The following is a 72,089-nucleotide window of genomic DNA, read 5'->3' on the forward strand; positions in this document are numbered from 1 at the left end:
AGTCCAAAGTGGAACGTCGCGTGAATACACACGCGGCGTTACACCTTAAACAACCTGAAACAAAAATGGATCGTCGCGCGACGAAGCGCACGACGCAACACAAGATAGAATCTGAAATTAGACAAATCCGTCGCGCGGCGAAGCGCGCGACGCAACACGCTAATTAACAAATAATCACCGCGAGCGCGGGCGAGCGGGGACACGGTTGGGCGAGGCCGGGACGGGGGCAGGGCGACCGGGCCGGGGCCGGGGCGGTTGAACCGACCAGGGGGGCAGTTGAACCGGCCAGGGGCGGCCGAGCTCGCCGGGAGGCGGGCGGCCGAGCCGGGGGCGGGCGCGCGCGGGCGAGCGGGGCTCGCCGCGCCGCGGGTGGGGCAGGGGGGCGGGCCGAGCGCCGCCGGGGGCCGGGGCGGGGCAGGGGGCGGGGCCGAGCGCCGCCGAGGGCCGGGGCGGGGCCGCGCGCCGCCGGGGAGGGAGGCCGGGCGGGGGGGCCGCGCCGCCGCGCCGAGGGACCGAGCGGGGGCCGCGCCGCCGCGCCGAGGGGCCGAGCGGGGGCCGCGCCGCCGCGCCGCCGCGCCGAGGGGGCCGAGCGGGGGTCGCGCGCGGGCAGTGGGAGAGGGAGGGCGCGTGCGGGGGGAAGAAGAGGAGGGAGAGAGAGAGAGGGAGAAGGGAAGGGGAGGGGAGCTCACCTCGGGGTCCAAAATCCGGTGTTCGCCGTCTCCAAATCCTAGGGCACCACGGGGGGAGAGAGGTGGAAGAGGGAGAGGAGAGGTTGTTGCGCGGGAGATCCAAATGAGAGAGAAAGAGGGGAGGGGGGCGCATGGGGGGTTTGGGCGCCAGGGGCGCGCAGGCCGGGGCGGGCCGGTGTAACGCCCTGAATTTGGGGGTAGAATTTTTTCTTCTTTTCTCTCACCAAATTCAGGCGTTACTCTCTTTTCTCTTTCCCCGTTTGCTCCTTCTTCCCAATTTCAAACCAGTATAGTGGCAAGTGTCCGTGTCATGTATAAACCAAAACCTAAGTGTCATGGGTGTTGCATCATGCCGAAGCACTTTTCTTTGTCTGATGTTGAGTGTTCGTCTCGTTCCGTTCCGGATTTTGGTTCGCGATTTAATTCCGTTTAGTGGTCGTGCACGTCGTGGGTTTTCGATCCGCGAAGTGGCCCGACCCAATCTAGTCCAGCCCAGCCCAGCCGGCCCGGCCCGCCCCGGCCTGCGCGCCCCTGGCGCCCAAACCCCCCATGCGCCCCCCCTCCTCTCTCTCTCTCTCATTTGGATCTCCCGCGCAACAACCTCTCCTCTCCCTCTTCCACCTCTCTCTCCCCGTGGTGCCCTAGGATTTGGAGACGGCGATCACCGGATTTTGGACCCCGAGGTGAGCTCCCCTCCCCTTCTCCCTCTCTCTCTCTCCCTCCTCTTCTTCCCCCCCCCCCCCCCCCCCCCCCCCCGCGCGCCCTCCCCTTTTCCCCTGCCCGCCCCGGCCCCGCCCGGCCTCCCTCCCCGCGGCGGCGTTCGGCCCCCCCGCTCGGCCTCCCCGCGGCGGCGTTCGGCCCTCCCCCCCCCCCCCCCCCCCCGCTCGGCCCTCCCCGGCGCGGCGGCGCCCGTCCCCGGCCTCCCCTCGCGCGGCCCCGCCCCCTGCCCTTCCCGCGGCGCGGCGGCGCCCGCCCCCTGCCCCGGCCCCTGCGCGTGGCGCTCGCCCGCCCCGCCCCTCGGCTCGGCCGGCCGTGGTGGCCCGGCGCCCTCCCGCGGCGCGGCGAGCCCCGCTCGCCCGCGCGCGCCCGCCCCTGGCCGGTTCAACTGCCCCCCTGGCCGGTTCAACCGCCCCGGCCCCAGCCCGGTCGCCCTGCCCCCGTCCCGGCCTCGCCCGATCGTGCCCCCGCTCGCCCGCGCTCGCGGTGATTATTTGTTAATTAGCGTGTTGCGTCGCGCGCTTCGCCGCGCGACGGATTTGTCTAAATTCAGATTCTATCTTGTGTTGCGTCATGCGCTTCGTCGCGCGACGATCCATTTTTGTTTCAGGTTGTTTAAGGTGTAACGCCGCATGTGTATTCACGCGACGTTCCACTTTGGACTCAGTTCAGTCGACGTATGCCGTCGTGCGCTTCGTCGAGCAACGCTTAACGTCTCCTCTTAACTAAGGCGAAGTGTCTCGTTGCGTGCTCGGTCGCGCGACGAGTCATTAACTTCTTAATTTGTTTTAGAGAGCTTTGTCGCGCGTCTCGCCGCGCGACCATCCTTTTATTTATCTCCACCTGCTTATAATAATTAGACATGAAACATGACTTTACTTTACGCTAAACATAGTGTCTACATTAAATTTCCTTCCATTAAGCGAGTGGTTAATTTATAATCATGTAACGTGATCGTTTCTCGACTGTCTTTTCCTCTTTCTCTCTTAACCGTACTCGCGAGCCCGCGTGGAACGTCTGTTTACTTATTGCATTCTATTGTATGGTGTACTGTTCTTTGGTATTAAATATGTGGATGTATGTATGTTTGCGCTCGCATAGAGAACGATCCGGTCGAAGAGCCCGAGGAACTCGCAGGAGAAGCCCCTGAGCAGCAGTCGGTTGGTGGAGGCAAGTGTCCCTTGACCTATCTCTGTCCTATTCATTATTTAATTCACCTCCCGCTTTACATATTTATGCCTAAGGATTGACTAGCTTTGGTTATCCATGTCCTTGTTTACCTATTTGGGTTGGATTATTATTGTTTAGCTTTATGCTATTGCTTAACTCTAATCAATGAACATGATGAGATTATCTATGATACGCTGTTTTCCCTTCTCTTATTATGATGTTGTACTTGTGGCCTTAACGGCGCTCGTGCGGTTTCTCGAGTGCCTCTCCGTAAGGACCTGTTCTATGGATGACCGCCCGGGAAAACAGTGCAACCATGAGGGTGGAATGGGATGCCCTTAGCTGAATAATTAGAGGATCCGGGGTGTAGTTCACTTAGCCGTCATGCCGTCAATGGGGCTCGGTGTATGCGGCTCGCTCTGCCAAGTTTGGGTTCGCCCCTTGGGAAGGAGTGCGGTGCATTTAGGAAACCTAACGGGTGGCTACAACCCCGGGGAATCTTTGTAAAGGCTACGTAGTGATGTCCTGCTGGGCCACCTAGGTAGTGGTCAATGGGGAGTAGCTCTCTCCGGGCAGAAAGGAAATCACGGCTTGTGGGTAAAGTGCACAACCTCTGCAGAGTGTTTGAAAACTGATATATCAGCCGTGCTCGCGGTTATGAGCGGCCAAGGGAGCTCCAGTGATTAGTGGTACTTGATCAGAGATACTTTGATACAGGTGGTTATGAGATTGATGGTTTTGGTTATGACTATGGTGCTGGTAAGTGGTATTCTTTCCGTTTGGAAAGGGTACATCGGGTTAATAACTTGGGTTAATGCTAAAACTTGGCTTTCTACTAGTAAGTAATAATCTGACCAACTAAAAGCAACTGCTTGACTCATCCCCACATAAAGCTAGTCCACTATAGCCAAACAGGATACTTGCTGAGTATGTTGATGTGTACTCACCCTTGCTCTACACACCAAACCCCCCCCCCCCCCCCGTCCCCAGGTTGTCAGCATTGCAACCACTGCTCAGGCGAAGATGAAGCTGTGGAAGGAGACTTCCAGGAGTTCCAAGATTACGACGAGTTTTAGGTGTGGGTTAGCGGCAACCCCCCAGTCGGCTGCCTGTGAAGGCCGCGGTTATCTACGTTTCTTTTCCGCACTTTGATTTATTGTAAGGACTATATGGACGTCTCAGACGTATGATGTAATCGACTATTTCCCTTCTTAATACTATTTTGAGCACTGTGTGATGATGTCCATGTTATGTAACTGCTGTGTACGTGAATAACTGATCCTGGCACGTACATGGTTCGCATTCGGTTTGCCTTCTAAAACCGGGTGTGACATAAGTGGTATCAAAGCCGTGCTGACTGTAGGACCGCTAACCTAGAGTAGAATGGTCGTTCTAAGGACTATAGACCTCTATCCCTGCCTTGACTTTGATATCCCTTCAAAAGTTGGTCATACCGACCAAACCTATGTTCTACTATATATTATACCTTGCTGAAAATCATGTTTTATTCAAATCCTTCATTTACTTATGATTCATTATTTGCTGGTCGTATTAATTCTGTTCTCACCCTTTTGCTTGCGATGTCTTTTGTAGATGGCTCGACTTAGACACACTGCACAAAAGTCAGTCATCCCCTTCTTACCCTCCCGCCTTGCTGAGCGTCCGCTTTGCCGTCCCGTGGCCGGACAGTCCAGCCACTTGGAGAGACTACACCACCGCCTGCGTGAGGAGCAGGAACGTCGACGACAGGAGCAGCAGGGCTCTTCTTTCTCGCACCACCAGGAGATAGAGCCTGTGAGGAGCTGCTCCCCTGTGCTTCCTCTGGAGGCGCCCCCTGCACCACCATTGGGCGCCCCAGCTTCTGGAGTAGCTGTTGGAGGAGACCCAGACGACGGAGGTGGCGACGACAGCTCGAGCCACGACACCGACTTTTCTGCTAACCCTGAGCTGGAAGGATGGGTTGCTCGACCCATCACTCGCGACGCTGCTCGCGGGTGTCACTTCCACGATGCGCTCGACACCCTGCTACGTCGGGCATTTAACCGGCATACTTGGTCCGTCGAGTATCGCTGTGTGGTCTACCAGCACAGTCGCGGGGTCTACCCGGACCGCTGGGAGGCAACCTGCTTGGTGCGCTGCCCGGAGAACAGTCTCCAGGGTGTAGAGGCCTGCTCAGAGCACTATTCTATCTCTGAGCGGGACTCAGCTGAGGCAGCCATGCAAGATGCTGCACGGCGTGCGCTTTCGCACTAATGCTCGGTTTTCGGTGGGGCAGCTGACGGTCTTGACCTGAAGTATTACCCCCGCCGTCCATCTGGCAGCACAGGAGGCGTGATTGTCTCACCTGTCGGTGAGGGCAATCCTAGGTTGAGCAGCACAGTCAACCTAGCCGTCGTGCTAAACACGGAGCTGGACCATGCATTAGACGAGCTGAGTAGGGCCCGTGCTGAGATCGCCCTGCTGCGGGCTGAGCGCGCGGAACGTCGTCACCTGGATGGTGGTTCCCCCGCTCCCGTTGGGACTCGGCACCCGTACCGCTCACCTCAGCGTGGACACCAGTCTTATGGCAATCCCGACTGCAAGACCAAGATAACTCTAGAACCATAGATCGTTAGAGTTGGATTTTGTACTTAATACAAAATATATATACGTAGAAGCTACAGTCTTAGCGTTAGTCTCGGTCTTAGTTAGTCTTAGTTAGACAGGGTAGTTTGCTATATCCTGTGCATCTATGTTTGTCATGATGAACTATGTTTGGTTTGGATCTTTGTAATGACTGTCACTAGAGTGTGGGTATCCCCTGCATTTTGGTTTACCTATTATGTTAATGGAGTTAGTTATATAGTTGGGAAACCTTTTATTCCACTTTCTTCTTTATCTGAGAAGCTGTGTGGTCTGTGTTGGAGATCAGTGAAGATGCTCATCTGTTCAGTGCTGCTGAAGAATTCTATACTCTTTTCTTATGCTGCAAGATTTGCCAGATCAGTTCTGATGTGTGGTTGCATTCTGCAGATGTCAGAGAACAGGCGCAGAGGAGGAAGGCGTGCTCAGCAGGAGCGAGCCGCTCAACAGGAGGAGGTGCCCCAGCAGCAGCACCTGCCGCCCCCGCCCCCGATGTCCATCGAGCAGATGTTTCTGATGCAGACTCAGGCAGTTCAAGCCATCGGTCAGACTTTGGCCGCCATTCAGCAGCAGCAGCAGCAGCAGGCCCCACCTCAGCCTCAGATGCCCAGAGACAAGCGTGCTGAATTCATGAGAGGTCATCCACCAACGTTCGCTCATTCTTCCGACCCCATGGATGCTGAAGACTGGCTGCGCACTGTGGAGCGGGAGTTGCATACCGCTCAGTGCGATGACAGGGAGAAAGTCCTGTATGGTCCCCGTCTGTTGAGAGGAGCAGCCCAGTCATGGTGGGAGTCTTACCTCGCCACCCATGCCCACCCGGACGCCATCACCTAGGAAGAGTTCAGAGGTAGCTTTCGTCAGTACCATGTTCCTGCAGGTCTGATGACAGTGAAGAAGGAGGAGTTCCTGGCCCTCAAGCAAGGGCCATTGTCTGTCAGTGAGTACCGGGACAAGTTTCTGCAATTGTCTCGCTATGCTCCTGAAGATGTCAACACTGACGCCAAGCGACAGTACCGTTTCCTGAGAGGCTTGGTTGACCCTCTTCAGTATCAGCTGATGAATCACACCTTCCCGACATTCCAGCACCTGATTGACAGAGCAATCATGACAGAGAGGAAGCGTAAGGAGATGGAGGATCGTAAGCGCAAGATCAGTGGACCCCAGCCTGGAAGCAGCAACCGTCCTCGTTTCTCAGGCAATCAACCTCAGCAGTTCAGGCAGAACCAGCGTCCACCTCAGCAGCATCAGCAGTTCCAAAGGCAGTATCCTCAGCACCAGTACCAGAACCGTCAGAGCAATCAGTCAGGAGGTCAGTTTCAGAGGCAGGATCAGCAGGCACCTCGTCTTCCTGCCCCAGCAAATCAGCAGAACTGTCAGGCAGCACCAGCTCAGGTTGGAAACAGAACATGTTTCCACTGTGGAGAGCAAGGCCACTGGGTGATGCAATGTCCGAAGAAGGCAGCCCAGCAGCAGTCAGGCCCCAATGCCCCAGCAAAGCAGAATGTGCCTCAGCCTGGAGCAGGCAATCGCTCTCAGCCGCGCTATAATCATGGAAGACTGAACCACTTGGAGGCTGAAGCAGTTCAGGAGACCCCCGGCATGATAGTAGGTATGTTCCCAGTCGACTCCCATATTGCAGAAGTGTTATTTGATACTGGAGCAACACATTCTTTCATTACTGCATCATGGGTAGAAGCACATAATCTTCCAATTACTACCATGTCAACCCCCATTCAAATTGACTCGGCCGGTGGTAGAATTCGAGCCGATAGCATTTGTTTGAATATAAGTGTGGAAATAAGGGGGATAGTGTTTCCCGCCAACCTTATAGTAATGGGTACTCAGGGAATAGATGTCATCCTAGGGATGAATTGGCTAGATAAGTATCAGGCAGTTATCAGTTGTGATAAAAGGACCATCAAGTTGGTGTCCCCACTAGGAGAGGAAGTGGTGACCGAGTTAGTCCCGCCTGAGCCAAAGAAAGGAAGTTGTTATCAGATAGCTGTTGATAGCAGTGAAGCAGACCCAATTGAGAGGATCAAGGTTGTGTCCGAGTTCCCAGATGTGTTTCCAAAGGACTTACCGGGTATGCCACCAGAGCGGAAAGTTGAGTTTGCCATAGAGCTTCTTCCCGGAACCGCCCCTATCTTCAAGAGAGCTTACAGAATATCCGGACCAGAGTTGGTTGAGCTTAAGAAGCAAATTGATGAGCTGTCAGAGAAAGGTTACATTCAGCCAAGCACCTCGCCTTGGGCCGCCCCTGTCTTGTTCGTGGAAAAGAAAGATGGCACCAAAAGGATGTGTATTGATTACCGAGCTTTGAATGAGGTCACGATCAAGAACAAGTATCCCTTGCCCAGAATAGAAGATCTGTTTGACCAGTTAAGAGGAGCCAGTGTGTTCTCCAAGATTGATCTGAGGTCTGGTTATCATCAGCTCAGGATCCGACCTTCGGACATTCCGAAGACGGCATTCATTTCCAAGTATGGTTTGTATGAGTTCACTGTGATGTCTTTTGGTTTGACCAATGCGCCAGCGTTCTTCATGAACTTGATGAACAGTGTATTCATGGATTACCTTGATAAGTTTGTGGTGGTATTCATTGATGACATTCTGGTTTATTCTCAAAGCGAAGAAGAGCACGCAGATCATTTGAGGATGGTATTGCAGAGATTGCGAGAGCACCAGCTGTATGCAAAGTTGAGCAAGTGTGAGTTCTGGATCAGTGAAGTCCTGTTCTTGGGTCACATAATCAACAAAGAAGGATTGGTTGTGGATCCGAAGAAAGTGGCAGACATTCTAAACTGGAAAGCGCCAACAGATGCTCGAGGAATCAAGAGTTTCATTGGAATGGCCAGATATTATCGGCGATTCATTGAAGGGTTTTCGAAGATTGCGAAACCAATGACAGCGTTGCTAGGCAACAAGGTTGAGTTCAAGTGGACCCAGAAATGCCAAGAGGCCTTTGAAGCGCTGAAAGAAAAGTTTACTACAGCGCCTGTCCTAGTCTTGCCTGATGTGCACAAGCCCTTCTCGGTGTATTGTGATGCTTGTTACACAGGTTTGGGATTGTGTTTATGCAAGAGGGAAGAGTTGTGGCTTACTCGTCCCGACAGCTGAAGGTTCATGAGAAGAATTACCCAATCCATGATCTAGAGTTGGCAGCAGTGGTTCACACACTGAAGACATGGAGGCACTATCTGTACGGACAGAAATGCGATGTTTACACAGATCACAAGAGTCTGAAGTACATATTCACTCAGTCAGAGTTGAACATGAGGCAACGAAGATGGTTAGAATTGATCAAAGATTATGAGTTGGAGATTCATTACCATCCAGGCAAAGCAAACGTAGTGGCAGATGCTTTGAGCAGAAAGAGTCAAGTCAATCTGATGGTCACTCGTCCGATGCCTTATGAGCTGGCCAAAGAGTTTGACAGGTTGAGTCTCGGATTTCTGAACAATTCGCGAGGAGTCACAGTTGAGTTGGAACCTACCTTAGAGCGCGAAATCAAAGAAGCGCAGAAGAATGATGAGAAAATCAGTGAGATCCGGCGACTGATTCTAGATGGCAGAGGCAAAGATTTTCGAGAAGATGCAGAAGGCGTGATATGGTTCAAAGACCGCTTGTGTGTTCCCAATGTCCAGTCCATTCGAGAGTTGATTCTCAAGGAAGCTCATGAGACAGCCTATTCGATTCACCCTGGCAGTGAGAAGATGTATCAGGATCTGAAGAAGAAATTCTGGTGGTACGGAATGAAGAGGGAAATCGCAGAGCATGTGGTTATGTGCGATAGTTGCCGAAGAATTAAGGCAGAGCACCAGAGACCTGCTGGATTGTTGCAACCGTTGCAGATCCCTCAGTGGAAATGGGATGAAATTGGTATGGATTTCATAGTCGGATTGCCTCGCACTCGAGCCGGCTACGATTCCATTTGGGTAGTAGTGGACTGCTTGACCAAGTCAGCCCACTTCATACCTGTCAAGACCAACTATAGCAGTGACGTATTGGCAGAATTGTATGTGTCTCGGATCGTTTGTCTTCATGGTGTGCCAAAGAAGATAGTGTCAGACAGAGGAACGCAGTTCACCTCTCATTTCTGGCAGCAGTTGCATGAAGCCTTGGGCACGCATCTGAATTTCAGTTCAGCTTATCATCCGCAGACAGATGGCCAGACCGAAAGGACCAACCAAATTCTTGAAGACATGTTGAGAGCCTGTGTGTTGCAAGATCAGTCCGGATGGGATAAGAGATTGCCTTATGCAGAGTTTTCCTATAACAACAGTTACCAGGCCAGTTTGAAGATGTCACCATTTCAGGCGCTCTATGGAAGGAGTTGTAGAACTCCGTTGCAATGGGATCAGCCTGGAGAAAAGCAAGTGTTTGGGCCAGACATTTTGCTTGAAGCCGAAGAGAACATCAAGATGGTCCGAGAGAATCTGAAGATAGCGCAATCGAGGCAGCGAAGCTATGCAGACACAAGAAGAAGAGAGCTGAGTTTCGAAGTCGGAGACTTTGTCTATCTGAAAGTGTCACCGATCAGAGGAGTCAGAAGATTCGGAGTGAAAGGCAAGCTAGCACCCCGCTACATTGGTCCGTATCAGATTCTTGCAAGACGTGGAGAAGTGGCCTATCAGCTCAGTTTGCCAGAGAATTTGTCTGCTGTGCATGATGTCTTTCATGTGTCTCAGTTGAAGAAGTGCTTGCGTGTGCCAGAAGAGCAGTTGCCAGTGGAAGGTCTTGAAGTCCAGGAGGACTTGACCTACGTTGAGAAACCAGTGCAAATCCTTGAGGTTGTAGACAGAGTCACCCGAAGGAAGACCATCAGAATGTGCAAAGTCAGATGGAATCATCACTCTGAGGAAGAAGCAACCTGGGAGCGTGAAGATGATCTGATGGCTAAATACCCTGAGCTCTTTGCTAGCCAACCCTGAATCTCGAGGGCGAGATTCTTTTAAGGGGGATAGGTTTGTAACGCCCTGAATTTGGGGGTAGAATTTTTTCTTCTTTTCTCTCACCAAATTCAGGCGTTACTCTCTTTTCTCTTTCCCCGTTTGCTCCTTCTTCCCAATTTCAAACCAGTATAGCGGCAAGTGTCCGTGTCATGTATAAACCAAAACCTAAGTGTCATGGGTGTTGCATCATGCCGAAGCACTTTTCTTTGTCTGATGTTGAGTGTTCGTCTCGTTCCGTTCCGGATTTCGGTTCGCGATTTAATTCCGTTTAGTGGTCATGCACGTCGTGGGTTTTCGATCCGCGAAGTGGCCCGACCCAATCTAGTCCAGCCCAGCCCAGCCGGCCCGCCCCGCCCCGGCCTGCGCGCCCCTGGCGCCCAAACCCCCCATGCGCCCCCCTCCTCTCTCTCTCTCTCTCATTTGGATCTCCCGCGCAACAACCTCTCCTCTCCCTCTTCCACCTCTCTCTCCCTGTGGTGACCTAGGATTTGGAGACGGCGATCACCGGATTTTGGACCCCGAGGTGAGCTCCCCTCCCCTTCTCCCTCTCTCTCTCTCCCTCCTCTTCTTCCCCCCCCCCCCCCCCCGCGCGCCCCTGCCCGCCCCGGCCCCGCCCGGCCTCCCTCCCCGCGGCGGCGTTCGGCCCTCCCCCCCCCCCCCGCTCGGCCCTCCCCGGCGCGGCGGTGCCCGTCCCCGGCCTCCCCTCGCGCGGCCCCGCCCCCTGCCCTTCCCGCGGCACGGCGGCGCCCGCCCCCTGCCCCGGCCCCTGCGCGTGGCGCTCGCCCGCCCCGCCCCTCGGCTCGGCCGGCCGTGGTGGCCCGGCGCCCTCCCGCGGCGCGGTGAGCCCCGCTCGCCCGCGCGCGCCCGCCCCCGGCTCGGCCGCCCGCCTCCCGGCGAGCTCGGCCGCCCCTGGCCGGTTCAACCGCCCCCCTGGCCGGTACAACCGCCCCGCCCCAGCCCGGTCGCCCTGCCCCCGTCCCGGCCTCGCCCGATCGTGCCCGCGCTCGCCCGCGCTCGCGGTGATTATTTGTTAATTAGCGTGTTGCGTCGCGCGCTTCGCCGCGCGACGGATTTGTCTAATTTCAGATTCTATCTTGTGTTGCGTCGTGCGCTTCGTCGCGCGACGATCCATTTTTGTTTCAGGTTGTTTAAGGTGTAACGTCGCGTGTGTATTCACGCGACGTTCCACTTTGGACTCAGTTCAGTCGATGTATGCCGTCGTGCGCTTCGTCGCGCAACGCTTAACGTCTCCTCTTAACTAAGGCGAAGTGTCTCGTTGCGTGCTCGGTCGCGCGACGAGTCGTTAACTTCTTAATTTGTTTTAGAGAGCTTTGTCGCGCGTCTCGCCGCGCGACCATCCTTTTATTTATCTCCACCTGCTTATAATAATTAGACATGAAACATGACTTTACTTTACGCTAAACATAGTGTCTACATTAAATTTCCTTCCATTAAGCGAGTGGTTAATTTATAATCATGTAACGTGATCGTTTCTCGACTGTCTTTTCCTCTTTCTCTCTTTTCCATTAAGCCCGCGTGGAACGTCTGTTTACTTATTGCATTCTATTGTATGGTGTACTGTTCTTTGGTATTAAATATGTGGATGTATGTATGTTTGCGCTCGCATAGAGAACGATCCGGTCGAAGAGCCCGAGGAACTCGCAGGAGAAGCCCCTGAGCAGCAGTCGGTTGGTGGAGGCAAGTGTCCCTTGACCTATCTCTGTCCTATTCATTATTTAATTCACCTCCCGCTTTACATATTTATGCCTAAGGATTGACTAGCTTTGGTTATCCATGTCCTTGTTTACCTATTTGGGTTGGATTATTATTGTTTAGCTTTATGCTATTGCTTAACTCTAATCAATGAACATGATGAGATTATCTATGATACGCTGTTTTCCCTTCTCTTATTATGATGTTGTACTTGTGGCCTTAAGGGGGCTCGAGCGGTTTCTCGAGTGCCTCTCCGTAAGGACCTGTTCTATGGATGACCGCCCGGAAAACAGTGCAACCATGAGGGTGGAATGGGATGCCCTTAGCTGAATAATTAGAGGATCCGGGGTGTAGTTCACTTAGCCGTCGTGCCGTCAATGGGGCTCGGTGTATGCGGCTCGCTCTGCCAAGTTTGGGTTTGCCCCTTGGGGAGGAGTGCGGTGCATTTAGGAAACCTAACGGGTGGCTACAGCCCCGGGGAATCTTTGTAAAGGCTACGTAGTGATGTCCTGCTGGGCCACCTAGGTAGTGGTCAATGGGGAGTAGCTCTCTCCGGGCAGAAAGGAAATCATGGCTTGTGGGTAAAGTGCACAACCTCTGCAGAGTGTTTGAAAACTGATATATCAGCCGTGCTCGCGGTTATGAGCGGCCAAGGGAGCTCCAGTGATTAGTGGTACTTGATCAGAGATACTTTGGTACAGGTGGTTATGAGATTGATGGTTTTGGTTATGACTATGGTGTTGGTAAGTGGTATTCTTTCCGTTTGGAAAGGGTACATCGGGTTAATAACTTGGGTTAATGCTAAAACTTGGCTTTCTACTAGTAAGTAATAATCTGACCAACTAAAAGCAACTTCTTGACTCATCCCCACATAAAGCTAGTCCACTACAGCCAAACAGGATACTTGCTGAGTATGTTGATGTGTACTCACCCTTGCTCTACACACCAAACCCCCCCATCCCCAGGTTGTCAGCATTGCAACCACTGCTCAGGCGAAGATGAAGCTGTGGAAGGAGACTTCCAGGAGTTCCAAGATTACGACGAGTTCTAGGTGTGGGTTAGCGGCAACCCCCCAGTCGGCTGCCTGTGAAGGCCGCGGTTATCTACGTTTCTTTTCCTCACTTTGATTTATTGTAAGGACTATATGGACGTCTCAGACGTATGATGTAATCGACTATTTCCCTTCTTAATACTATTTTGAGCACTGTGTGATGATGTCCATGTTATGTAACTGCTGTGTACGTGAATAACTGATCCTGGCACGTACATGGTTCGCATTCGGTTTGTCTTCTAAAACCGGGTGTGACAGCCGGGCCGGCTGGGCTGGACTAGGTTGGGCCGGGCCACTTCGCGGATCGAAAACCCACGACGTGCATGACCACTAAACGGAATTAAATCGCGAACCGAAATCCGAAACGGAACGAGACGAACACTCAACATCAGACAAAGAAATGTGCTTCGGCATGATGCAACACCCATGACACTTAGGTTTTGGTTTATACATGACACGGACACCTGCCGCTATACTGGTTTGAAGTTGGGAAGAAGGAGCAAACGGGGAAAGAGAAAGAGAGTAACGCCCGAATTTGGTGAGAGAAAAGAAGAAAAAATTCCACCCCCAAATTTAGGGCGTTACAGGCTTGGATAACGCCAAGAAGATTTGGGACACCCTCAAAATCTCACATGAGGGGAACAACGTCACCATGCTCACCAAAATGGAGTTGGTGGAGGGCGAACTTGGGAGATTCGCAATGATCAGGGGCGAAGAGCCAACCCAAACGTACAACCGGCTCAAGACCCTCGTCAACAAAATAAGGAGCTATGGAAGCACGCGATGGACAGACCACGACATCGTCCGCCTAATGCTAAGGTCGTTTACTATCCTTGATCCACATCTTGTGAACAATATTCATGAGAATCCTAGGTACACCAAGATGACGCCCGAGGAGATCCTTGGAAAGTTCGTAAGCGGGCGGATGATGATCAAGGAGGCAAGATACGTTGACGATGTGTTGAATGGCCCAATCCAAGAGCCTCAAACCATTGTTCTCAAAGCAACGAGAAGCAAGGAGGCGCTACCTAGCAAGGTGGCACAAATTGAGGCGGTCGGGCTTAATGATGAAGAAATGGCCCTCATCATCAAGCGCTTCAAGACGGCGCTAAGGGGTCGCAAGGAGCATCCCAACAAGACCAAGACAAAGGGGAAGCACTCATGCTTCAAATGTGGTAAGATTGGTCATTTTATCGCTAATTGTCCCGATAATGATAGTGACCAGGAACAAGGGAACAAGAGGGAAAAGAAGAAGGCTTATAGGAAGGCTAAGGGCGAGGCACACCTTGGAAAGGAGTGGGACTCGGATTGTTCGTCGTCCGACTCCGACAACGAAGGACTCGCCGCCACCACCTTCAACAAAGCGTCCCTCTTCCCCAATGAGCATCACACCTGCCTCATGGCAAAGGAGAAGAAGGTAAACTCTCGAAAATCCACTTATGCTTCTTCTAGTGAGGATGAGTCTAGTGATGATGATGAAATAGACTATGCTAGTTTATTCAAGGGCCTAGATAGAACTAAGATTGATAAAATAAATGAATTGATTGATGCTTTGAATGATAAGAATAGATTGTTAGAAAAGCAAGAGGATCTCTTATATGATGAGCATGATAAGTTTGTAGAGGCACAAAACTCCCTTGCGTTAGAAACTAAAAGAAATGAAATGCTCTCTTGTGAATTGTCTACATGCCATGACTCTATTTCTAGCTTAAAGAGCATAAATGATGATTTGAATGCTAAGTTAGAAATAGCCAATAAATCAACATCTTGTGTAGAACATGTTGCAATTTGCAATAGGTGTAAAGATTTTAATATTGATGCTTGTAGTGAACACCTAGTTTCAATTTCTAAATTGAATGATGAAGTGGCTAGTCTTAATGCCCAACTTAAGACTAGCAAAAATGATTTTGATAAACTAAAATTTGCAAGGGATGCCTACACGGTTGATAGATACCCCTCAATTAAGGATGGTCTTGGCTTCAAGAGGGGAGTCAATAACTTAACAAGCCATAAGGCTTCCATCTCAATCAAGGAGAAAGGGAAGGCCCCTATGGCAAATAGTATTCAAAAGAACCATGCTTTCTTATACCATGATAGGAGATATTCTAGGAATGTTCATCATGATAGGAGTTGCAATGATGTTGTTTCACATGCTTATGATTCAAATGCAATGTTTGCTTCTAGTTCTTCTATGCATCATAGAAATTTGGCTAGGAAAAATGCTATGCCTAGAAGAAATATTGTTCATGTTCCTAGGAAAGTAATGAATGAACCTTCTACAATTTATTATGCTTGCAATGCTTCCTTTGCTATTTGTAGAAATGATAAGAAGGTAATTGCTAGGAAATTAGGGGCCAAATGTAAGGGAGACAAGACTTGCATTTGGGTCCCTAAGACTATTGTAACTAACCTTGTAGGACCCAACATGAGTTGGGTACCTAAGACCCAAGCCTAAATTTGCCTTGCAGGTTTATGCATCCAGGGGCTCAAGCTGGATTATCGACAGCGGATGCACAAACCACATGACCGGGGAAAAGAGGATGTTCTCTTCCTACGTCAAGAACAAGGATCCCCAAGATTCAATCATATTCGGTGATGGGAACCAAGGCGAGGTAAAAGGGTTAGGAAAAATTGCTATTTCATCCGGGCACTCTATTTCGAATGTATTCTTAGTTGAGTCGCTTGGATATAACTTGTTGTCTGTGAGTCAACTGTGTAATATGGGATATAATTGTTTATTCACAAATATAGATGTGTCTGTCTTTAGAAGAAGTGACGGTTCATGAGCTTTTAAGGGTGTACTAGACGACAAACTTTATTTAGTTGATTTTGCAAAAGAGGAGGTCAGTCTAGATGCATGCTTAATTGCTAAGACTAGCATGGACTGGCTATGGCATCGCCGTTTAGCACATGTGGGGATGAAGAATCTTCACAAGCTTCTAAAGGGAGAACACGTGATAGGTCTAACTAATGTAACTTTCGAAAAAGATAGACCTTGTGCAGCTTGTCAAGCAGGTAAACAGGTGGGAAGCTCTCATCATGCCAAAAATGTGATGACAACATCAAGACCCCTGGAGTTACTTCATATGGACCTCTTCGGACCCGTTGCCTATCTAAGTATAGGAGGAAGTAAGTATGGTCTTGTTATAGCTGATGATTTTTCCCGCTTCACTTGGGTATTCTTTTTGCAGGATAAATCTGAAACTCAAGGGACCCTCAAGCGCTTCCTAAGGAGGGCCCAAAATGAGTTTGAGCTCAAAGTGAAGAAGATAAGGAGCGACAATGGGTCCGAGTTCAAGAACCTTCAAGTGGAGGAGTATCTTGAGGAGGAAGGAATCAAGCATGAGTTCTCCGCTCCCTACACACCACAGCAAAATGGTGTGGTAGAGAGGAAGAACAGGACACTACTAGACATGGCGAGGACGATGCTTGGTGAATTCAAGACGCCCGAACGATTTTGGACGAAAGCCGTGAGCACGGCTTGCCACGCCATAAACCGGGTCTATCTTCATCGTCTCCTCAAGAAAACTTCATATGAGCTTCTAACCGGTAACAAACCCAATGTTTCGTACTTTCGTGTATTTGGGAGCAAATGTTACATTCTAGTGAAGAAAGGTAGAAATTCTAAGTTTGCTCCCAAAGCTGTAGAAGGGTTTTTGTTAGGTTATGACTCAAATACAAAGGCGTATAGGGTCTTCAACAAATCATCGGGTTTGGTTGAAGTCTCTAGCGATGTTGTATTTGATGAGACTAATGGCTCTCCTAGAGAGCAAGTTGTTGATCTTGATGATGTAGATGAAGAAGACGTTCCAACGGCCGCAATGCGCACCATGGCGATTGGAGATGTGAGGCCAATGGAACAAAAGGATCAAGATCAACCTTCTTCCTACTAAATGGTGCATCCCCCAACTCAAGATGATGAACAGGTTCATCAAGAAGAGGCGTGTGATCAAGGGGGAGCACAAGATGATCATGTAATGGAGGAAGAAGCACAGCCGGTACCTCCAACCCAAGTTCGAGCGACGATTCAAAAGAATCATCCTGTCGATCAAATATTGGGTGACATAAGCAAGGGAGTAACTACTCGTTCTAGATTAGTTAATTTTTGTGAGCATTACTCCTTTGTCTCTTCTATTGAGCCTTTCAGGGTAGAAGAGGCCTTGCTAGATTCGGACTAGGTGTTGGCCATGCAAGAGGAGCTCAATAACTTCAAAAGAAATGAAGTTTGGACACTGGTGCCTCGTCCCAAGCAAAACGTTGTGGGAACCAAGTGGGTGTTCCGCAACAAACAAGACGAGCACGGGGTGGTGACAAGGAACAAGGCACGACTTGTGGCAAAAGGTTATGCCCAAGTCGCAGGTTTGGACTTTGAGGAGACTTTTGCTCCTGTGGCTAGGCTAGAGTCAATTCACATATTGTTAGCATATGCTACTCACCATTCTTTCAGGTTATTTCAAATGGATGTGAAGAGCGCTTTCCTCAATGGGCCAATCAAGGAGGAGGTGTACATGGAGCAACCCCCTGGCTTCGAGGATGAACGGTATCCCGACCACGTGTGTAAGCTCTCTAAGGTGCTCTATGGACTTAAGCAAGCCCCAAGAGCATGGTATGAATGCCTTAGAGACTTTTTAATTGCTAATGCTTTCAAGGTTGGGAAAGCCGATCCAACTCTTTTTACTAAGACTTGTGATGGTGATCTTTTTGTGTGCCAAATTTATGTCGATGACATAATATTTAGTTCTACTAACCAAAAGTCTTGTGAAGAGTTTAGCAGGGTGATGACTCAAAAGTTTGAGATATCAATGATGGGCGAGCTAAGCTATTTCCTTGGGTTCCAAGTGAAGCAACTCAAGGATGGGACCTTCATCTCCCAAACAAAGTACACGCAATACTTGATCAAGCGGTTTGGGATGAAGGACGCTAAGCCCGCAAAGACTCCAATGGGAACCGACGGACACACCGACCTCAACAAAGGAGGTAAGTCCGTTGATCAAAAGGCATACCGGTCTATGATAGGGTCTTTACTTTATTTATGTGCTAGTAGACCGGATATTATGCTTAGAGTATGCATGTGTGCTAGATTTCAATCCGATCCAAGGGAGTGTCACTTGGTGGCTGTGAAGCGAATTCTTAGATATTTAGTCGCTTCGCCTTGCTTCGGGATCTGGTATCCAAAGGGGTCTACCTTTGACTTGATTGGATATTCAGACTCCGACTATGCTAGATGTAAGGTCGATAGGAAGAGCACATCAGGGACGTGCCAATTCTTAGGAAGGTCCCTGGTGTCGTGGAGTTCTAAGAAACAAACTTCCGTTGCCCTATCCACCGCTGAGGCCGAGTATGTTGCCGCAGGACAGTGTTGCGCGCAACTACTTTGGATGAGGCAAACCCTCAGGGACTTTGGCTACAATATGAGCAAAGTCCCACTCCTATGTGATAATGAGAGTGCTATCCGCATGGCGGATAATCCTATTGAGCACAACCGCACAAAGCACATTGACATCCGACATCACTTTTTGAGGGACCACCAGCAAAAGGGAGATATCGAAGTGTTTCGTGTTAGCACCGAGAATCAGCTAGCCGATATCTTTACCAAGCCTCTAGAAGAGTCGACCTTTTGCAGGCTGCGTAGTGAGCTAAATGTCTTAGATTCGCGGAACCTGGATTGATTTGTAGCATACATGTGTTTTATGCCTTGATCATGTTCCTTAATGCATTTTGTTGTTTATTTATGGTGCTCACGTTGTACAAGCACTCCCCAGACCTCACAAGTCCAATTGCAAGTGATGCACATATTTAGGGAGAGATGTGCTACAACTTGACCCTTTGAGACTAACTGTGTGCTTGAGTTTGCTTAATTTAGTCTCAAAGGAGGTTTGGAAGGGAAAAGGTGGACTTGGACCATGCAAGACTTCCACTGCACTCCGATGAAAGAGTAACTAATTCCAAGTTCATTTATGTACTCTTATTGCCTTTCTACTCTTAGTTGAAGATTTTGGTGAGGCAATGGGGTTAAAGGGCCAAAATTGATCCCGTTTTGGTGCTTGATGCCAAAGGGGGAGAAAATAAGGCCAAAGCAAGAAATGGATCAGCTACCACTTGAGAATTTTGAAAAAGTAGAGTTAGAGTAGAGTTTTTGTTTGTCAAAATACTCTTTGATGTCTCTTATTATCAAAATTTGGTCTCTTGTGGGGAGAATATTTGATTATGGGAAATAGGGGGAGTTTTTGAAATCTTTGAATCAATTTGTCTTTGAACAACTCTCTTTATGCCTCAACAAGTGTGTTTGACTTAGAGATAGGGAATTGAGTTTGATTTGCAAAAACAAAACCAAGTGGTGGCAAAGGATGATTCAAATATGCCAAATGTGAGACAAAACAAACTTGTGTTTTCATTTGTATTGATGTTGCACTTCCTTTAGTTGCTTTTTATTGTGTTGGCATAAATCACCAAAAAGGGGGAGATTGAAAGGGAAATGTGCCTTTGGGCCATTTCTAAGTATTTTGGTGATTGAGTGCCAACACAAGTGGACTCATGTTAATCTATCGACAAAGTGCAAATCAAGTAAAAAGGTATGTTTCTAAGACTTAGTACATTGTTTTGGAGACTAATGTATTGTGTCTAAGTGATGGAAACAGGAGAAATCAAGTTGGAATAAAGATGGCGTTGTTCAGCCAAAGACAGCTCGGTCTGGGTGCACCGGACAGTGTCCGGTGCGCCAGGCCGGCGGCTGTCAACTGGCTGCTCTCGGGAAGCAATTAACGGCGTACGGCTATAAATCACCGGACTGTCCGGTGGTGCACCAGACTGTCCGGTGAGCCAACAGTCAGCCGGGCCAACAGTCGACCGCGGAATCCGCGTGCGACGCGTGGCAGAGCCAACGGTCAGAAGGGGGCACCGGACAGTGTCCGGTGCGCCAACGGCTAGGAATCTGCAACGGTCGGCTTCGCCAAATATGGAAAGAGATCCGCACCGGACAGTGTCCGGTGGTGCACCGGACTGTCCGGTGCGCCAGGCGACAGAAGGCAAGAATTGCCTTCTTGAAATGCTCTTAACGGCTCCTAGCTGCCTTGGGGCTATAAAAGGGACCCCTAGGCACATGGAGGAGAACACCAAGCAACCTTTGAGCATTGTTGATCACTCACATTTTATTCTTGCGCACTTGTTCGACATTCTTAGTGATTTGAGCTCCGTTCTAGTGAGAACCTCGAGAAACTGTCTTGAGCTCAAGTCTTGATCTTGTGTGTGCGTATTTGCTGTGTTTTTAAGTGTGTTGCTTCCCTCCCTTACTCTTGTGCTTCATATTGATTCTTGTTGTAAGGGCGAGAGACTCCAATTTGTGGAGATTCCTCGCAAACGGGAAAAGAGTAAAGAAAAGAAGAACACCGTGGTATTCAAGTTGATCATTGGATCACTTGAGAGGAGTTGAGTGCAACTCTCGTCCGTTGGGACGCCACAACGTGGAGTAGGCAAGTTTTGTACTTAGCCGAACCACGAGATAAATCCTCGTGTCTCTTGTGCTTGTCTTACTGTGTCTATTGTGTTTCACAAGAGCTCTCCTCTCTACTCACTTGATTCCATTGCTCTAACTGTTAATCAAGCTTGTGGTGCTATGTTTTTACAGGATCACCTATTCACCCCCCCTCTAGGTGCTCTCAACTACTAGGACCACCACAACTTGGTGTCTCTTGTTTTGATTACAAGTGAGTTGAACACAAGAAAGAAGGAAGAAGAAAAGCAATCCAAGCGCAAGAGCTCAAATGAACACAAATGTCTCTCTCTCTAGTCACTAATTTCTTTGGAGTGATTCCGGACTTGGGAGAGGATTTGATCTCTTTGATTGTGTCTCTGAATGAAGTCTAGAGCTCTTGTATGAGGTTTGATGGCTAAAAACTTGGATGCTTTGAAGTGTGGTGGTTGGGGGTATTTATAGCCCCAACCACCAAAATGACCGTTGGTGGAGGCTGCTGTCGTATGGCGCACCGGACACCAGCCACGTTACCAGGCCGTTGGGTTCTGACCGTTGGAGCTTCTGACAGGTGGGCCATCGGACAGTCCGGTGGTGCACCGGACAGTTACTATTCACTGTCCGGTGCGTCTTCTGGCGCTGCTCTGACTTCTGCGCGCACAGGCGCGCACTATTCACTTTTACTGTTCCGATGCAGACGACCGTTGGCGCTGTGTAGTCGTTACTCCGCTGGCACACCGGACAGTCCGGTGGTACACCAGACAGTCCGATGAATTATAGTGGAGCGGCTTCCAGAATTCCCGAAGGTGGCAAGTTTGGAGTTGGGTTCCCTGGTGCACCGGACACTATCCGATGCGCCAGACCAGGGCTGCCTTCGGTTTAACTTTGCTCCTTTGTTTGAACCCTTTCTTTTATCTTTGTATTGGTTTGTTGTGAACCTTTGGCACCTGTAAAACTTATAATCTAGAGCAAACTAGTTAGTCCAATTATTTGTGTTGGACAATTCAACCACCAAAATCAATTAGGAAAAGGTGTAAGCCTATTTCCCTTTCAACTTTCCATACTTCTTAAAGTCTTGGTATAACTTTTTATTATTGTTCTAAAATAAAGTTTACATTTTCTTCATGGTCCATTGTCTCACTAACCTTTGTTTTCATCGTTGATTGTGAACTTAGCTTTAATACCTGTCCACAACATTTATTTTTGAGCTTCACTGATCGTATTCTAATCATTGACCTTATTTGATTTCCACCTTTGAATGTTGATCGACACATTCTCCCTGACAAAAAATGTAATAATTTGTGTCAGTCTTCTGAAACCATCGACTAGCAATTTACGTGCTTTGCGTCCGGTGTGGATGGTGTACAAAGGAGACACAAAAGTTTTATACTGGTCGATGCCCAAGTCTGTAACAAGGATTGATTACAAACTTGGGCGTGGGAGGGCTCGATGCCCAAGTCTGTAGTGAGGAATGCGAGTGAAGTGCTCAGTGTGGTTACAAGTGTTGGCTACTTGTGCTAGCTTGTTGCCCGATGCCTTCATTCATGGTTCCCCTTCCTTTTATAGATCAAGGAGAAGGAGACCCTATTACATAAATCTAGGAGTCAGACGAGATGGAGGGATGCCAACCTTGTCACATTGTTTCCTGTTAGGATACTTGCTGACCAAGGGACCTCCTTGGCTAACATCGTGCCCTACCGTCATGCTGCATCGATATGCCTTATCTTGTCTTATCTTGCATCGTGTTCTTTTATCCTTCGGGCCATGGCCATGGACTTGGGCGTGGGAGGGCTCGATGCCCAAGTCTCTAGTGAGGAATGCGAGTGGAGTGCTCAATGTGGTTACAAGTGTTGGCTACTTGTGCTAGCTTGTTGCCCGATGCCTTCATTCATGGTTCCCCTTCCTTTTATAGATCAAGGAGAAGGAGACCCTATTACATAAATCTAGAAGTCAGACGAGATGGAGGGATGCCAACCTTGTCACATTGTTTCCTGTTAGGATACTTGCTGACCAAGGGACCTCCTTGGCTAACATCGTGCCCTACCATCACGCTGCACCGATATGCCTTATCTTGTCTTATCTTGCATCGTGTTCTTTTATCCTTCGGGCCATGGACTGGCCGAGTCATGGTTAGCTTTCGTACATATGATGCATGCCCGTTCGTGTTTTTTTGGAACGATCATTTGAACTGTCCCCGATGTCAAAGCCCGTATGCTGACACATTAACTCTCGTGCTCTCATTTAAACCACACACCTGTTTGAGAGCCTGGCTCCTTTGTATCCTTTCTCGAGATAATTATCTATACGATCTCGAGAATTCTGATTTTCAAGGGGTCGAACATAGCTCCCAACCCTTAGGTCTGGTAAGACGGTATCTACGGGGTGTAGTTTTGTACCCGATCTCTCGGGCCAGTAGAAATCGGGCTAGACGGAAACCTAATGCCAAGTTTCATGTCATATCTAGGTTTATCCAACCTTGATAATTTGCTGACGAATATTGTTACCGTAAGCGCATCTTGCTTTTGTAGATCGAACACATCGGGCAACAAAAGACATGTTTCAGGCGGCGGCGTGTAGTATGTCCTTACGGCAAAATTCAGCTTGATCACGGTGGCTCAGCCATCTACCGAAACACAACGGGCACCAAAAGACATGTTTCAGGCGGCGGCGTGTAGAGTATGTCCACGGCAAAATTCAGCTTCCCACCAAACCATTCGGACCATCCTCCCACTTGCGCGGCTGCGCCCGCCACGCCAACGCGACTACGCGAGACGCCACCAACCCAAGCCACTCTCCCCCGTTTCTAGGCTTCACAGCCTCGCCAACAACTCCCGTCCTCCACTTGCCCTTCTCCGCCAACAGACTGTCCCCGGCCGCTGCCATTGCCGATTGCTCACATCCGCGTTCGTGTTCGCATCCGCATCAGGGTCACCTGCGCCGGCGAGCCATTTGAAAGGGAGGAGTAGCAGACTCTCAGAGGTGGACATGACGCTGTTGTGCGTGCCGCTGGTGGGGCGGACGGTGGAGGAGATGATTACAGACGCGGCGGCGGCCGCCGCCACCGGCGGCGACATGGTCGAGATCCGGCTTGACTTCATCCAGGGGTTCCGCCCGCGTGAGCACCTACCGCCCCTGCTCCGCGGCTGCCCACTCCCGGCCCTCGTCACCTATCGGTTCGTTCGCCACCCTTCGCCCGCTCACCTCCCCTCTGGGCAATCCTGCTATGGCTTCAGCGGTCGGGTTCGGTTCGTTTCATGGATTCCGCCGCCACTTTAGGACATCCGGAACGCTTGCGCGGCTACTCCCGTGTGGGATCCATCTGGGACTGGGCGTGCCCGGGCACGCGAGATTCAGCTTTTCAACTCGGCACGGCACGGCACATGCTCTGTCGCTTTTAGTGTGTATCATTCCGCAGTATTGAGTCGTTACCTAGTCGCGTTTCGTTTGCCACCACCTAACTTGGTTTGCGACCCTGTTTTGGCGGATCATATGGAGGGGTGGGATGAATGCAAGAATTGCCCCTTTGTGAGTGGATATTTGAATATAACCCCCTGGAGTCCGTAGTAATTCCTGATATCCTTGAGGATGTTGAACGTAGTTGGCCCCCTTTAGCAGCGAATTTGCACATTTGGCCTTGTTTCAGTTTGTGCTGCCTTTCTGGCTAGACAGGAGCTTTTAAATTTCATCACTTGGAATGAGGGCTCCTCTACCTGGACTACATGCATTAATTATAAAGCTTGAAAATCCCTGCTAAGCTTCTGTGTCTCACCATAAATATAAGTTGCCCTGTGTTCCATATCAATTATTGTTGTAACATCCACATGATAGTGTTTAAGACTCCCAACTATTGATACACACATGTTAGAACTAGTTTTTCAGTCCTTGTATTAAACTGTCATGTCCAAGGATCAGATTGACCATAGGTTTATATTCATGCGGAATAGCCACTTACACTAGTCTGCACTCTCCACTGATTGCTTGTAGTAACAGAAATAGTAATCTATAACATGAGGTGTCAGCAAACACAGTCATGCGTGGGTAAAAGTAAAACATGCCTCCAATCTCCACATGAATGCTCATGCTGTCAATTATCTTTTGCAACATGATCCTCAATCATGTCCACAGCGGTTTGCCTTATTCTGCTGCATGAGTTTCTGTACATTTGTTAATTTTATAAGAACCTTTAAATTGCTACGCAACTGTAAGACACTATTACATGTGGTAAATAATATTCATGCATGGTAGTGTTTTTTTTTTCTTTCAGATGGAGCTAATCCCACTTATTGGCTCAATCCCTTTTTTCATCTATATCACTTTTTTTTCTCGAACGCGCAGGAGAACTGCATGTCATTATATTAAGAAAGGAGAAAAGGTCCAAGAGGATCAAAGTACAATGCCTAGAGGGCAAGTAAAAACACTAGACCAGATTGGAACCCAGCCTTGACCCTACTAATAGCAGCAGGAAGATCAATACTTGCTAACTGTTTAGCCCCAGCCCTATCCCAACAACTTAGCTCATTCAGAAGCAAACTTTTAACATAGTTCAAGGAAGGGTTTACTCCATCAAAAACAACCTTGTTGCTCGTGAAGGTGGCACAACCTTGTTGCCTTGCTGCTCGTCGGGACGACGGGGCATGGCAGTGGCACGAGCGCTTCGGACATCTTAACTTCGAGGCCCTGAAGCGGCTCAGTGCCAAGGAGATGGTACGAGGCCTGCCGTGCCTTGAACATGTGGAGCAATTCTGCGATGTCTGCGTGTTGACAAAGCAGAGACGACTCCCCTTTCCCCAGCAGTCGAGTTTCCAAGCCAAGGAGAGGCTCGAGCTCGTGCATGGGGACTTGTGTGGCCCGGTGACACCAGCCACACCAGGAGGACGACGCTACTTCTTGCTGCTCGTCGACGATCTCTCCTGCTACATGTGGGTGATGATCCTTGGTAGCAAGGGAGAGGCTACGAACGCCATCAGGTGTGTGCAGGTCGCTGCGGAGACGGAGTGCGGCCGCAAGCTGCGCGTGCTGCGCACCGACAACGGCGGCGAATTCACGGCGGCTGAGTTCGCGTCGTACTGCGTGGATGAGGACGTTCAGCGCCACTACTCCGCGCTGTACAGCCCGCAGCAGAACGACGTTGTCGAGTGGCGCAACCAGACGGTTGTGGGGATGGCTCGTGCTCTCCTCAAATAGAGGGGAGTGCCGACTGTCTTCTGGGGAGAGGCGGTGGTGACAGCAGTCTACATCCTCAACCGCTCGCCCACCAAGGCACTCAACGGGATGATACCGTACGAGGCTTGGCATGGGCGCAAGCCGGTGGTCTCTCACCTACGGGTCTTCGGGTGCCTCGCGTTCACCAAGGAGCTTGGCCACATCGGCAAGCTCGACGACAGGAGCACCCCAGGGGTGTTCATTGGCTACGCGGAGGGCTCGAAGGCCTAACGCATCCTTGACCCAGGAACACTGCGTGTGCGCACGGCGCGCGACGTAGTGTTCGACGAAGGGCGAGGATGGGCCTGGGACAAGGCGGTGGACGACGACACGATTCCGACGTACGACGACTTCACCATCGAGTACGTCCACTTTGAGGGAGCCGGGGAGTAGACGACCCTTCTTCGAGTAGGCCTACTCCAGCCCCCAAGTCTCCACCGACTACAATGCCACGCTCTCCAGCTCCGGCTACAACGAGCTCTTCGCCACCACGCCATCCAGCCACGACTCCGGCTCCAGCGAGCTCTCCGTCACCACGTACTCCAACACCGATGGTACCCTCCCCGGGAACATCCTCTCCGACACCAGCTCGTGTCGAACATGACCCAGTGGAGCTCGTGACCCCGCTCTCCCACGACCAGGAGTGCGTCGACGCATGCTACGACGGCGAGCCGTTGCGGTATCGAAAGGTGGAGGGCCTTCTCATTGACCCGTCGGTGCCGGGCCCGATGTCTCGCATTTTGGCAGGAGAGTTGCATCTTGCATGCGACGATGGCGAGCCTCGGTCTTTCGTGGAGGCCGAGAAACACACGGCTTGGCGTGCCGCAATGCAGTCGGAGATGGACGCGGTTGAGACGAACCGCACTTGGGAGCTTGCTGATCTCCCTCATGGTCATCGCGCGATCACCCTTAAATGGGTGTTCAAACTGAAGAGGGATGAAGCCGGCGCCATCGTTAAGCACAAGGCTCGCTTGGTGGCACGCGATTGCTTACAACAGGAGGGGATCGACTTCGACGATGCTTTCGCCCCGTGGCACGGATGGAATCTGTGCGACTCCTCCTTGCGCTGTCAGCCCAGGAGAGCTGGCATGTTCATCACATGGATGTCAAGTCGGCGTTTCTTAACGGCGACTTAAAGGAGGAGGTCTATGTACACCAGCCGCTAGGTTTTGCGATCCCTGGCAAGGAGGGCAAGGTGTTGCGCATGCGCAAGGCTCTCTATGGCCTGCGACAGGCACCGAGGGCGTGGAATGCCAAGCTGGATTCCACTCTCAAAGGAATGGGCTTCACGCCAAGCCCGCACGAGGCGGCCACCTATCGGCGGGGCAATGGAGGAAGTGCCCTGCTGGTGGGTGTCTACGTCGACGACTTGGTGATCACCGGCGCCAAGGATGCAGAGGTGGCAACATTCAAGGAAGAGATGGAGGCCACCTTTCAAATGAGTGACCTGGAGCATCTCTCCTTCTACCTGGGGATTGAGGTGCACCAGGGAGACTCTGGGATCACATTTCGCCAGACCGCCTACGCCAATCGCATTGTTGAGCTGGCTGGGCTCACCGACTGCAACCCAGCTCTCACTCCGATGGAGGAGAGGCTGAAGCTGAGTCGCGACAGCACAACGGAGGAGGTGGACACTACACAGTACCGATGTCTTGTGGGGAGCCTTCGCTACCTCGTCCACACACGGCCTGACTTGGTATACTCCGTCGGCTATGTTAGTCGGTTTCTGCAGCGACCGACGATAGAGCATGAGCAGGCTGTGAAGAGGATCATCCGCTATGTTGCGGGGACTCTCGACCACGGTCTCTACTACCCGAGGTGCCCTGGGGAGGCACACCTTGTCGGGTACAGCGACAGCGACCATGCCGGTGACATCGACACTAGCAAGAGCACAAGCGGGATCCTCTTCTTCCTCGGCAAGTGCCTCATTAGCTGGCAGTCGGTCAAGCAACAGGTGGTGGCCATGTCCAGCTGCGAGGCCGAGTACATAGCGGCCTCCACTGCTTCGACTCAGGCGCTCTGGCTGGCTCGACTGCTCGGTGATCTCCTCGGGAGAGACACTGGAGCCGTGGAACTCAGGGTGGACAACCAGTCCGCTCTGGCTTTGGTCAAGAACCCCGTGTTCCATGAATGGAGCAAGCACATCCGGGTGAGATACCACTTCATCCGAGACTGCTTGGCAGAAGGGAGCATCAAGACGCGCTACATTAGCACCAAGGATCAGCTTGCAGACCTGCTCACCAAGCCCCTTGGGAGGATCAAGTTTCTTGAGCTTTGCTCCAGGTCCGGGATGGCCCAACTTTCCCACAAGACGATGCCCAAGACTTAGGGGGAGAATGATGGAATAAGTCTTGAGCATCTAGAGGACAGCAGGACAAAAAAAGCTTTTTGACTGTCCTCTTTAGTTTCTTTAGCATCTAGAGGACAACACTAGCTTTTTGACTGTCCTCTTTAGTCTCTTTAGCATCTAGAGGACAACAATAGCTTTTGACTGTCCTCTTTAGTCTCTTTTAGCTTTTAACATCTAGAGGACAATCCTGTTGTGTAGTGTGTGTGAGAAAGTGTGGTAGTGCAGCCTTTAGGGCTATAAATATGTGTCTCCAACCCTTAGATGGGTATGACATTTGAGTAGTGTGTGAGAAACAAACGGAAATTGCCCTAACTCGTAGTGTCATTCTCTGGATGAGAGTTTGAGTCCCTTTGCTTGCACTTTATGCCCCCAGGACTGCAGATCACGAGCCAACCTTTTTAGCTTCAATGACACCCGTTCAATGGGCAGGAGCTCCGAACTGGCAGGTTCCAAGACGCACCCACCACCTCCAAAAACCCAGGAAGTTTAGGCCAAAAACTCTCGAAGTGAAACCGTTTCTTCCTCATGCAGCTATCTCTGACTTTGAGGGTGAAGGGACAATGATCTGATGATGTGGTAGCATTACTATGAAGAAATGCGTCCGGAAATAAATCTTCCCAACTGCTTGTGCAAAATACATGGTCCAGCTTAACAAGAGTGGGATCATTCCTCTGATTGGACCAAGTATACCTTCTTCCCTTCAAAGGAACTTCCTTCAGATCCAAGGAATTAATAAGACCATGTAAGTTACCCAGAATAGCCCTGTTAATATTGGAATTGTTCTTGTCTTCCTCCTTAAAAATCAGATTTAAATCACCACCAATGATCCATGGCCCCACACATATATCTCTGATCTCTCTTAATTCATGAAGAAAAGAAGACTTAAGATTGTCCTGGTGAGGACCATAAACCCAGTGAGCCACCAGCAATCACCATTCCTTTCCTGCAATTGAACCGAGACCGAAAACTGCTTGATAACTGAAGCCACTGATGAAAAAACTCCAACACGCCAAGATATCAACACTCCTCCTCTGGTACCAACCGCTGGGCTATAAACAAAATTACTAAATCAAGACCCCAGAATAGAAAGAATATCAAAGTCTGAAATAGAACACAATTTGGTTTCCCGTAGACAAACAATTGAAGGCCTAATATCGATCACCAGAGATTTAACAAAGTCTCTTTTCACACGGTCATTCAGCCCTCTCACATTCCAGATTAGAAAACAATTGGACTCCATAAAAAACAAATAGAACACTACCAGCAAATCACTGAAACATCACCTAAACAGGTAAACAGAGCTGCCAATGCATCAATATGAACGCTAGAGAGCCTAGTATCAAATAACTTCGCATACTTTCTGGCATCCTGGATGAAAATAACTTCGTTAACATCGCAGAAACCCAGATGCCTGCAGACCTGGGCAGCTGATTCGGATCCGAGCTCCGGAGGAAATTTGGCCACCCTCCTACTCCGCCTGGGTTGAAAATTACTTGGTAGTGTCTTTTTCCTTCTCTTGATAATCCGTGGAGTTGGCAGCAAGCCATCAACTGGTTTAGTGACTAAACACTGGAACTCGTTCAAGGGCGAGGAAATTACCATAGAAACATCTAGTGCCGACTATACCAGGGTGTCATCCTGATCAGCCAAAGTAAGTGATCTCACCCTTATGGAGTAGACCTTGAAACATGGTGGCTTTGCATTCCATCTAACTGACCCAAACGAAACACCAGACGTCAAACTCTTCGTCCTGGCAGGTTCCTCAACTACATTCTGTTGGCTGACCCAAACAACAAACCAGAAGAAACTCTGTCATTACAGCTCACAGCAGCACTCTGTCCAGCCAGAGTCGAAGCAACCTCCTGAACAACAGCTATATCAACATGGGTACCTCCAAATTGATCATCTGGTCCCACAGCATGCAACACCAAGTTAACCATCTCTGAACAAGGATCCAACAAGACCTGAACACTAGGCGCCGCCAGCTCCTCAACCGCACCACGCGGGAGGGCAGGGGCATCAACTGGTCCAGCCAACGAAGCCGAGGAGACCCGCCTAGGAGAAATAGGCGCCGCCAAACCTTCCACCGGAGTTAATGGACAACCCGAATCGTCAGAAGGTCCCTCACGCGCCGGCACCGAATGAATGTGCCGGCCCAGCCGCGAGTGCACCGAGGCCTGAGGAAAAGAGGCCTGATTACTCAGCCGCCTCGTTCGTCGTACACGACAAACCTGATCACGATCATCGTTAGAGAGGTCCGATGGAGGTGGCGGATGTTGTTCCTCCCCAAGGACCCCTCCGACTCAAAAATCTTCACTGCCACAGGGAACACCAACGAGCGTGGAACCCAATGTCCGTCTTCACCAAGGACCGCCGGCTCCACAACATGCAGGTCTAACATCTCCGGCAGCCTATCAGGAAAGCGGCACCATGCCTTCAACTTGATAACCGACATGTCTTCCACGCCGATAGAATTCGGGTGCAGTCCTTGAATCAGGCAGTATGGACCAAGCAAGGCCTCTCCATTCCCAGAGGTGAGCAGGGATACCCCGGAGCTCAACGTTGAGAGGGGAAGACAAGACACTGCTACCAGAAGCAAAAGCCTGCCGAGACCACCTTTTAACATGCAACCTTAGAGGAGGGACGTGGAGCGACGTTCCCTCACTAATAACACGAACCGCCAGGTCCTCTGAAGGGAAGAAGACGAGGAAGGATCCTGGCGTAGCACGACGTAGGCGGAGCGCATCAGTGTCAAGGCCAAACCTTGAGGCGAGCGCATCCCTAACCTCCATGGCGCAACCAGATCCTTCCTGCCCAATAATGCTGACGATCAGAGCACGACGAAGTTCTACCTCAGCACGATCGATTTTCCCGGAACGCCCAACAATTCTCAAAGGTCGAGGATTATCCAAAGTAGAGGGCGACGTGTTCCCGAAGGCAAAAGCAAAGGAACGCCGCCGGCCATGCCATGACCACCAAGCCCATCACCAGACTCGGTCCTACGCCTTCGCTGTCCACGACGAGTACGTCATTTCCCGCTATCTGTGGTAACTGAACCACCCAGCGCAGAGCCACCCAACATGGCGCGCTCCGCACCAGCGACCGCCAGAACCTCCTTGGAAACTGGCCGCCACACCAACTTGCGCCTAGGAGCGGCCAGGGCTGTCTGCCTGTGCGGGCACACGTTCACATGGTGCCCCGGCAGAGGAAACACCGAACACGACTCCTACACCTCGCCGCCCGGTGATTAGTGGAGAAGCAATTGAAGCATCTTCTCCGCAGATCAACAGAAACGGGCCTGGGAGCTGGCCAGGGAGGGTGGCGGGCCAAGCGACGGGCACGACGTCCTTCCACCATCACCCTGCTACCATCATCGCTCCCTCCCACGAGACGAGAACTAGGGGGCTGCGATGACACCAACACCTCCTTATAGGAAGGCCGACCCGGAAGCAGGACAACCCCCGGGGCAACACCACCTTCACCAGCCGCGCCGTCTTCACACCACAACTGCGCCTTGGAATGCCCACCACACTCTGTATCAATGGAGGACCCTACCGATGTCGGGGAGGAGGGGAGGGGATTGGCCACCGGGACCGGAATGAGCACCGGCGTGGGGCTAGTGGAGGTAGGGGAAGAGGCGTCGGGGGCAGAGGAGAGGTCTAGGGGAGAGGAGAGGCCCGGCGGCGGGAAAGGAAGCGTCGCCATTCTATGTCACTTTGTTCACTTCAACTTTTATTTTTTCTGAAATTACTTTTCTTTTGTTTTCCATATTAAGAAATCACCGAATAAGCAGTTTTTTTAATATTCAAGAGTTAATTTCATTAAGTTTTCTTGATTTTCATATAAATTTTAAGGGTGACTTGGACAACATATCTGACTTGCTTGTCAATTTACATTAAGTTGCTAGGTGAGCCATACTTATTCTAAAATCAGTAAAAAGAATGAAAACAAATAACTGTCCTTGAAAACTGATCAATTATTTCTGGAGATAGATATTCTTGTTGGGGCAGCGTGAAGCCTTCCTATATTCGTAATCATTGCTGTCTTGACACTGCACTGTTTGAGTATCATCAGCCATAACATTACACCCATCATTAGACCAATGGATCTGATTATCCCGCCACCATAGTGTACTGAAAGAAGTGGTCCTAACAGGAAATTTTTTGAATTCTATGTTTCTTTCATTTATTATATTAAATATTTTGAATTTATGCTCTCAAAATATTTGTTGCGCTGTTTCTCAAAACACACATCTCTTTGCTGAAGTCTGATAAAACATCTGAGTTTCTTGTAGTTGTTAGTTATATTATATATATTTTTTATAGCAAGAAATGCCAGTTTAACTTGCATAAATGATGTAGGCATCTGTTTGTTTGTTCGCAGACCTGTCTGGGAAGGAGGCCAATATGAAGGTGATGACACCACAAGATTTGAGACACTACGTTTAGCAATGGAATTAGGTGTAGACTATGTTGATATTGAATTGAAGGTTCGTTTGTTTGAACAATCAAATCTGTTATGCCTTTTGAACTGCCTGGACAATTGGAACTTGAAATAATGCAAGTGGGATAAAAATTACGTGTATAACATCCCATGACTGTTGTTGGAATTTTGGTACAAGTACAGTTTGTACTACCACAAATCTAAAGTGGGCTGTCCCCGTAAGAACGTCAAATATAATGTCAATACATTATGCATACATCTCCCTAGCTGAAAAATGATAATTTTCAATTATTTTAATATGCTTTAGTTGTCCATTAGTCATTTAGTCTTGTTCATATTAGCAATTATTAAAATATAAATTTAGATATTATATGTAGTCACTGAAACTGGAGAAAAAATGGAAATTGGTGTGAATAATGCTCATGCTAACATATTAACCAGTACCAGAAGTTAAATGCTATACTATGCGATAAGCAGCTCTTTGACTCACGGATTGCAACATAGGGTTAGAATCTAAGTTTTCAAACCACTAAGGCATGGATGTGGGGCATGCTGCATACAGCATAACCAGTGATTTCAGTTGGGTAGGTTTGGGGTTGGCAGGGAAGTGGTGAGGTGGTGAAGATGCCACAGGCCGCAAGTGGTGGCAGTGGAAGCAGTAGTATGGGCATTTGTAAGCCTGTAATGTGCCTGCTAATTCAGTGGTAAGCATGGTGGGTGTTGGGGTAACGGTATTGCCAGTCTCATTGGAGGAAAACAAGTAGAGTAAAGAGCATATATGTGAAAAAAGAATAGGCAACTAGGTCACAGGTTCGAAGAAGTCTCTCTGTATTTGCGGGGAAAGGTTTAGTCTCGTTGATTTGTAGAAACTATCTTGAGGTCTTGCAACCATATTGATTATTATTTGGCAAAAGGGACATGGGTTGTTTACCAAAGAAATATAAATTAAAGGTTTTCTACTGTTTATGCTTGCGAAAGGGCCTCTAGCTAAGTTGGTTAGGTGGTATGAATAGCACTCCTCAGCATAGTTGTTAAGCATCACTTAAGCGTCGCTTAAGCGGTAAGGCAAGGTTAAGGGCTAAGGCATTCCTCTTGTCCTTCAAGGCGTCGCCCTAGCGCCTCAGATGCTGGTAAGGCGTCGCCCTGAAGACGCCTTGGAGGTTCTAGTGTGGAATACCTTAGGGTAAGGGCCACGACTTTTCTGTTTGCGGCCAGCCGGTCACGCATGGTTAGGTCTTGGGCTCCAAGCGGTGCGACACTTAGGAACTTCCCCCTGGCGGCGACGACGACGATCTTCAGCCGTCGACGACTTCCTCGTGTCCTCCCCCTCTCGGCGCGGCTACGCCCTCCCTGGCAAAGTCCCCATCTCTAGCGCCGGTGCGGCTCTGCCATCCCATCCCCGGCGTGGCTCCGCCCTCCCCTTGGAAGCTTGCCGACTTCCCCTCTCGGCGCCGCGAGCTCGCCAATCACCCCTCCAGTACCGTTGTTCTGCTCGCTCTCTCCCCTCTCCGCTCGGCTCTCTTTTCCAGTTTCAGTAGATGTGGATTCTATTTTAGTGTGAGTTACTTAGTTTCAGTTGATCAATTATTTAGTTCTCTAGATATGGTTATGGGTGTGAATTATCCTTTGTAGATTTGTGATGTGTGAGAAGAGAATGCTCCTACATTTCATGATGAGTTTGACGATGGCTATTGAGAGATGAGAATGTTATCTACTACTATCTATTGTTTATGTTGAACTTTAAGTCTGTTATGTTGGTTTATGTTGAACTTGCACTCCTATTTGTTACTATAATACTATTATCCTATCTATTTAAGACTATATTCTTATATATTCTATTTTTATTGTCTATTTTTATATATTACTAAGGCCCCACCTCATCTTACGCCTTATCACTTAAAAGGTAGAAAGGGGGTCAGTCGCCTTACCTTGCCTTGCCGCCTTAACAACTATGCTCCTCAGGTCCTAAGTTTGACTTCTTGTGAGAGCGAATTTTAGGCTCGTGGGAGCGAATTTCAGGTTGAGGTTAAAAAAATCCTCCCGCCTATCCCGTGCCTAAGCATAGGACAAGTCTATGGTGCTGCTATGTATGGGTGGGGCAGGGGTTCAGGGGTTTTCTTAACATGTGTGAGAATGTGAGAAGATCTTCCTAATGCAATGCGTGGGGGCTATCTTACCCTCCGCAGGTCATGTTCTTTTTATGCTTGTAATGGCATCTTACCCTCCACAGGCCGAGTTCTTTTTATGCTTGTAATGGCATCTTACCCTCCACAGGCCCGAGTTCTTTTTATGCTTGTAATATCATCTTACCCTCCACAGGCCGAGTTCTTTTTATGCTCGTAATGGCTATACCAGGGTATTGCTAGTAGTATTTTAAAAACTCGGTCGGGGAGGGAAAGATTGCTCTTCCGGTATTATATTAAGAAGAGACCGAAACAATGGTCCCGGCCGAGAAAATCCCCGAATCCCGGCCCCCTATCACTAACGGACCGACGTCAACCGTCCACTTTGCAACGGTCCAAACGGAGGGTGGCGCATAGGACATCGTAACCCGAGAGCGGATGGGACACAGCGAGAGAATTCTTTTAATCAAGCCTGAAAATTCGCTCCCAAGGGGAGTCGAACCCAGGACTTGGAGGTGCTACTCGGAAGCCCTTGACCACTAGGCTAGAGGCCCTTTCGCATTGATAGTAGTATTTTGTCTTGTTAATTTTTTAACCACTCGTCTGAACATTTATTTCTACACTATCTCAGGAATCTGTGGACAATTTATTTCCAGTGCTCTATGTTGTTCAGGATTATGTAATAAAGAGCATATTGAATGGCACATTCATTTAAGTTCAAAACTATAGGAGCAATTTTCACTAAAACATTCAGCCTCCATTAGATGCCTTGATTTGTGAATGCTGTTCCTGACGTTTTTTTGTCACTTGTGTATCAGTAGATAGTCATGTAGCTACTACCGAAAATATTCATCCAACAGTGACAAACTTATTTATTTGCAGGTTGCAGACAAATTTATGAGCTTTATTGCTGGCCATAAGCCAGAGAAATGTAAACTTATTGTTTCTTCACATAATTATGAATATACTCCATCATGTGAGGAAATTACAAATCTTGTCGCTAGTATACAAGCAGTTGGAGCTGATATAGTGAAAGTTGCAACAACCGCCAAGGACATTGTCGATGTATCACGGATGTTCCAAGTGATGGTACACTGCCAAGTAAGTGTTTTCCTGAGCGAAATGCTTTTCGTTCTTCACCCGCCGCCCACAAGAACCTACCCACACTTGATTTGTCATGCATCTTCACATCATCATGCCCATTTTTACTGACACCATTTAGGATGATCAAACTTATTAGGAATACATCCATCACTGTGGTTCAATATTATTCTGTTGAGTTTCTCTAGAACCAATGTTGCTAGGTGGGTTGTGGAAGAGTTAGCAAGCTTGAACAGTTGATTAACCATTACTCTAAGCCTTGCAAACCAAAGGTAGTGAAATAACTAACATTCATCAAAATGATTTTTATGACAATCAATCTATTAGACTTCTATTAGCTATAACTTGGATCTACAACCGTATTTTCCTAGACAGCTCTAGCACTATGATTTCTCGACTACTATTCCAACATATGTTTGCATGCACCAGAGTGGTCAGAATATTGTAGCAGTTTATTTAGCACTTACTATTCACATAAACTGGTCGGTCCCAATGTGGAATTACCGAAGCTGGGCCTGGGCCAGCTCATAGATGTTGATGTAGATTGTAGACTTTGAACTCCATCTCTCTCTCTCTTTTTGCTTTGAAATGTCCTGCCCAACTTGGATATGAAATAAATCAAAATTGTATGTTTTGGTGCAATAGAAAGCAAATAACCTTGCACTGGCCTGCTTTGTTCAGAAAATGCCAGAATTGTAGTAGTTCCGAATTAATACTGAATTATTGTACTCCATAATCTGTTCACGTGTCTTCTTGCCATTAAGAACTCAGATTCAGTCTAACAATGATGCCAATGTTGCTTAGATTGAGTTGAAATGCTGCATTGCTGCTGTCGTAGTTTTCCACAGCTAAGTATCGACCTTTCACCTTTGCAAATTGCAAGTTGACCGGTGCAATTATAATTCACTTTGGCTTTGTTCTAAGTCAAACTTCTCTAACTTTGAACAAGTTTCTAGAGAAATGTATTAGAATCCATGAGTTCACTAAATGCAAAACATATTTATGGAGAATCTAATTAAACTAATCTGATGTCGTAAATGTTGATGCGTTTTCTATAAACTTGGTCAAAGATACAGAAGTTTGACTTAAGCCAAACCAAAGCCAAAGCCAAAGCCAAAGCCAAAGTGAACTATAATTTGAAATGGAGGGAGTAGGTCTTAATCGTTTTCTAAAGATGTATGTGAGGTGTTGATTTTTAATTATCTTATTATATGCACTGGCTCAAAGTTAAAACTTCAATGTTGTGGTGTGAATCTGTAACCATGATTTGGTAAGATTGTAATAATTCTAATTGTAACTGAACCTTGTGCAGAAACATTTTTTCAAGAGAACCTCTTTCTTATTAAACTGTTATTTTTTGATCCCGAAAAAAGAAACTCTTTTGCCTTCCCAAATTTGTTTGGCAACAGTTTAGCAATTCATATGATTGTACTAAGCCTCGTGAACTGTCTATATACAGTACATGGTAGCTTTGGTCTCAAGAAATCCTAGAGATAGAATTGGAAGCTAATAAGGAGATTACTACTCACCAATCCTGTCCTACCCTAATAGCTGGATCCTATTGGATCTCTACCATATACTCCCTCCATCCCAAAATATAGTTCTTTTTAGCCCTTTTTTTCCGTCCACGTTCGAATGGATGATAATGAATGTAGACATATGTAAACTATATACATAAGTTAATTAATGAATGCATGTTTAGTCTAAAACGAAAAAACTAAGGGCCCCTTTGGCAGGGCTCTGGCTTCTCCAAAAACAGCTTTGACTCTGACTCACGAGGTGAAGCCACTTCTTTAGATGAGCCAAAGCCATTCTGAAAAATCATTTGGCAAAACGGCTTATAGGTTGTTTTTCAGAAAGACCCTTGTATAGTTTACTTTTTATAGATCTCTCCTGTACGTGGTTAGGGATTGAGGGCAGGACCAAAAAAAAAATAATTTGGACTGGTGGGAGGGCTATTGTGCAAAAATGACGTGAGTTGAAGCCGGGTGAGCCACTTTTTTTGGCTCATGCCCTCTAGTTCATTTTGGAAAAGCACTTCACTGGTGAAGCCATTTGAAAAAGAGGTGTTTGGCACAACTTTTGCATGAGCCAGAGCCGAAGCTGAAAAATAAGCCCTACCAAAGGGGCCCTAATTATATTGAGACGGAGGGAGTAACATTTAATCTTAACTTACGTCTATGATTTAGAGAGTTATTTTTTCTCATGCCATATTGGATTCAAACTTCCATTTGATTGACAAGTAAAAATGACAGGTGCCTATGATTGGACTCGTAATGAGTGAAAAAGGTTTAATGTCAAGAGTGTTAGCGCCCAAGTTTGGTGGATATCTTACATTTGGGATACTGAATGCTACAAAGACATCAGCTTCTGGACAACCAACAGTTGAGGACTTACTGGACATTTACAACATAAAGTGTATTGGGCCTGATACAAAGATTCTTGGTCTTATAGCCAACCCAGTAAAACAGAGCAAGAGCCCAATTTTACACAATAAATGTCTTCAGTCCATTGGATATAATGCTGTTTATCTTCCACTTCTTGGAGATAATCTTGCTAGTTTTCTGGAGACATACTCATCTCCTGACTTTTCAGGATTTAGGTACTAAATCTTGTTCTGCAAAATTGTAGTATTACATTTGTTTATGAGTTGGGGTATCACTTGAAACTTGGGAGTGGAAACAGTAATTTGGATGGACTAGATTTAAGTGGACTTGAGGACCATATGCATGAACTTTATTAGCAGCTTCTCATAGATCATGAATGCATATTGATGGATCCATAACCTAATGTTTCTTAGATTGGAATCAGAATTTTCCAACCCCATCAGTTTGCATGGTAGCACGGAGCTATATGTTTCTTCTGTAATTTTTGCTGATATTTTTTCTTTTTTATTTCAAGTTCAACATTCATGGCATACATAATACACTCATATCATTTGACAAAAATAGCTTAAATATTTGTACACATATACATATATATATTATTCAGGAGTAACCAAAATACACATTACTTTAGGAGCTGAGTTAACATGGATGGTCCCTGGACGAGCAAACTTGGCCTTACTTTATCATTCTCTAACAAGTCATTTTCATATGCATGTTTTAATGATATTTAAAAAAAAAGTTTCCTCAGTGCACTCTATGATTTTATGTCGCAGTTGCTCACTTCCTTTCAAAGTAGATGCTGTACAGTGTTGTGATGAACATGATCCAGTTGCTAAGGTAATTGGGTGCAGCACACAATCTTTAAATGCTTATGTTAGTGTATATGGATTAGGCCCATGAGGCCCGTGTATGACTACTGTATAGCCACCCTCTAGGGTTGGCCCATTATGCATTCCACTCTCTCCAACAGCTTATGTTATTTGTGACATATCATTCTCGATTTGTTTGAATGCTATTTTTGTTCATTGAATGTGCAGTCAATAGGAGCCATAAACACTATAATTAGAAGACCAGATGGCAAATTAGTGGGGTACAATACGGACTACATTGGAGCTATATCTGCTATTGAGGATGGCATTGGAGGTTTCTTTAACAATTCCTATTCTCTTTCGACAGTCATGTGCCATGGAAAAGATATCAGACGCTTTATGTTTCACAGGTCCAGGGTCAAAGGATGCTGTCATCTCACCATTGGCTGGTAGGCTTATTGTTGTTGTAGGAGCTGGGGGTGCTGGTAAGGCAATTGCTTATGGGGCAAAGGAGAAGGGTGCGAGGGTAGTTATAGCAAATCGCACCTATGGTAAGATCTCTATTTCTACAATACATGATGTTTAAGATTGTATAGCTAGTACAAATTTACTATCCTGCACATCCATCGTTAGATCTAAAATTGGGAAGGATGTGAGTTGTACCGGTGAAACATAATTACATGCATTCTCCTAACCTACAAAAGTATGCATCTACTATACGAACATATTGTTTTCCATATTATTTTGGTTATCTGTCATGAGGTTGTCAATCCTAAAGGTAATAAAAACGAACATCAGTGTGACAGTCTGTATGTTTTTTGTTTTTATGTCTAGATCTTGTTTCCTCTCATGTCTTCAGAACAGTTAGTTTTGTTCTACATAGCGATGTTGTTTTGCCATCAATTGTTTCTCAAGAGTCTTGGTGGCATTTGGCTCGTGTTCTAGCAAGAAATGAGAATCTATGACAGTTGGGTGCAGTGGTGTTTGAAAACAATACAGCAGAATCATTTCTTGTTTTTACACAGTGAAAGAGAAATGAGTGGGACATGGTTTCGCACAAGAATCATCTACACCCTCTTACCTCCCCTTTTCTTTGCATCTGCTGCCTCCAGTCAAGAAAATTTGATGTTCAGAGTTCAGACCTGGGTAAAACTGTTTTACTGGTCTGAAATACCATTTTTTGTTGATTGGAAGTAGTAAATAGTAATTACCTGCTTCTGCCATTGGGGCTGAGGCCAAATGTCTGTTTTGTTGCCACTGTGATGCCTATAACCTCTTGTCGTCCCTGTTGTTGCGCTAGACCAGATCATCTGACACCGGATCTCACTGCCTCTCTTGGTTTAACCCATTTTTCTGTTTCCTATGGGCTAGCGCTGCTTCCATCAGCAGAGGCAAGCTCCACCAGAGTAGCAATGCTGGCTCTGGTTTTATTTTATTTTCCATGTGTGTGTGTGTGTGTGGAAGGGAGAAGAAACGATGTATAACATACAGGTGGGCCTGGTATGGTGCTTCTATCATCAACTACGTGCATACCTTGAGGCTACACAGAAGAATATTACAGTAGTTTTTTTGATGGAAAAAACAAGTCTAGGAAAATACTCCCTCCATCCCAATTTATAATTTTCTTGACTTTTTCAATCCTAACTTTGACCACCCGTCTTATTCAAAAATCTGTGAAAAAAATAAAATTAATTGCGGTTTTGTTTATTATCAAATATACTTTACATATGACTTAATTTCCTCCCCAATTTTTCGTGATTTTTTTTGAATAAGACGAATGGTCAAAGTTGAGGTTGAAAAAGGCAAACTAATTACATTTTGAAACAGAGGGAGTATGTGATTATGTGTTAGGAGAATGCAACCTTAACCCTAATGTGGGTTGGGAATATATTGATATAGCTGAGTATATGGGCCAATGCCAATTACAGGAGAGAAATACACAGTTACACTAACAACCCCGTAGTCACAACTCTATCCTGTACAAATGTTAAGACTGGATCGAAACTTGGTGAAAACTGTGGAAGGAAGCCCCTTGGTGAGATATCAGTGAATTGCGAAGTGGTCGAGACACGGAGAACGCGAACATCTCTGACAGCGACACGCTCACGGACGAAGTGGAGGTTGATCTCCATCTGCTTCATGTGTTGTTGCTGCACGGGATTGGTGGAGAGGTAGACCGCACTGACGTTGTCGCAATAGATGAGGGTGGCACCTGCGAGGGGGCTGTGCAACTCATGAAGAAGCTAACGGAGCCAGGAATCCTCGGCCACACCATTGGTCACAACGTGATACTCGGCCTCAGCGCTTGAGCATGAGACGATGAGCTGATGCTTCGAGGACCAGGAGACGAGGTTGGCGCCCCGAAACATGGCGTAGCCGGAGGTGCCCTGACGCGTGTCGGGGCAACCAACTCAATCAGCATCAGTGTAGATTACCGGCTCAGAAGTCGGAGAGAGCCAAAGGAGGCCGTAGTCGAGATTGCCATGAAGGTAGCGAAGAATCCGCTGGACGACGTTGAGGTGGGGCTTTCGCGGGGTGTGCGTGTGAACGCACACCTGCTGGACTGTGTAAGCGATGTCGCGCCTAGTGAAGGTGAGGTACTGGAGAGTCCCGGTGAGGCTCTAGTAGGACGTCACGTTGCCGATCGGGGTGTCGTCGTCATCGGAGATCGAACCGATCAGGGTGTCGTCGTCATCGGAGATCTTCGATTGAGTGTCAACAGGCATGGAGCAGGACTTGTAGTCGGACATGCCAGCCTACTCCAGAATGACGATGGCGTAATGGCGCAGATGAAGGAAGAGGCCCTAGGGGCAGCGCTCCACGGTGACCTTGAGGTGGTGGAGAGGACCTAGGTCCTTCATCGTGCACTCACGCTGCAAGGCGGCGATCGTGCGCTGGAGGAGGGTGTCACTAGACGCCGTGAGCACTGTTGGAGAATGTAAACCCTAACCCTAATCCAGGAGTTGGGTGTATATTATAGAGTCAGGTGGGCCAAAGCCCATTACAAAGGGGCAAACATGTAACTCCCATACAACACTCTAACACCCTCGCAGTCTCAACTCTATCCTGTACAAATGTTGAGACTGGATCGAAACTCGACGAAGACACTCGACGACAACCCCTTGGTGAAGGTGTCGGCGAACTGCAGTGTGGTCGAGACGTTGAGAACCTAAACGTCAACGGCGGCGACACGCTCACGGACGAAGTGCAGGTCGAATTCCACGTGCTTTGTGCGCTGATGCTGCAGGGATTGGTGGAGAGGTAGACCGTGCTGACGTTGTCGCAGTAGATGAGGGTGGCATGTTGGAGGGGGCTGTGGAGCTCCTGGAGAAGCTGGCGCGACCATGAAGCCTCGGCCACGCCGTTGGCGACATGCTGTACTCGACCTCAGCGTTAGAGTGAGAGACAACGAGAGACGTGTTGTCTCTTGGTAGCCTAGGAGACGAGGCTGACGCTCTGGAACACGACATAACCGGAAGTGGACCGGCGCGTGTTGGGGCAGCTAGCCCAGTCAGCGTCTGTGTAGACCACGAGCTTCGACATCGGGGAGGGTCTAAGGAGAAGGCCGTAGTCAATGTAGCCACGGAGGTAGCGCAGGATCCGCTTGAGAGCGTTGAGATGGGGCTCCCGCGAGGTGTGCATGTGAAGGCACGTTTGTTGGACGACGTAGGCGATGTCGGGCCTGGAGAAGGTCAGGTACTGGTGGGCGCTGGTGAGGCTCTAGTAGGACACCGCGTCGGCGATTGGGGGTCTGTCATCCTGAGAGAGCTTCGCCTGAGTGTCGACATGCGTGGAGCAGGGCTTGCAGTCGGATATGCCAGCCTGCTCTAGGATGTCGAGAGCGTAGTGGCGCTGGTGTAGGAAGAGACCTTGAGGACGACGCGCGACAGTGATGCCAAGGAAGTTGTGGAGAGGTACCATGTCCTTCATTGCGAACTCGCGCTGAAGGGCGACGATCGTGCGCTATAGAAGGTCAGCACCAGACGCAATGAGCACGATGTCGTCGACATAGAAGAACAGGTAGACGATGTCGTCGTCGCGCCGTTAGATGAACAGGGATGTGGCCGACTTGGCCTTGACGAAGCCGAGGGAGGCCAAGTGACTGTACTAGGCCCACGGCGCCTGCTTGACGGCAGACCAGATCCGGACAAGCGGAGTCGACGAAGCTGGTGGGCTAGCTGCAGTAGACTGTCTCGGTCAGAGTACCGTGGAGGAAGGCATTCTTGACATCGAGCTGAAGGACCGCCTAGTCCCGAGAGAGGGCGAGAACGGCCCGAACGGTGGCGAACTTGACGACGTGGCTGAAGGTCTCATCGTAGTCTACTCTGGGGCGTTGGGTGAAACCATGAAGGACCCAACGGGCCTTGTAGCGGTCGAGCGAGCTATTCGAGGTCAGCTTGTGGCGAAAGATCCACTTGCCGGTGACCACATTGGTGCCTGGTAGGCGCGGCACCAGGTCCCAGGTGTTGTTGGCCAGTAGGGCCACGTACTCCTCCATGGCACGACACCAATGGGGATCCGCGAGGACGGCGCGAACGGAGGAGGGAACCGGGGAGGCGTCTGGAGGAGCGTCGGCTGTCAGGACCAGCCGGTCGACGGGGCGGAGAACGCCGGTCGCACGATGAGTCACCATCGGGTGAACGTGGCTAGGGTCATGATGGATGGCGACCGGGTGGTACACCGGTGGCTCGATGCAGGGATGGGCCGGTGGGGTGGGAGGGACCGGTATGTCGGTCTACCCGCGACGATGGTAGACGCGGGCAGGGTCGGCGAAGCGTGCCGAATGGGACGCCTGCGAGGGGGCAGTGCATGGCACAGACGAAGGCGGTGGGGCTGCGCTCGACGATGGGGCCGCGCGTGGCGCAGGTGGAGACGGGGCCGCGCATGGCGCGGGTGGGGTCAACGGGGCTGTGCGAGGCGCAGGCAGAAATGGCGGGGCCGCGCATGGCGCAGGTGGGGTCGACGAGGCCGCCCGTGGCGCAGACGGGATTGACAGGGCCACGTGTGGCGCAGGCAGGAGAGGCGGGATTGGCAGGACCGCGTGAGGCGCATGCGTGAAAGAGGGCAGCGGAAGAGAGACGTTGACGCTGTCGGCATCAAGAAGAGAATCGAGGTCGGGGGGTGGGGAGGTGGGATCAGCAAGGGGAAAAACCTCCTCATCAAAGACAACATGGTGAGAGATGATGACGTGGTGGGTAAGGAGGTCAAAGCATTGGTACCCCTTGTGGTCAGGGGAGTAACCGAGGAAGAGATAACGAGTGGAGTGGGTGGAGAGCTTGTGTGGGGCAGTGACAGAGGTGTTGGGATAGCACGCACAACCATAGACTCGAAGGTGGACATATGAGGGGGTAGAAGGTGAAGTGGGGGTGGGGTGACTCACCGCCTTGGAGGGAAGGCAGTTGAGGAGATGGGTAGCAGTGTTCAAGGCCTCTGCCCAATAGCTGGCAGGAAGAGACACCTGAAAGAGGAGGCAGTGGATCATGTTGGTGGTGGTGCGGATAATCCGTTCGGCCCGACCGTTCTGAGGGGAAGTGTAGGGGCACAATAGTCGCAATTGAACGCCGTGGGAGAGAGAAGGATTGAGAGGCGTAGTTGTCGAACTCGCGGCCGTTATCGCATTGGAGTGCACGAACCGGACGACGGAACTGTGTGGAGACCCAAGCGAAGAAGTGGGTGAGGGTGTGAAAGGAGCCACAGAGGGAAGTCTAGAGAAAATGAGAGAAGTCATCCAGAATGACCAGGTAGTATTTGTAACCAGAGAGGCTAAAGACAGGAGAAGTCCAGAGATCACAATGAACAAGGTCAAAGGCCTGAGTAGCCCAGGACGTGGAAATGGAAAAGGGAAGCTGAGAATGACGATCGAGTTGGCAGGCATGATAGAGGCGCTCAGAAGAGCCTCGGCTGCAAGAGATATCTGAGCGGCTGGATGCCACACAACTCCGGGCAAAGATCGAGAAGGACGTGGCAGCAGGATGGTCCATATTGGACGATCTGCTCATCTACTCCAACCACGACTTCATTCCCACAACGTCGGCTTTATGGTCGTCCATTCTTGCCACTGCCCACGACGCCGGGCATGAAGGCATCCAGAAGACCCTGCACCATCTTCGCGCGTCCTTCTACAACACCAACGCTGCACGACTTGTCAAGGACTTCATCAAGAGCTACGCGGTGTGCCAGCGGAATAAATCTGAACACCTGCATCCACCGGCTTACTGCAGCCACTCAAGGTCCCAGGCACGGTGTGGGCAGACATCGCCCTTGACTTCGTCGAGGGCTTTCCGCGTGTTGGTGGCAAGACGGTGGTCCTTACATTCGTCGACAGATTAACCATGTACGCCCACTTCACCCTTGTTAGTGTAGAATAGTGAAGTGGTTGTATTGATAGGAGATGGGGTACAATATATAGACTCAACCCTAACCCTAATGGGCCGACAACTCAACAGTGGTGCCGGCCCACACACACTCACACACAGTCTAACATCCCCCCACAGTCGCAACGGGGGCACCACACACGAAGAGACTGGAGTAGAGGCCGAAGGTAGGAGCCGACGGGTTGAAATCCCCCGCAGTCGCAGCGTCGTGATGGCGCGAATGTTGCGGCTGGAGTAGAGACCGGTGTGTGCTTCAAGAAGACGATAGCCCCTAGAGGCCGAGGTAGTCGAAGTCGAGTTGTTCACGGTCGGGAGACACGCAGCAGAAGCCTGATCTTCGGGAGGGGTCAACGTTCGAGCGTCAACGATCGGCAGGACGACACAACAAAAGGGCATCAGTAGGCCGACCTTCCTGCTTCTTCGATTGTTCGAGTGTCAAGGAGCCCCGCTAGGGAGGCCGACAGCAGCGCGCGCGTCTGCGCCAGTCATGGTGTTCGCGCTCGTGGCAGAATAGAAGGGGAAACGACAGATCCGGTCGGGAAGGCCACGACAGCGACGGATCCAACCGGGAAGACACGATCCAGCCAAAGGGATGGCGGATCGAGTCGAGAAGGTCGCAACAATGTGGATCCAGCCGGGAAGGCCGCGGCAGCAACGGATCCAACGAAGGTGATGAAGGGGGGGGGGGGTGGGCGGCGGGGCGAGTCCAGCCGGGCAGGGCCTGCACCGGTCCTGGCAAGGGATGATGACGGCGCCGGCGAAGGGAGAAGCTCGAAGGGTGAGGCACTGCTAGGTAAGGAGGTCGGCGGAGGCCCGACGATGGCAGCACTGCAGTGGCTGCACAGCAAACGCGCGAGAAGAAGACCTGTGCGTGGGGGCGCGAACGCCGGGAAGGGCGCTGTGCTGGGGGCGCGGACGCCGAGGATGAGCCGCCGGGCACGGCCGACAGTGGCGGGGAGAGCGGCGCGCTGGGGGAAGGGCGCAGGCCTAGCGTGGACCGGGAGCGGCGTGGTCTGGCCCTCGATCGCGCGGGCGCACGTAGCCCCGGCCAGGGCGGGAGGCGGCGTGGAGTCCTGGCGGCGTGGTCGGGCAGGGAAGGGGCGGCGGCGGCGCCGAGCAGAGGAGTGGCGACAGCGACCGAGCAGGGGAGGATGTTCCTGGCCGGCGGCGGAGGAGGTTGGGGCAGGGGACGCACGGCGGCGGCGCCGGCGGGGCCTGGCCGACGACGGAGGAGGTTGGGGCGGGGGAGGAAGGTCGCGGTCGCGGCCTAGAAGGTGGTGGCGCTGGTGGGCTGAGGCCGAGGTCGCAGCGGAAGCGATCGAGGTCGTGGAGGCTCATCACGCGGTCGGGCTGCACCACCAGGATGTTGCGCAGCTTGAGCACCAGCTTGAGCTTCTTGCGTCGCTGGATCACGGTGTCGAGGGGGGGCCTCCTTGCGGCGCTTCACGGCGGCCTGCGCCACCACCGCCGCGTGAGCGGGGTGCCAAGGAAGAGCGACTTGGGGGACCAAGTGGCCACGGTTGGCGCGAAGGAGAAGGGGAGCAGAGCCAACAGATGGGGAGGGAGGCCGCCCCCGGGAGGGAAGGATTAGCCTCCCGGGGGCAGCGTCGGCAGAAGGCGGCTGTGAGGTGGAAGCAGGGAGATGGCAGCTGTGGGGTGGGAGGAAGAAGGAACCCTAGCCATCTGATACCTTGTAGAATAGTGAAGTGGTTGTATTGATCGGAGTGGGGTACAATATATAGACTCAACCCTAACCCTAATGGGCCAACAGCCCAATAGTGGTGCCGACCCACACACACTCACACACACAGTCTAACAGTTAGCTACCCGTCCCTTGTAATGGGCCTGGCCTAGTTATGTGACCTATTAATACTCTGCCCAACCCTATTCTAGGGTTAGGGTTTCTAATATGGTATAGAGGCAAATGTTTTTTCTCTTCTCTCCCTCCCAGCCGTCGGCTGTCCCCCTCCCAGCCGCCACCCCCTCTCACCTCCCCTCGCCGGCCTCCCCTGCCCGGCCGCGTCCGCGCCGCCCCCAGCCGCGCGCGCCCGGTCCTCCTCCGCTGGGCTCGATCTCTCGGGATTCCCGACGTGCACGGGTGCCCTCGCACTCGGCGTCAAATTCGCTGCCCCGTCGCCGAACCGAGTCTCCCGGCCGCCGCCGCCCCTGGCTTTCAAACCAGTCGCCCACCGATCCCTGGCGTCACTTGGGCTCCCATGGCGCCCACTGCCGACTCCGCGCTGGCCGCCACCATCCAGGCCGCTGTGGCCGCATCACAAGAGCGTCAACGCACCGTGTCCCTCGCTTGGGAGCAGGAACGCGCTATGGGGCAGGCCTTGACCACTCAGCTGGCCACTGGCCAGCGTCTTCTCCACGACCGCGACACGCCGCCCCCTCCCATTGTGCCTCCCCGGGGGGGGGGGGGGGGGGGGAGGTCACCACGTTCCCTCATGCCTCCGGACTCGACGCCGACACCATCGCCGCACTCCATTCCCAGGCCGCTGGGGTTCACAACACACGGTCCCTCGTGTCCGTCGTGTTGGACCCGACGTCCTCCCACTACCCTCGCTGGCGCGCTCAGGTGGTCCTCACCCTTCGACGCTTCGCCCTTGCTGACCACGTCCTCGACGACCCCGTAGCCCCATTGTCTCCATCATGGGTCCAGATGGACAACGTGGTCATCTCGTGGCTCCACGACACTATCACCGTCGAGCTGCAGGACATCATCCATGATCAGTCGGACACAACATGTCAGGCGTGGCTCTCTCTCGAGGACCAGTTCCTCGGGAATCGGGAGGCTCGGGCGCTCCACCTCGACGCCCAGTTTCACTTGTTCTCTCAGGGGGAACTGTCCGTGGACGAATACTGCCGCCAGATGAAGGGCATGGCAGACTCTCTCCGTGATCTCGGCGAGCTTGTCGCCGACCGCACCCTGGTGCTGAACCTTCTTCGTGGCCTCAGTCCTCGGTACGGCCACATGAAGGCTCTCATCAAGCGGACCGTGCCATTTCCCACCTTTCATGCCGTGCGGAACGAGCTTCTCCTCGAGGAGCTCACCATGACAATTGAGGCACCCGCACCGTCCCTTGTAATGGGCCTGGCCCAGTTATGTGACATATTAATACTGCCCAACCCTATTCTAGGGTTAGGGTTTCCAATAACCCCGTTGGGCCACCCGTAGACCGCAGTTTCGGTGGCCCGGGCGTTCTTTGACAACATCGTCATGCTCCATCGTCAGCGACTGCGACCCCGTCTTCACCAGCCGTTTTTGGACAGAGCTGTTCACCCTCTCCAGCATTAAGCTGCGGATGAGCACTGCGTTCCACCCGTAGACCGATGGACAATCCGAGGTAACCAACCACATCTTGGGGGTTTACCTGCGCTGCCTTGCAGGAGATCAACCAAAAAGCTGGCTGCATTGGTTGCCTTGGGCAGAATTCTGCTACAACACGTCGTTCCAGACAGCACTGCACACCACTCCATTCAATGTGGTCTACGGGTGCGACCCTCTTACTCTACTGTCCTATGAGCAGGGCCAATCCAGGGTGCCAGCTGTGGACACTCAACTGGTGGAATGAGATTCCTTCCTTGCAGAGATAAAAGGAGAGGTTGCTGCACGCCCAGGAAATTATGAAGAGAAACTATGATGCACACTGACACCATCGTCATGTGGAGTTTCAGGTGGGTGCCTGGGTGTGGCTGCGCCTACATCATTGCATCGCAGCCACCCTCACTGATAAAGCTAAGGGGAAGTTAGCTCCAAAATATTATGGACCTTTCAGAGTGCTGGAATGCATTGGTACTGTGGCGTATCGTCTGGAGCTGCTACCTAACTCGCGCATTCACGATGTATTCAATGTGGTTTTCTTGAAGAAGTTCGTGGGTGAGCCGCCTACATCTGTGGCACCCTTCCCGCGCATTAAAAATGGCAGAGTATTGCCAGTTCCAGAAAAAGTGCTACGAATTTGACTCAACAACGGCAACTGGGAACTTCTAGTTCAATGGATCGGGCGTTCCAGTTCTGATACCACCTGGGAGTTGCCAACAGAATTTCAAAGACTCGTTTCCCTCGTTTCAGCTCGAGGATGTGCTGTTTCCTTATGAGGGGGGAAGTGTTGTGGACACTCTGTTTGAGCGCACCTACCGGAGATGAAGGAAGGCAGAGGCCCAGGCGCCTACAAAAGATAACTCCCTTTAAGGGATAGAGCTTATCTTTTCAGTTGGTTAGCTAGTTTTATGTAGTCTATCTCTTCAGTCGGTTAGCTAGTTTTATGGAGTCTATCTGTTGTAGCAGATCAATCTACTAGTTTATTGCTAGTTCGTTAGACTGCCTGGCATCTATAAAGGTAGGGTAGGCGTCAAGGTCTTGGCAGAGAGGAATTACCTGGCTCCTAGGAGTAGCCGGGTGATCACCTCCCCCTTTTGTAATCCTCTTCCAGTTTTGCAATAAAAAATCCCAGTTCCCCCAACACCAGCCTTCAAGCCAAATGGTAATAGAGTGATTCTGTTTCACCCAAGAAACTATTTATGATGAGAAACCAAATCTGAAATGTTTCGCAAGGAACCTGGACCCTGCTGCCAAGCAGGCCTTAAGTTCAAGTTGATTTTTTTGAACTCAATTCTGGTTCACCTTTCTGCTTATGCATTAATGCATATTACTATTCGAATCCCATGTTGGTTTGCATTTCTGTTGTACATATGGATCATGATACTACTACTATGCTTGTGGCTCCATCCATGTGCTCATAAATAACCAATTTGCCTGCCTTTGGTAGCCTAGTGTTATGACGTTTTTTTATATGTGAAGTTCTTTTACCAGAATGTTTTCTGCAGTTGCAACCTACACTGCTGCTATATTACAGTAGTTTCTTTTCTCCATTCATGCTGCATTTGCATGTGTGTTCAGATTAATGATGGTTATATCTTAGGTCCTTAATTAATGCAAAAAATATTTCACATTACCAGAGAAGGCTGTACGTCTTGCCAATGCAATTGGTGGTCAGGCCCTGAGATTAGAAGACCTGGAAACTTTCAGACCTGAAGAAGGGATGATCCTTGCTAATGCAACATCATTGGGGATGTACCCAAATGTTGATGGTACTCCTATTCCAAAGGTGTCCACACACCTTTCCTTCTCTTTCACACATACATAATTGGAGACTGTTTTTTTAATCTAAAAATGGTTGATCTTTGAGATCTGATGTTTTTCTTGTCCGTGTTTGTCTTACAAGAATAAATAGTAATAGCCTTCCATTATAAATAGTAATATCCTCTGAATGCATAAATCATGAATGGTAACTGCAAACATAAAATTCTTCTTGCTAATCTTATCAAGAACTCAAGATCATTTAAATTTAGTTGGAGGAATTTTTTAGAGAGAACCCGTGAGGAAAACATTGCAAATACATCTAATGAAGCAGGTGCAGTAACCTAGTAACAAATCTGAATAACAGATTGTTTTATCTAAAGGTCTGAGTTTGTGTAACATGCAATCTATGCTTATACTGTTTTCACATAAGTTAGGACCTTGTTTATTCTTCCTCCCTTACTCCAAAATTGACACAAACATTACTACATTAGTACAACTTGATGCCGAAGTGTGTTTGATCATACAGAAAGCCTTGGGTTTCTATGATGTGGTATTTGATGCCGTATATGCCCCAAAAGTTACTCGGCTTCTTCGAGAAGCAGAAGAATGTGGAGTTAAAGTTGTTAGTGGTGTGGAAATGTTTATTAGACAAGCCATGGGTCAATTTGAGCATTTCACCGGTGGTATAGAAGGTATCGTGTTTTCCCAAGATATTGTTAATCTTTTACATGGAAAATCTTTTAGTACATATCCTTGTTATTGATACTGTAAGCTAGTATTTCTACTTATCCTTTTTTTTCCTGCAGCTCCTGAAAGCCTGATGCGTGAGATAGCAGCAAAATACACCTAGCAGGTTCATTTATCTGTTACCATTTCATTTAAATCTTGCAATTATTGCGGTATAAAACTTCACATGGAAGATGTCAATGTGTGATTTTAGTAGGAACAGGGTATATTTATCTACATTCTGTTAGTTCATTGTTCTCCTTGAAGTAAAGGTCACATTTCATGTCACAAGTACACCATGCATACGTGCATACACTGAAACGTGACACTGACTCGAACTTAAATAGGTGTAATTGAAGACTCTCAAGGCTATGGACCAGTACTACTTAGAGGCTGTTTGTTTCCGCGTTTTAGCCATCCTTTCACAGCGTAAATAGATAACAATGTTTCCTGTTTGGTACGGCCAGAACGCACGCTATCTACTCCCTTCGCAGGCTGCACCGCTGACCAAACAAGTTTTTGGTATCTCTTGCACTGCAACTGTTGGCGCTGTAATTGATTCCATCACCATTGACGTTGCTAGTGCTGGACCAAACAGCACCTTAGGTGCCGTTTGGTTCACGAATGTAACGTAAATGGTAACGGTAACGATTCACACTCGAATACCGGCGGTAACAAATTTGAATAAGGCGATATCTATTTGTAGTATGGTATCGATTACGGTTGAACTTAAACAAACATGATTTAACATTATTAGTTACTCATCAATACGTTACCAATATGTGAAACAAACGGCACCTTAGTGCCTTTTTTTTGCCTTTTGTTGAATGTGCTACTCCCTCTGTCCCAAAATAAAATTTGTTTTAGGGAAATAGTAAGATTCATGTAATAGTTAATGTATGTGTTTTATATATGTGTCTAGGTTCATCATCACCTATTTGAATAGATATAAAAACCAAGAGCTAAAACAACTACTCCCTCTATTCTTTTTTTTGTCGTCGTTTAGTTAAAAATAAACTAGCGGACGACAGATATTCAAGAACGGAGGTAGTATTATTTTAGAATAGAGGAGGGAGTACATTATATGTGTTGTGCCATGACACTTCATTACGAACTCTGATCATTTCATAAATTTCTGTATCGATATTTAGTTTGCCCCATTGAAAATAGTATGCGCAAGATCAGTGGTAGCTTCGGGAAAAAAAATATTTCTTGTGTCCTAAATTCAGTATTGGTTATGACAGTTGGATGTGACAGCGTTTTATTCTGTTTTCAGGCTAATGGCGAAAACCTATCTTTGATGAATATTTGCCCAAAGATTTTCTCGGGCTGAGTGAATAAATGTTTTGCAGTTATCATGTTTGCTGTTATGTTAGATTTAGCCGACTTGTCACCTGCACACTGTAAGATTATGTTGCCATGCTATAGTGTTCTTGTACCTGCAATAGAAGAGTTGCAAGAATAAAGAGTCAGCTTAGAACCAACGTTATGATGACCAAGGGGGAAAATATGCATCAAACAATGATTCAGTTGGCAGTTGGTTCAGTGCTGATCATGGCGGTTATACTGTCCTGCATAATTTCATTGTACGGTTCCGATGGCATATTTCTTTTTTTGGAAAAAGGAAAATTTATTGATAACTCAGAATAATATCAAGATTATACTGTTACAAATAAAGAGGCTCAATTGGATGATAATATTAGGGTCTAATAGTGACTATATATAGAGTACATGGGAGAAAAGGAAAACCCAATGCTAAAAGATTACACTAATACCCTTGACTGTTATATCTTTTAACACTTCCTCTCAAATAAATACTGCAATGGCGTTGCATTTGCAGAGTTGTCATTGCACTAGACTTAATAAAAGAAGAGACAAATTACATCCAAAAGTCAAATAAATACTGCAATGGCGTATGCAACTCTTGAACAATGTCGATGTAGACAATGATATCCGCCTCAAGAGCGTATTGTAGTCTTCGCAATATATACTTCAGCAAATATCTCAAGTTTTCATAGGACAGTATTTCAACTATGACCTTTCTTAGGAGACTTTCAAACTCGATGGTAATATAGAGATGTTCCCCAAACCAAGCCAAATAGAGAATAGAGAGATGACTGCTGCAAGACGGCATGCAGTAGTATAGAATGGTGATGACCAAAAATAAACGACCATTGATCATGAAATATAGCAGAATTGTTAAAAGGGATAAGAGGACAGAGTCGCATCAACAATGATGATGATATAACAAGCTAAATTGTCGGGGAACGTATCTGGTGCAAACTAACCCCTCCGTGCAAACTTCTAATATGAACCACATGATGTTGATCCAAAACGGCGTGCGGAGGAGTGGGAGGGGATTTGAAAAAGTGTGATTAGCAGCGGACGGTTAATTGTAAAATTATCTATGCCCCTAAGTCCCTTGGATCAACATCATGTGGTTCAGATCATCCGACCAATTTGTGTCCTCTCTTTATTAGCTGTCTCCCGTCAATTTAGGAACGTATCTGGTGCAAACCAACCCCTCAGTGCAACCATGCAAACTTCTTGTAAGGAAAATGGACCCCGGGCCTTTTGGCTAATTGAGTTTTGGTGTTTGATGAACAACACAATCCGTGGACTAATATGTTTGCTAGTGTTTATAATTATAGTTCACAGGATGCGAAGAGAATTGGATCAAGGCAATGAGGATGCAACACCTCAAAAGAAGACATAAAAAGATGCATAGGAGTCCAATACTCAAGAACAAAAGAAGCCCGAAGAAATCAGCGAAGAAATCCAAGATGAGGGCTGTCAGCCAGCGCCTGGTGGCGCACCGGACATTGATGTCCGGTGTGCACCGGACTGTCCGGTGAGGCACCGGACAGTCTGCGCAGAGAGGCCGTAGACAGGCGCTCTCTGGCTATAGCACCGGACTGTCCGGTGTGCACCGGACTATCCGGTGTGCCATGGGCAGACGGCAACGGTCGGATCCAACGGTCGACTGCTACAGGCGCCAACGGTCGGCTGACGTGGCGTGCACCGGACATCCACTGTGCAGTGTCCGGTGGTGCACCGGACTGTCCGGTGCACCCGACGACACGAAGCTGCTGCTTTCTATCCAACGGCTAGTTTGGGGTATGGAGGCTATAAATACCACCCCAACCGGCCATTCTCATGTGTGGGAGCCCAAGCAACATACCAAGGCATATTGTAGACATTTCCAAGTGCTCAAACACCCAAGTGCTTAATAGAATCACTCGGTGATTAGCGTAGGTGCTTTGCGAAGTGCTTAGGTTAGTTAGACCGCTTTAGCGCTTGCTCTAGGTGAACCCTAGATTGTTGAGTGAGTTTAGATAAACCTCACAACCCCTCGGCTCTTGCGTGAGCCATTGTAATTGTACCGAGTGGGGCGAGAGTCTTGCGAGACCGTGACAACCGCGTTTGTGTCACGGCCGCCACCGTGTACCGGAGGGAACGAGGCCCGCGGCGTTTCGGCCGGAAGCTCGATAGTGGAGACGGCGGGGAGCGTCCGAGAGGAGCCGGAAGCGGAGCACCACTTGCGTGTGGAGAAGGCCCGCGGCTCTCTACGGAGTTACTCGACCGAGGTGCTTGGCCCTCGCGTGGGCTTCCCTTCGCGTAGGGGCACCAACGAGGATTAGTCGGGACCTTGCACGGTTCCGGATACCTCGGTAAAAATACCGGCGTCATCCACGAGAGTTTGCTTCTCTACTTTGCTCTTTAAGTTTCCGCATTTATATTAAGCATTTAAGTTTCAATCTTGTATTCATACATATCTAGTGTAGATTGAAACTTAGCCTTTGCGGTAGAGATAGCAACACTTAGACAAAACCTAGTTTGCACATTCTAGTTTGTTTATTTGCATAGGTTTTGCTCTAGGGATTTAATTGTGGCCTAGTTTAGTTAAAGTTTTAGAAGTCCTAATTCACCCCCCCCTCTTAGGCGTCACCCGTTTCCTACAAGTGGTATCAGAGCCTGGTTTGGCTCATTTGAAACATTTTAGCTTCACCGCTAAAAGAGCCGACGCTTTTTAGAGGAAGGGATGGATACCCATAGGCCACCACATTTCGACGACACTAACTTTCCTTATTATAGTGCTAGAATGGCTTGTTACCTAGAGGCTGTTGATCTAGGTGTTTGGAGAGTCACTCGTGACGGGATGAAACCCCTCAAGAATCCCGAGAAACCCACCACGAGTGAGGAAAAAGAAATTCATTTAAATGCTAGAGCCAAAAATTGCTTATATGAATCTCTTAGCATGGATATTTTTAATCAAGTATTTACATTGAAAACTGCTAATGAGATTTGGCTAAAATTGCATGAGCTCCATGACGGCACAACTAATGTCCGTGAGCAAAAACATTGCCTAGTCTTAAATGAGTACAATTCTTTTGCTATGAAAGATGATGAGCTTGTTAGAGATATGTATTCTCGTTTGAATCTAATTATAAATGAGCTCAACTCTATTGGCATTAATAAGCTAGGTGATGCGGACATTGTGAGGAAGATTATCTCCCTGCTACCTCAACGAAGATATGGGAGCATCATCACCATCCTTCACAACATGGAGGACTTGAGCAACATGACCCCGACCATTGTGATTGGGAAAATCGCGGCTTTTGAAATGTCGCGAAAAATGTGTCGGGGAGAGGAGCCAACTTCCTCAAGGCCATATGCTTTTGCATGTGATGAAAGGAAGGGTAAAAAGAAGGCTTCCACACCAAGTTCCTCAAGTGAAGAAGAAGAAGAAGAAGAGAGTGATGATGATGAAGATAATCAACCATGCACATCATCCTCCGAGGACGAAGAAACAATCCGACGCGTCGGAAAGGTAATGGGGATGATCCGCAAGATTAATCTAATGGGTGTGCCCCTGCAGGTCGAAGATATTCTCTTTAACATTGACAGGAAAAAGCAAAGAAAGAGAGGATGCTTCGCATGTGGGGAGAAGGGCCACTTCAGGGACAACTGTCCAACTATGGCCAAAAAGGAGAGGAGCAAAGGCAAGGCGCTAACAAGTGTTAGAACTTGGGATGACTCTTCAAGTGAAGATGAACCTCCAAGGACGCGCAGCCACCGGTCCTCATCACGCTCATCACGGTCATCACACAAATGCCTTATGGCAAGAGGTAACAAAAGCATTCCATCCTCTAGTGATGAAAGTAGTAGTGATGATGAAGGTGAGGGAAAGCCCTCCGTAGATGAGCTTGCGGAAGCCGTTGAATTTTTCCAGGATGTTTGCACTAAGCAAAAAGCTCAACTTAAAACTTTGAAAAATAAGTTGATTAGCTCCAAAAATGATTACAAAGGTTTGCTAGAAAAATTTGAAACTTTTGCAAACTTAAATAGTGAGTTGTCAACTAAAATTGAGCTATTAGAGTCTAGTGCTCCATCCACTGCTACCGATGATGGCCTTTTTAAAAAGAATGAAAAACTTAAGGCTAAGTTAGCTAGCTCCCAAAATACTATTGAGAATTTGCTAGAAAAAATGGAAATTCTTAGCATACACAATGATGAGCTAACTACTAAGCTAGAAAACATTGGTAGCACCCCAGTAGCATCTTTAGTTGCAATTTCTGAAATTATTAAAAAGGATGCTTCTACTTCTTCTTGCTTTGATTTAATAAATGATACTAACCCCTGCAACCAAGTTCTTGTTGAGAATATTGTTATAGAAACATGTTCGGACGAGGTTGCAAAGGAAAATGAGCAATTAAGTCAAGAAGTGGCTCGTCTTGGCAAGGCTTTGTATGAAAAGAAAGGCAAAGCCAAACAAATCCAACCTTCACAGGATAACACCACTGCGGGAGTGAACAAGCCTATGGAGGGAGAAACTGTGATTTGTAGGATATGCCACAAGGAAGGCCACAAGTCTTTCCAATGCAAGACGATGACCGGGGATAAGCAAAGGCAAAAGCTCAAGCAAAAGCCATCAAGCAAAATCTCCAACACCTACATCAAAAAGGTGGACAAAAAGACTGCTACACCATATTTAATCAAGAAGAAAAAGAATGGAAAGGTGATAGCAATCAAGGCCAACAAGCAAGCCAACAAAGGAAAGGGGGCCAAACGCATCTGGGTGCCAAAGGAAATAATTACAACCATGAAAAGCACCAAGAAGGTTTGGATCCCGAAAGGGAAGTGAGTAGACCAAAGGAGGACCGGGAAATTTGGAGACTTGGCAAGTTTGGGATGTATATCATGGGATACATCATATTGGATCAAGTTTATTGCCAAGTGGGTTAGTGAAAATTTTGGACCCAAATTTCCCACCCATGACTAAGGTAACTAGTTTTATTGTATTCTTTGTTTTTAGATATGCGTATCTATTTACTTTTTATCTAGTTTACCTTTCTTGCCTAGTATTACATTTGTTATGTACTTTTGTTTAAAATCATGCATACTGGGTAAATCATATGGTAGGATTGCTTGTTTTTAATTCATATTCTTAAGCAAACCTACATGGCTTAAAATTTTCATTTAAGCACGGCACATAGCTTCTATATCACTCCATAGTAAATGATGCATCAATTGAAAATTTTGATTTCTACAAAGTGTATCATTTAACTTATATGTGCCAAAGTTTGGATTATGGATAATTTGCCCCTCTTGATATCAAATCAAAGTGCATGTCTCCTACAAGTATTCAAAACTTGTATGCACACCTTTAGGGGGAGGTTACTCTATAATCTAACACTTTGAGACTAACACCTTTTCAAGTCTATTTCATGTGATAGTCTCATTGTAAGGAAAATGAAGTCCCCGGAGAAAGACAACAATCTTCCACTGCAAAATCTCCAAGAACTCTCATGTCTCTCAAGCTCGCCATTGATCTTCATTGGTATCTTTTGAGACTACATTCAGTATCATTTACATGTCTTCTCCAATATTTGATTAGACTATATTTCATATCATATGCTTCCATGTTGCTAAAAATGCATAAGTAGTTAACTCATATTCTGTTACCTATGCATAAGGGAAGTTAGTCTTTTCAAACCATGTCTTGCACCTCTAATTTTTCACATGCTTTTTCCTAAGTAGAGGATCTCTGTCAGGGGAAGTATTTCTTCATCTCTAAAAAGGGGGAGAAACTTCTTTCTAAAGAGAACACTCATTTAGGGGGAGTAATCCTTTCAACTGATATCATTCATATGGTTTATTTTAATATCCTTCTAGTGATATCATTTGATACAATTCTTGTTGAGGGCAAGCTTTTATTTACTTCCTACATGCTTTTAATGTCTTCCTTTTCGGTGGTTGATGCCAAAGGGGGAGAAGTTTAGGGACCAAAGCAATGAAAACTATATCAAACACCAAACACCACCAATTTAAAATTTTATATCTCCAAATGGTTTTTCCAGTGGTTTTGGTTATTTGGTCCAAAAATAGGAAGTAAGTGAATTATGGAGTTAGGGGGAGGCTTAAGTCCATAATATCACATTGTGGGGACAATCATGCATCTTAGCAAGTAGATTGCATATTTTCATTCAAATACTTGTATTATTTGCTTGCTTTGGTTGTGTTGTCATCAATCACCAAAAAGGGGGAGATTGTAAGGAAAATGGACCCCGGGCCTTTTGGCTAATTGAGTTTTGGTGTTTGATGAACAACACAATCCGTGGACTAATATGTTTGCTAGTGTTTATAATTATAGTTCACAGGATGCGAAGAGAATTGGACCAAGGCAATGAGGATGCAACACCTCAAAAGAAGACATAAAAAGATGCATAGGAGTCCAATACTCAAGAACAAAAGAAGCCCGAAGAAATCAGCGAAGAAATCCAAGATGAGGGCTGTCAGCCAGCGCCTGGTGGCGCACCGGACATTGATGTCCGGTGTGCACCGGACTGTCCGGTGAGGCACCGGACAGTCTGCGCAGAGAGGCCGCAGACAGGCGCTCTCTGGCTGTAGCACCAGACTGTCCGGTGTGCACCGGACTGTCTGGTGTGCCATGGGCAGACGGCAACGGTCGGATCCAACGGTCGACTGCTACAGGCGCCAACGGTCGGCTGACGTGGCGTGCACCGGACATCCACTGTGCAGTGTCTGGTGGTGCACCGGACTATCCGGTGCACCCGACGACAGAAAGCTGCTGCTTTCTGTCCAACGGCTAGTTTGGGGTATGGAGGCTATAAATACCACCCCAACCGGCCATTCTCATGTGTGGGAGCCCAAGCAACATACCAAGGCATATTGTAGACATTTCCAAGTGCTCAAACACCCAAGTGCTTAATAGAATCACTCGGTGATTAGCGTAGGTGCTTTGCGAAGTGCTTAGGTTAGTTAGACCGCTTTAGCGCTTGCTCTAGGTGAACCCTAGATTGTTGAGTGAGTTTAGATAAACCTCACAACCCCTCGGCTCTTGCGTGAGCCATTGTAATTGTACCGAGTGGGGCGAGAGTCTTGCGAGACCGTGACAACCGCGTTTGTGTCACGGCCGCCACCGTGTACCGGAGGGAACGAGGCCCGCGGCGTTTCGGCCGGAAGCTCGATAGTGGAGACGGCGGGGAGCGTCCGAGAGGAGCCGGAAGCGGAGCACCACTTGCGTGTGGAGAAGGCCCGCGGCTCTCTACGGAGTTACTCGACCGAGGTGCTTGGCCCTCGCGTGGGCTTCCCTTCGCGTAGGGGCACCAACGAGGATTAGTCGGGACCTTGCACGGTTCCGGATACCTCGGTAAAAATACCGGCGTCATCCACGAGAGTTTGCTTCTCTACTTTGCTCTTTAAGTTTCCGCATTTATATTAAGCATTTAAGTTTCAATCTTGTATTCATACATATCTAGTGTAGATTGAAACTTAGCCTTTGCGGTAGAGATATCAACACTTAGACAAAACCTAGTTTGCACATTCTAGTTTGTTTATTTGCATAGGTTTTGCTCTAGGGATTTAATTGTGGCCTAGTTTAGTTAAAGTTTTAGAAGTCCTAATTCACCCCCCCTCTTAGGCGTCACCCGTTTCCTACACTTCTAATCTGAACCACACAATGTTGATCCAAAGGGACGTGCGGAGGAGTGGGAGGGGGATTTGAAAAAGTGTGATTAGCAGCGAGCGGTTAATTGTAAAATTATCCATGCCCCTGCGTCCCTTGGATCAACATCATGTGGTTCAGATCATCCGACCAATGTGTGTCCTTTATTAGCTGTCTCCCGTCAATTTGGGAACGTATCTGGTGCAAACCAACCCCTCCGTGCAACCGTGCAAACTTCTAATCTGAACCACATGATGTTGATCCAAAGCGACGTGCGGAGGAGTGGGAGGGGGATTTGAAAAAGTGTGATTAGCAGCGGGCGGTTAAGTGTAAAATTATCCACGCCCCCACGTCCCTTGGATCAACATCATGTGGTTCAGATTATCCGACCAATGTGTGTCCTCTCTTTATTAGATGTCTCCCGTCAATTTGGGAACGTATCTGGTGCAAACCAACCCCTCCGTGCAACCGTGCAAACTTCTAATCTGAACCACATGATGTTGATCTAAGGGACGTAGGGGCGTGGATAATTTTACACTTAACTGTCCGCTGCTAATCACACGTTTTCAAATCTCCCCTCACACTCCTCCGCACGTCCCCTTGGATCAATATCATGTGATTCAGATTATAAGTTTGCACGGTTGCACGGAGAGGTTGGTTTGCACCAGATACGTTCCCTGGATATATAACTGAACTTGGATGAACATAAATGCAAATGATGTGGCAGGATTTAGAAAAGTAGACTTGACATATGAATGATAAACCCAAAATGAACTGCGGTTGCACATGCAATACAACAACGTGACCAGGGTGAGAACTATGAACAGAGGACTAGCAAGAGGACCTGTTAGTAGCAGAAGAGCACTGCCACATGGCATGACAATTGAGCACTAAGACTATTCCTAGCTATGTCCTCTATATTTATGCTTTATAGTCTCTAAAAGATTCTATTCTATATATCTTCTTTCTCTCTAGCAACGTTATTTGTATCTCGTCCTTTATATGTAAGTATATATATTAGAGTTATAAATGTATTGTACATATTTTAGTTTTGTTAAAGTTGTTGTTTAAAGTATTAAAATGGATAGAAGAAAGGAGAGAAACTATATATAGAAAGAATCTATCAACATCCCCTAAATTTAGAGGATCATTTAGAGAACGCTGCTGGACGCGTAGAGGATGAGAATCTTCTATAAAATTTAGGGTAGAGTGTCCTTTATAGGACCTGTTGGATATAGTCTCAGGTAGCAACACACATCGGAACGAAGCTGCACACATACCACCCTTATATAGCTCGTGCTTATGCTACGATCCTGAAAAAGAGAGGGGAGGGGTCGATGGCAACAGTGTCGGCAACAGCGGCAGGAGCAATGAGGAGGGGCAGTGGGGATAGAGGGAGAGGGGGTAGGGGGAGGCTAGGGGCAGCAAGGTCATGGGGAGTGAGGGGGAGGGATGACCCAAATAATATTGTCCATTGGACTTGATTGGGGAAGGGAGATGGGGTTATCCTGCGATCTGAAGCGTTGGTTTTGATGGTGTGTTAATCTAGGTGTAATTTGTTTGGTTGATTTAGTGAAGGTTATGAGTGTGAGAGTGATTTGGTTGGGTGAGTTTTGCCAAGTTTGAACTAGTGGATTATATAGTGATATAAATATAGATAGGGCGGGCGAAAGAGGAGGTCCATACTGAAGAGGAGCCAAGCAGATGGTCGTCGATTCCGTGGACTGATGGGCAAAGGGGCGACGACAGATGCCAACAATGGTACATATGCGGGCGGTGTGCATCCAACCGATGTGAAGAGGGTTCATGACGACCGATATAACACCCTAGGGGCTAGTTTGGTGACCAGAGATTCAGATAGGATCCATGGGAGAGGAATTCCCTTGCTATTCAATTTTGAATAGCAAGGGGATTCCTCCCCCATGAATCCCCTCCAATTCCCTGGTCACCGAATCAACCCTATTAAGTACTTGTTAAGCCTCGATCATTCATAATCATCAAGCATTGTGACATATATGCATTCCATGTGTAACATCTATATTGCATATGTGTAGTTATGTGTGTGCATGAAATGTTAACCAAAAATACCAATTAAGTTACTTGTGAGCCTATATTTTGGAAATTATTTGGACACATGAAATTATGCCTTAATAAACTTTGTAGTCGAAAGTGAGTTCTATACAGTGGTAATAATGTTGGACACTGATTGTATAACACATTCAAATTTTTGCTCAAAGATTGAATTCAATACTATTTTAGCTAATAGGTCCTCCTACTAGTCCTTTGTTCATTAGTCCTTGTTGGAGCACCCTCGTAAGTGTGTCTCTCCCCCTTAATCCGCAAAAGTTCTAAGTGCTCTCTAGTCTCTATAGGGTGATTTTTGGCCACTTCAATATGGTGAAGAACCTACAACCATGTACACCATAAGTTGGATCACCCACAGGCTCTATAGGTGATTACTAAACTCCCAATCGCCACCAAACAATTTAGATAATGTCGATCGCCAAGAGCAACAAGCACAAACTCTCACTTGACCTATCCAAGACTAAAAATATCCTATTTGTATGGCTACAACTTTTGGAGCTTTTCTAAAAAGCTGTTGCAGAGCTTTTGAACATGTAAAGCCCAAAATTTGTGTCGGGAAAATAATACTATTAATAATGATAAAAATATAATTATGTAGTGTTTTAGGATTATGGAACCTTTGGAGATTATTTGATTTTCTTTTATTTGTGCATGATCAATTAATGGAATTATATTGGTCAAATAACAAATAAATAAATACAGAAATATGCATCTTGAAAGGGAATTAGGCTTACACCTATTTCCTAAATGATTTTGGTGATTGAATTGCCCAACATAAATAATTGGACTAACTAGTTTGCTCTAGTCTATAAGTTCTACAGGTGCCAAAGGTTCACAATAAGCCAATAAAAAGACCAAGAAAAGGGTTCAAACAAAGAGAGCAAGGGACAACCGAAGTGCTCCCTGGTCTGGCGCACCGGACAGTGTCCGGTGCACCAGGGAACTCCAGGCTGAACTCAACACCTTCGGGAATTCTCAGAGGCGCTCCACTATAATTCACCGGACTGTCCGGTGCCCCAAGGGAGAGCAACTCTGAACTCGCCAGCTTCGGGAATCCGCTCCACTATAATTCATCGGACTGTCCGGTGCACACCGGACTGTCCGGTGTGACAGCGGAGCAACGGCTACTTCGCGCTCAACGGTCGACTGCAACGCATTAAATGCGCGCCTGCGCGCGCAGAGGAGCAGAGCACGCGCGAGTGGCACACCGGACAACCTACAGGGCCTGTCCGGTGCACCACCGGATAGCCAGGCGGGCCCACAAGTCAGAGCTCCAACGGTCGGAACCCAACGACCAAGTGACGTGGCTGGCGCACCGGACAGTGTCCGGTGGCGCACCGGACTGTCCGGTGCGCCAGTCGACTGCAGCCTCCACCAACGGTCAAGTTTGGTGGTTGGGGCTATAAATACCCCAACCACCCCCACATTCAAGTCATCCAAGTTTTCCACTCTTCTACACCTTACAAGAGCTAGCATTCAATACAAGACACACCAAAGAGATCAAATCCTCTCCCAACTCCACACAAAGCTTTAGTGATTAGAGAGAGTGATTTGTCGTGTTCATTTGAGCTCTTGCGCTTGGATCGCTTCTTTTCTTCCTTCATTCTTGTGATCAAACTCAATTGTAACCAAGGCAAGAGACACCAATTGTGTGGTGGTCCTTGTGGGAACTTCGTGTTCCGTTTGATTGAGAAGAGAAGCTCACTCGGTCTAGGTGACCGTTTGAGAGAGGGAAAGGGTTGAAAGAGACCCGGTCTTTGTGACCACCTCAACGGGGAGTAGGTTTGCAAGAACCGAACCTCGGTAAAACAAATCCTTGTGTCTCACTCCTTATTCGCTCACGATTTGTTTTGCGCCCTCTCTCTCGGACTCGTTTCTATTTCTAACGCTAACCCGGCTTGTAGTTGTGATTAAGTTTGTAAATTTCAGATTCGCCCTATTCACCCCCCTCTAGGCGACTTTCAATTGGTATCGGAGCCTGGTGCTTCATTAGAGCCTAACCGCTCGAAGTGATGTCGGGAGATCACGCCAAGAAGGAAATGGTGACCGGCGAGAAGCCCGCTACAAGCCACGGGAAAGCTCCATCGGGAGAGTCCCACAACAAGGGGAAGGAAAAGGAATCCCCTTCACACAAGTCGCATCGGAGCGGTGACAACAAGAAGAAGATGAGGAAAGTGGTCTACTACGAGACCGACACCTCGTCGCCATCCACCTCCGGCTCCGACACACCGTCCGTAACTTCTAAGCGCCATGAGCGCAAGAAGTTTAGTAAGATCCCCCTACGCTATCCTCGCATTCCTAAACATACGCCTTTACTTTCCGTCCCATTAGGCAAACCACCAACGTTTGATGGTGAAGATTATGCTAGGTGGAGTGATTTGATGCGATATCACCTAACCTCACTCGACAAAAGTATATGGGATGTTATTGAGTTTGGTGTACAAGTACCATCCGTAGGGGATGAAGATTATGATGAGGACGAAGTGGCCCAAATCCAACACTTCAACTCCCAAGCCACAACTATACTCCTCGCCTCTCTAAGTCGAGAGGAGTATAACAAGGTGCAAGGGTTGAAAAGTGCTAAGGAGATTTGTGACACGCTAAAGACCACGCACGAAGGAGACGAGGTGACCAAGATCACCAAGCAGGAGACAATCGAGGGGGAGCTTGGTCGCTTCCGACTTCGCCAAGGGGAGGAGCCACAAGACATGTACAACCGGCTCAAAACCTTGGTGAACCAAGTGCACAACCTCGGGAGCAAAAAATGGGATGACCACGAAATGGTTAAGGTTATTCTAAGATCACTTGTTTTCCTTAACCCTACTCAAGTTCAATTAATTCGTGGCAATCCTAGATATACACTATGACTCCCGAGGAAGTAATCGGGAATTTTGTGAGCTTTGAATTGATGATCAAAGGCTCAAAGAAGATCAACGAGCTTGATGGCCCCTCCACGTCCGAAGCACAACCGGTCGCATTCAAAGCGACGGAGGAAAAGAAGGAGGAGTCTACATCAAGTAGATAACCAATCGACGCCTCAAAGCTCGACAATGAGGAGATGACGCTCATCATCAAGAGCTTCCGCCAAATCCTCAAACAAAGGAGGGGGAAAGATTACAATCCCCGCTCCAAGAAAGTTTGCTACAAATGTGGTAAGCCCGGTCATTTTATTGCAAAATGTCCATTATCTAGTGATAGTGACAGGGGCGATGACAAGAAGGGGAGAAGAAAGGAGAAGAAGAGATACTACAAGGAGGGCGGCGATGCCTATGTTTGCCGGGAGTGGGACTCCAACGAGAGCTCCATCGACTCCTCCTCCGATGAGGACGCCGCAAACATCGCCGTCACCAAGGGTCTTCTCTTCCCCAACGTCGGCCACAAGTGCCTCATGGCAAAGGACGGCAAAAGGAAGAAGGTAAAATCAAGATCCTCCACTAAATATGAAACCTCTAGTGATGAGGATAATGCTAGCAATGAGGAGGATAACTTGCGCATTCTTTTTGCCAACCTAAACATGCAACAAAAAGAAAAATTAAATGAATTGATTAGTGCTATTCATGAGAAGGATAATCTCTTGGACACCCAAGAGGACTTCCTTATTAAAGAAAATAAGAAGCATGTTAAGGTTAAAAATGCTTATGCTCTAGAAGTAGAAAAATGTGAAAAACTATCTAGTGAGCTAAGCGCTTGCCATGAGACTATTGACAACCTTAGAAATGAGAATGCTTGTTTAATTGATAAGGTTGATTCAAATGCTTGTGATGTTTCAATTCCCAATCTTAGAAATGATAATGTTGATTTGCTTGCTAAGATTGAAGAATTGAATATTTCTCTTGCTAGCCTTAGGATTGAAAATGAAAAATTGCTTGCTAAGGCTAAAGAATTAGATGTTTGCAATGCTTCCATTTCCGACCTTAGAAGTAAAAATGATATATTGCATGCTAAGGTTGTAGAATTAAAATCTTGCAAACCCTCTACATCTACCGTTGAGCATACTTCCATTTGTACTAGATGTAGAGACATTAATGTTGATGCTATCCATGATCACCTAGCTTTAATTAAGAAACAAAATGATCACATAACTCAACTTAATGCTAAGATTAGTGAGCATGACTTAGAAAATGAAAATTTTAAATTTGCTAGAAGCATGCTCTATAGTGGGAGACGCCCTGGCATAAAGGATGGCATTGGCTTCCAAAAGGGGGACAATGTCAAACTTAATGCCCCTCCTAAAAGATTGTCTAATTTTGTTAAGGGCAAAGCTCCCATGCCTCAGGATAACGAGGGTTACATTTTGTACCCTGTCGGTTATCCCAAGAGCAAGATTAGGAGAATTCACTCTAGGAAGTCTCACTCTGGCCCTAATTATGCTTTTATGTATAAGGGTGAGACATCTAGTTCTAAGCAATCAACCCATGCAAAATTGCCTAAGAAGAAAACTCCTAAGGCATCAAATGATTCTAACATTTCATTTAAGACCTTTGATACCTCTTATGTGTTAACTAACAAATCCGGCAAGATAGTTGCCAAGTATGTTGGGGGCAAACACAAGGGATCAAAGACTTGTGTTTGGGTACCCAAAGTTCTTGTATCTAATGCCAAAGGACCCAAAACCATTTGGGTACCTAAAGTCAAGAACTAAACTTGTTTTGTACGTTTATGCATCCGGGGGCTCAAGTTGGATCATCGATAGCGGGTGCACAAACCACATGATAGGGGAGAAGAAGATGTTCTCCTCCTATGAGAAAAACCAAGATCCCCAACGAGCTATTACATTTTGGGATGGAAATCAAGGTTTGGTCAAAGGTTTGGGTAAAATTGCTATATCACCTGACCATTCCATTTCCAATGTTTTTCATGTAGATTCCTTAGATTACAATTTGCTTTCCGTATCTCAATTATGCAAAATGGGCTACAACTGTCTTTTTACTGATGTAGGTGTCCCTGTCTTTAGAAGAAGTGATGATTCAATAGCATTTAAGGGAGTGTTAGAGGGTCAGCTATACTTGGTAGATTTTGATAGAGCTGAACTCGACACTTGCTTAATTGCTAAGACTAACATGGGTTGGCTCTGGCACCGCCGATTAGCCCATGTTGGGATGAAGAATCTTCATAAGCTTCTAAAGGGAGAGCACATTTTAGGATTAACAAATGTTCATTTTGAGAAAGACAGGATTTGTAGCGCATGCCAAGTAGGGAAACAAGTTGGTGTTCATCATCCACATAAGAACATCATGACGACTGACAGGCCACTCGAGCTCCTACACATGGATCTATTCGACCCGATAGCTTACATGAGCATCGGCGGGAGTAAGTACTGTCTAGTTATTGTGGATTATTATTCTCGCTTCACTTGGGTATTCTTTTTGCAGGAAAAATCTCATACCCAAGAAACCTTAAAGGGATTCTTGAGACGGGCTCAAAACGAGTTCGGCTTAAGGATCATGAAAATTAGAAGCGACAACGGGACAGAGTTCAAGAACTCTCAAATTGAAGGCTTCCTTGAGGAGGAGGGCATCAAGCATGAGTTCTCTTCTCCCTACACGTCACAACAAAATGGTGTAGTGAGAGGAAGAATCGAACTCTATTAGACATGGCAAGAACCATGCTTGATGAGTACAAGACTTCGGATCGGTTTTGGGCCGAGGCGGTCAATACCGCCTGCTATGCCATCAACCGGTTGTATCTACACCGAATCCTCAAGAAGACATCATACGAACTCCTAACCGGTAAAAAGCCCAATATTTCATATTTTAGAGTCTTTGGTAGCAAATGCTTTATTCTTGTTAAAAGAGGCAGAAAATCTAAATTTGCTCCTAAGACTGTAGAAGGCTTTTTACTAGGATATGATTCAAACACAAGGGCATATAGAGTCTTTAACAAGTCCTCAGGACTAGTTGAAGTTTCTTGTGACGTTGTGTTTGATGAGACTAACGGCTCTCAAGTAGAGCAAGTTGATCTTGATGAGATAGGTGATGAAGAGGCTCCGTGCATCGCACTAAGGAACATGTCCGTTGGGGATGTGTGTCCTAAGGAATCCGAAGAGCCACCACATGCACAAGATCAACCATCCTCCTCCACGCAAGCATCTCCACCAACTCAAAATTAGGATGAGGCTCAAGTTGATGAAGGAGAAGATCAAGAAGATGAGCCACCTCAAGATGACGACAATGATCAAGGGGGAGATGCAAATGATCAAAACAAGGAGGATGAAGAACCAAGACCGCCACACCCAAGAGTCCACCAAGCAATCCAACGAGATCACCCCGTCGACACCATCCTCGGCGACATTCATAAGGGGGTAACCACTAGATCTCGTGTTGCACATTTTTGTTAGCATTACTCTTTTGTTTCCTCTATTGAGCCACACAGGGTAGAGGAAGCACTACAAGATTCGGATTGGGTGGTGGCGATGCAAGAGGAGCTCAACAACTTCACTAGGAACGAGGTATGGCATTTGGTTCCACGTCCTAATCAAAATATTGTAAGAACCAAGTGGGTCTTCCGCAACAAGCAAGACGAGCATGGTGTGGTGACAAGGAACAAAGTCCGACTTGTGGCCAAAGGATATTCACAAGTCGAAGGTTTGGATTTCGGTGAAACCTATGCACCCGTAACTAGGCTTGAATCAATTCGTATACTACTTGCCTATGCTACTTACCATGGCTTTAAGCTTTATCAAATGGACGTGAAAAGTGCCTTCCTCAATGGACCAATCAAGGAAGAGGTCTATGTTGAGCAACCTCCCGGCTTTGAAGACAGTGAGTACCCTAACTATGTTTACAAACTCTCTAAGGCACTTTATGGGCTCAAGCAGGCCCCAAGAGAATGGTATGAATGCCTAAGAGATTTTCTTATCACTAATGGCTTCAAAGTCGGAAAGGCTGATCCTACTTTATTTACTAAAACTCTTAACAATGATTTGTTTGTATGCCAAATTTATGTTGATGATATCATATTTGGGTCTACTAACGAATCTACATGTGAAGAATTTAGTAGGATCATGACACAAAAATTTGAGATGTCTATGATGGGGGAGTTGAAGTACTTCTTAGGATTTCAAGTGAAGCAACTCCAAGAGGGCACCTTCATTAGCCAAACGAAGTATATTCAAGACATTCTAAACAAGTTTGGGATGAAGGATGCCAAGCCCATCAAGACACCCATGGGAACCAATGGGCATCTCGACCTCGACATGGAAGGTAAATCCGTCGATCAAAAGGTATACCGATCGATGATAGGCTCTTTACTCTATTTATGTGCATCTCGACCGGATATTATGCTTTCTGTATGCATGTGTGCAAGATTCCAAGTCGACCCTAAGGAAGCTCACCTTACGGCCGTAAAACGAATCTTGAGATATTTAGCTTATACTCCTAAGTTTGGGCTTTGGTATCCTAGGGGATCCACCTTTGATTTAATTGGTTATTCGGATACCAATTGGGCGGGGTGTAAGATTAATAGAAAGAGCACATCAGGGACTTGCCAGTTATTGGGAAGATCCTTGGTGTCTTGGGCTTCAAAGAAGCAAAATTCTATAGCTCTTTCTACCGCCGAAGCCGAGTATATTGCCGCAGGCCATTGTTGCGCGCAATTACTTTGGATGAGGCAAACCCTTAGGGACTATGGTTACAAATTAACCAAAGTTCCTCTTCTATGTGATAATGAGAGTGCAATCCGCATGGCGGATAATCCCGTCGAGCATAGCCGCACTAAACACATAGCCATTCGGTATTATTTCTTAAGAGATCACCAACAAAAGGGAGATATCGAGATTGCATATATTAACACTAAGGAACAATTAGCCGATATCTTTACCAAGCCACTAGATGAACAAACCTTCAACAAACTTAGGCATGAGCTAAATATTCTTGATTCTAGGAACTTCTTTTAAATGTTTTGCACACATAGCTCATTCATATACCTTTGATCATATCTCTCTCATGTGCTATGACTAATGTGTTTTCAAGTGAATTTCAAAACAAGTCATAGGTGTATTGAAAGGGAATTGGAGTCTTCGGCGAAGACAAAGGCTTCCACTCCACTCCATGACTCATCCTTCGCCGTCGCTCCGAGCAAGTCTCCAACTTTGGTATAATCTTCACTCATATGTCTTTTACCAAAGGGGGAGAAAGTAGTTTGAAATGGCTCTAATGATTCCGTTTTTGGCGATTTATGCCAAAGGGGAGAGAGCATGAGCCCAAAGCAAAATGACCGCACCACCACCACACCACAACCAATTTCAAAAATTTTAGTCTTTCAATTTGGTTTTAAAGAAGTATTTTCAAATTGGTATCTTATTTGTGATATAATTTCAAATTGGTATACCCTCTTCAAAATTAACATCAAAACCCTCTTGAACACTAAGAGGAGGATTTCATTAAGGGGGAGTTTTGTCTAGTCAAAGGAAAAGCATTTGAAACAGGGGGAGAAAGTTTCAAATCTTGAAAATGCTTCTCAAAATCTTTTTCATTTACCTTTGACTATTTGCAAAAGAACCTTGAAAAGAATTTACAAAAGAATTTGCAAAAACAAAACATGTGGTGCAAGCGTGGTCCAAAATGTTAAAAGTTAAGAAACAATCCATGCATATCTTAGGAGTATTTATATTGGCTCAATTCTAAGTAACCTTTGCACTTACAATTATGCAAACTAGTTCAATTATGCACTTCAATATTTGCTTTGGTTTGTGTTGGCATCAATCACCAAAAAGGGGGAGATTGAAAGGGAATTAGACTTACACCTATTTCCTAATTGATTTTGGTGGTTGAATTGCCCAACACAAATAATTGGACTAACTAGTTTTCTCTAGTCTATAAGTTCTACAGGTGCCAAAGGTTCACAATAAGACAATAAAAAGACCAAGAAAAGGGTTCAAACAAAGAGAGCAAGGGACAACCGAAGTGCTCCCTGGTCTGGCACACCGGACTGTCCGGTGCACCAGGGAACTCTAGGCTGAACTCAACACCTTCGGAAATTCTCAGAGGCGCTCCGCTATAATTCACCGGACTGTCCAGTGCACCATCGGATAGTGTCCGGTGCCCCAAGGGAGAGCAACTCTAAACTCGCCAGCTTCGGGAATCCGCTCCGCTATAATTCATCGGACTGTCCGGTGAGTCACCGGACATTGTCCGGTGCACACCGGACTGTCCGGTGTGACAGCGGAGCAACGGCTACTTCGCGCGCAACGGTCGACTGCAACGCATTAAATGCGCGTCTGCGTGCGCAGAGGAGCAGAGCACGCGCGGGTGGCACACCGGACAGCCTACAGGGCCTGTTCGGTGCACCACCGGACAGCCAGGCGGGTCCACAAGTCAGAGCTCCAACGGTCAGAACCCAACGGCCAGGTGACGTGGCTGGCGCACCGGACAGTGTCCGGTGGCGCACCGGACAGTGTCCAGTGCGCCCGTCGACTGCAGCCTCCACCAACGGTCAAGTTTGGTGGTTGGGGCTATAAATACCCCAACCACCCACACATTCAAGTCATCCAAGTTTTCCACTCTTCTACACCTTACAAGAGCTAGCATTCAATACAAGACACACCAAAGAGATCAAATCCTCTCCCAACTCCACACAAAGCTTTAGTGATTAGAGAGAGTGATTTGTCGTGTTCATTTGAGCTCTTGCTCTTGGATCGCTTCTTTTCTTCCTTCATTCTTGTGATCAAACTCAATTGTAACCAAGGCAAGAGACACCAATTGTTTGGTGGTCCTTGCGGGAACTTCGTGTTCCGTTTGATTGAGAAGAGAAGCTCACTCGGTCTAGGTGACCGTTTGAGAGAGGGAAAGGGTTGAAAGAGACCCGGTCTTTGTGACCACCTCAACGGGGAGTAGGTTTGCAAGAACCGAACCTCGGTAAAACAAATCCTTGTGTCTCACTCCTTATTCGCTCATGATTTGTTTTGCGCCCTCTCTCTCGGACTCGTTTCTATTTCTAACGCTAACCCGGCTTGTAGTTGTGATTAAGATTGTAAATTTCAGATTCACCCTATTCACCCCCCCTCTAGGCGACTTTCACATCTCATGCTAGAGTTTTGGATTTTTG

At 47.9% G+C, this 72,089-nt stretch overlaps 1 protein-coding gene across 1 annotated transcript; it reads left to right on the forward strand.

The window, feature by feature from the left end:
* Positions 1-23,068: 23,068 nt before the first annotated feature.
* LOC100285997 (uncharacterized) lies at positions 23,069-52,670 on the forward strand. The gene is made up of 11 exons (NM_001158885.3): positions 23,069-23,561; positions 32,324-32,429; positions 35,389-35,607; positions 37,863-38,209; positions 38,768-38,831; positions 39,032-39,137; positions 39,214-39,354; positions 50,143-50,291; positions 50,793-50,958; positions 51,073-51,119; positions 52,269-52,670. The coding sequence occupies exons 1-10, from the start codon at positions 23,374-23,376 to the stop codon at positions 51,114-51,116; spliced, it is 1,530 nt and encodes a 509-aa protein (NP_001152357.1). The 5' UTR covers positions 23,069-23,373; the 3' UTR covers positions 51,117-51,119; positions 52,269-52,670.
* Positions 52,671-72,089: the final 19,419 nt, after the last annotated feature.

Source organism: Zea mays, chromosome 3 (genome assembly GCF_902167145.1).
Source record: "Zea mays cultivar B73 chromosome 3, Zm-B73-REFERENCE-NAM-5.0, whole genome shotgun sequence".
Lineage (NCBI taxonomy): Eukaryota > Viridiplantae > Streptophyta > Magnoliopsida > Poales > Poaceae > Zea > Zea mays.

Coding starts and splice junctions, on each gene's coding strand:
- LOC100285997 (NM_001158885.3), top strand. CDS start 23,374: ATGACGCTGTTGTGCGTGCCGCTGGTGGGGCGGACGGTGGAGGAGATG. Junction 39,355..50,142: donor TATAGCAAATCGCACCTATG/GTAAGATCTCTA, acceptor TCACATTACCAG/AGAAGGCTGTACGTCTTGCC. Junction 50,292..50,792: donor ATGGTACTCCTATTCCAAAG/GTGTCCACACAC, acceptor TTGATCATACAG/AAAGCCTTGGGTTTCTATGA.